The sequence below is a fragment of the Myotis yumanensis genome, unplaced genomic scaffold (genome assembly GCF_028538775.1).
Source record: "Myotis yumanensis isolate MYYU_CA2020_CCGP unplaced genomic scaffold, mMyoYum1.0.hap1 SCAF_1, whole genome shotgun sequence".
NCBI classification, from domain to species: Eukaryota; Metazoa; Chordata; class Mammalia; order Chiroptera; family Vespertilionidae; genus Myotis; species Myotis yumanensis.
In genome coordinates this window covers 126,718,671-126,790,759 of record NW_027223752.1, presented here as the reverse complement: position 1 = coordinate 126,790,759, position 72,089 = coordinate 126,718,671, and positions in this window count along the sequence as shown.

Here is a 72,089-nt window from a genome sequence, read left to right as displayed (position 1 = left end):
GTCTGGTAGGTGGTTAAAAGTGAGGTCCCTGGAGAGGATTGTGTTAATTTACTTGTGATAAGGTTGTAGCTCTTTGTCAGTTCCATCCAGACTATACATCCTTTAGTTTCCTTATGGGATTCATCCTCCCTTTTCAACCACTGGGTGTTGGGTGGAATAAACTAGCCTCTCTTTGCTAAGAGTTGCTTACCCCATTAGAAGCCCTATGGAAAATGGTCCATGGGAAGCAACCCCACTTTGGGAGAAAGATCCAATGGAAACATTAAAAAATCCAACAAACTGCATGTCCTCTGGGTTTTGTGGCTAAAGATATAACATATATTTTATGTAACGTATATTTTTGAACATAGAATTCCTGAGGGGAATAAGACGGGGGTTGGAATTCAGACTTCCACCCACAATTCCATTATAGATTTCTAGGATGTAATTTAGGCATGAGTTGTTAGCCTAGAAAGCAATAGACATATTTACATATTCCAAATTTTCCAAGCTCTAATCAGTAGGGTGATACCCTCAGGAACTATTTTACAATATCTCTCCTCAAATTCTGATTTTTTTTTTTTTTACAGTTTGGTGGAGATGCTAAAACTCAAAAGTGGTGGATTATATTTTTTTTTTCTGAAAACTTCATATGCATATTGATCTCATAATCATTTTGGTATCTAATTCTGCCTCACTGGTATTTCAATAAACACTGAGGAAGAATGATTCCTTTTTAATGTCCTTTTGTAAAGATTTAAAATGCAGGAAACTAGCATATTTGTGTATGCAATGGAAGTGGTTGCAAGTGCTATATTTTTAATGGATGGTATAAGTGCAAATTGGAAAAAATGTCTTCGGATTTTATATTTTACTTTTTATAAAGAAAGAGTATCATATCCAGATTAAACAGAGACAGGAACCATCATGTCAGAGTTGCTCCACAGAGAGGAAATTAAAACCTGATCATTTCAAGTAAAAGGCACATTACAGCTTTTTAAACACCCAATTTCTCTCACTAGTGTGGGAGACATAATGATAGGTAGCACTTCTGCAACTTAAGTGGCTCTTATACATCATCTGCTCTTAAGGAGCATAAAATGCTTTGCAGTTTTTAATTTTTCAAGGGAGTATAAGAGTAGAGCAATCATGTACATAACATCATCATACATTTTTAGTCTTTAGAGAAAATGTTTGTGACTCTAATAGCATAGGGTTGTATTTAATTGTTTTGCATTCTTTAGAATTTTGCATGATTAGGCAAAAATATCTAAAATTATTTGTTTTTTCTTAAACTACTATATACTATTAGACTACACAAGAAAAATAAGGTATGGCCTGCTAGCCTTTAAACATAAAATGTGTAAGAGAAAATAGTGCCAGGTAATAAAAATCCAGGACATTATTTTTAATATACATGTTATTGACTATAGGGAAGACCTCAATATTGTAGATGTAAAAAAATATAATTTTTCTATGGTATTACCAGCTAATCTACAAAAATGAGACTGAAGATATCTAATACACAGAGCCAATCCTAATGAGAGAATGACAGTGACAATGCATTTACATAGAAAATATTTCTTATATGGTAGACGTGACCCTGGTTAAATTTAGAGATCTTGGCTTTGATGATAATCTAATTTCTGTGACAACTAAACATTTTTACCTAATTTATGTTTCTTGGAATGGAATAATGATGATCAGTTTCTTTCCTTTAGAACTTCAAATATTTTGTTTTTGCCACTTCAAATTCTTTCAATTTTTAAAACACAATACAAATATATAAACATTTATTAGAACTCTATATAAGCACTAAGAAATATTAGGTTAAACCACATTAAGAGTCATTTTGTCAAGTTAATTAAATATTAGCAATATCATATGGTACAAACTAATAAGAAAAAAACATGTAGTATAATCTCTATCTTGAATTATGACTACAAAGAGAATTTGTGAAATTTAGAATGGTTATCAAATGAAATAATAATTTTTGAAAGTAGAAAGGATGAAAAACATTACAATAGGTGAGAACGAGAAAATAAATTTATGCTAAGTATATAAGCCTGTCAGAGACAGACAAATATCATATGATCTCACTAATATGTGGAATCTAATTAACAAAGTCCTATATAATAAAAGTCTAATATGCTAAGTGTCTGGTCGTGTGGTTGGCCGTTCAACCGATCAAAGCATAATATGCTAATGATATGCTAAGGCCACTCAACCACTCCCTATGATGTGCACTGACCACCAGGGGGCAGACAGTTGGCCAGTTGATCAGTTGCTATGACATGCACTGACCACCAGGGGGCAGATGCTAGTGTCCAGCCGATCGGGACTGAGCGTGATCGGCTGGACACACCCTGGAGCCCTCCCTTGGTCCCTCCCCAGCTGGCCAACCTCCTGCATCCCTCCCCAGCCCTGATCATGCACCAGTGGGGTCCCTGGGCCTGGTCTGCACTCTCTCACAATCCCGAACCCCTTGGGGGATGTTGGAGAACTAGTTTTGGCATGATCCTGCAGGCCAGGCTGAGGGACCCCACTGGTGCACCAGGCCTCTAGTAAACTAATAAAATGGACCCAGAAGCATGGATACATGGAACAGACTGGCTGGTGCCCAAGGGGAAGAGGTGGGGGTTACTGGATAAAGAAGTTGAAGGGATTAGCTAAAGAACATATATGGATTCCCTATGGGCAAAGACAATAGTGTGGTGAAAGCCAAGGGAAGGTGAGGGTGGAGGTGGGTGGAGGTGGGCATAGGGTGTGGGGGAGGGGTGGAATGGGGGAAGTCTGCAATTTTGTCAACATTAAAATTTTTAATAAAAAATAAAGGGTGGGGGTAAGGGGGAGAGATCAACCAAAGGACTTATATGCATGCATATAGGCCTAACCAATGGACACAGACAACAGGGGGGTGAGGGCATGAGTGGGGAGGAAATGGGGGGGTAATGTGGGGATAAGGACACATATGTAATAACTTAATCAATAAAGAAATTAAGCCCTAACCGGTTTGGCTCAGTGGATAGAGCGTCAGCCTGCGGACTCAAGGGTCCCGGGTTTGATTCCGGTCAAGGGCATGTACCTTGGTTGCGGGCACATCCCAGTAGGGGATGTGCAGGAGGCAGCTGATCGATGTTTCTCTCTCATCGATGTTTCTAACTCTCTATCCCTCTCCTTCTTCTCTGTAAAAAATCAATAAAATATAGAAAAAAAAAAGAAATTTAAAAAATAAAGGGAATTGATTCAACATTGAAAAAAAAGGAAAGTAAATTGTAGACTGAGTGGTTAGCATAGGCAAAGGAGTTTTCAAAGTATTAGCAAATAAAAAGGGGAAATCAGAAAATATTTAGGGACCAGGTCAGGGTAGGAACAAGAATAAGAAGAGAAGGGAATAATGGATTAATGCCAAGTTTCCAAAAGAGAAATGTTGCAATGATTAGGAAACTTGACAGGTGTTATGGTTTCTTTTCTAGGCCCTTGAAGTTTTGATGTTAGGAATGACCCTGAAAGCTGCTCAAGCCAATGGCTAGTGAGCGAAAAGGATATGTGATGTTTTCTGATAGAAATTTGAAGAGGCTGAATGCAATTTTCAATAAACACAACCCTGTGCCATGGAGAATATTGAAAGTATGTGTTAAGAAGCAGCTTCCCTAAGCCAACGAACTCTACCAGGCAACAAGCCGATGAATTCTGTGGTTACTGCAGCATGGCCTACTCTATTCTGACAGATAAAGGGAATGACACATACCAACTGATTTTAGAAAGAAAAGTTTAATAACTATTCTAAGGATTTAACCGAAGATTCAAAGAAATATTTATCAGCCTATTTGTCCATTTATAATTTGTTTAAACTTCAAAAGGAAAAATAAAACCTAAATGCCAAATAATGGGATATTTAATAAAATGTATATTACACATTGTATGTATGACTATTCTTAAAGAAGAATAGGCTGCTCTTAGAAGAGTTTTAGTGAAGAACAAAATATTGCCTGTTTGGGTTCAACAAATAATCAGTAGCTACTCTATGGCAAGCACTGCATTTTGACACTGAGAATAAATTACAGAACCAGAATGGAAACAACTTTCTTAAAATCTCTCAGCTTAAACACTAAAAAGGCATGGTGACTGTGATAATATTTTCCCCACACTAATGAATATATGATGACAAATAATGATAAATTGTGTGAAAAATTACTGAGTAAAAATGATAGACCTGATATATATATTGGAGTGGCAGGGAGTCTTTCTTTTAGAAACCTGAAGAATAGCAGAGCATAATCAATTGAAAATTTGATAAACAGTCCTTCCAGCAGAAGCACAGACTTGTGCATGCCCTGTAGGTAGAAAAGCATTTGCAATATTTCAATAAATGTGAAAGAGTAACATAGAAATATAGAGAAATCTTCAAGTGAATCAAGGGCTAAATCTTGAACATATTTTTGTGACAAATACATGCATCTGAAACTTGGAAGAGAATAAAGGTGAGAGTTATCAATCTGAATTGATATAATAAAAAGACTGCAATTTATATGTGGATGGGATCACCCAGAAGCTAACAGAATATAAACAGAAAGGGTCCTTGAGGAATATCACCATATAGAGATTCCAGAAAGGATGAATGTCAAGAACCATGAATGCTTTTTTATATTCCACATATGAGTGACATCTCCATGTGTGCAGTAAGTATTTGTCTTTGAACTCATAGAAATGGAGAGAATGAAATTTACTAGGGGATGTTGCCAGGAGTGTGGGGAAATTAAGAAGATTTTACTCAAAGTGTATAAACTTTCAGTTAGAAGATGAATAAGTTCTGAAGATCTAATATACAGCCATCCTATATAATAAAAGCCTAATATGCAAATTGTCCCCTCGGGTAATCATTCAACTGGGAGTTCAATCAGGAGTTTGATCGTTTGCTATGACATGCGCTGACCACCAGGGGGTGGCAAGGAACACAGTGGGCATTGGCGACGTGGCACTGGCAGTAGGTGGCAGAGTAGTCACTGCTGGCCCTGATGAGAGTGGGATCATGGCGAGATGGTGGAGCAGGAGAGGGGGCAGCGCCAGGTCAAGGCAGGGTGCCAGGTGGGGTTGCAGAGCTGTGAGACTGGGGGTGTGAGCTGGGGCCTGATCTCTGCAGGCCACCCCTAGGGACCCCACCCATGCATGAATTCGTGCACAGGCCTGTAGTGTGATTATAGTCAAGAATACTGTACTATATAGCCCAGGGTTGCTAAGAGACTAGATCTTAAGTGTTCTTACCACAAAACGAAATAATTATGTGACTCGATGGTGGTGTTTGCTAACATTATGGTGGTGATTATATTACAATATATAATTGTATCAAATCAACATGTTGTACACCTTAAATTTACACTATGTTATATATATCAACTAAAAAGAAAAAAGAACTAGGAAGGGTCTGAGATGTTGCCCTATTTGTAAGCTAAAAATTTAGCCTGAGAGTTTCATTCACACTGCAGAAGACACAAGATACCGACTCTCCCTATACGCATGTCTCAGCAAGTACCATTGAGAGTCAATGTACTTGCAGCAGTTCTTCTTACCCAAGTCATACAGGTCAATGCATATGGGCTCAGATCAATTCCCACCTGTATACCGAACTGTGTTACAGGTCAGAAACCCCAAGATTAGGAAACCTAATCTCTCTCTCTCTCTCTCTCTCTCTCTCTCTCTCTATATATATATATATATATATATGTATGTATATATATAGCCAGGGTCCATAATGTCCAACGGGGCTGTGGATCAGGCCCAGAGAGAGGCCTGAAGAGAGAATCAGGGTCTGATCCGCAGGCTCTGTGGCAGCTGTTGATCAGCCCTTGCCTCTGTCTTTCTCTCCGGACCTCACCAGCAGCCCCGCCTCTCTTTCCAGGCCTTGCTAACATCCGTGGGGGATGTTGATCATCCCTGCCTCTCTGATCAAGCCGGGAGATAGGCCCGGAGATGCTGACTGGCATAGAAACCTACCTATCAGAACCTAATCTGGGTGTACTGTGAGGAGCCAATGGCTGCCTAGGAGGCAGAGCTTTTGACACTGACCGGCATAGAAACCAACCAATCAGAACCTAATCTGGGGGAATTGAGAAGGCAGAACCTAAGGTGGGGGCTGAGGAGGGGTTTTAAGGGCAACAGCTGTTTGGTGTAAGTTGTAAGAAAGCGGTTCAATTTTTTAATGACTGGTTTGGCAGTATGGTGCATATGGCTGGCTATTAGTCCAGATGTAGGAATTATGTATTTTTGTCTGCCAAGAGCATCTCCTCCTGCTGAAAAAGGCTTTTCCCCTACATTTAAGCAATCCTATCCTATATAATCTATCTATACTAATAAAAGGGTAATATGCTAATTAGACTGGGTCAACCAGCCATCTTCTGGACATCTGACTTCCAGACAAAGCCATGGTGGTGGGGGCCAAGGCAGAGGCCATTAGGGGCGATCAGGCTGGCAGGGGAGGGCTGTTGGGGGTGAGATTAGGCCAGGACGGGGGAGCAGTTGGGGGTAAGATCAGGCCGGCAGGAGAGGGCAATTAGGGGCGATCAGGCAGGCAGGAAGAGGGGTTAGAAGCAATCAGGCAGGCAGGCAGAGGCAGTTAGGGACAATCAGGCAAGCAGGCAGGTGAGTGGTTAGGAGCCAGTGGTCCCAAATTGCGAGAGGGATGTCCAACTGCCATAGGGATCAGGCCTAAACCAGCAGTCAGACATCCCCCAAGGGGTCCTCGATTGGAAAGGGTGCAAGCTGGGCTGAGGGAACCTCCCCCCCCCCCCATGCACAAATTTTGTGCACCAGGCCACTAGTCTTTTATAAATGACCTACTTCTCCCTGCCCTATGCTCTACAGGGAAACATTACCTTTATTATACTAGACAGTTAGCATGCTTCCAGAGTAAGGCACCACCTGACCTTCCAAGGCTGTTTCCTATACAAATATCCTTGTAAAGGTTGAATTAAATAAAGAACAAATAGTGTTTCATACAAACAAACAAGATGTACAGAAATGCCAATGAACCAGGGAGAATTGTCTCTCAAAAGTGAGGAGATGGCAAAGCCACTAGGAAAAAGCAAGAGGAAAACAAATGTAGAAGCCAAGAAGAGAGTGTTACCACAGGAGAAAGCAGTTAGGAGTGGCAAATGCTGTTGAGAAATCAAGTCAGATAATAACGGAAGCACTCGTTTTATTTAGAACATGAAAACTATTAGAACTGATACAGTTAATATTTTTTTGTAGCATATAATAGAAAATGTTGACTTAACTTGAACAAGAAAGGATAAAGATCATCCCTCCTCTTTTTTAAATTTTTTTTTGGGGGTGGTGGAAATCCTGATTACACATGTGCTCTTGATATAATGATTAATAGAATCTTCATTAACTCTCAATAGTGTCTTGGTTGGGAGTATGGACTGTATTTGGTTAATAGGAGAGTTCATAAAAGTAGAATAAGAACAGAGTATCAGCCTGACAAGTTTGGCTCAGTGGATGGAGCGTCAGCCTGCAGACTCAGGGGTCCCAGGTTCGAGTCTGGTCAAAGGCATGTACCTTGGTTTTGGGCACATCCCCAGTGGGGAGTATGCCAGAGGCAGCTGATTGATGTTTCTCTCTCATCGATGTTTCTGACTCTCTATCTCTCTCCCTTCCTCTCTGTAAAAAAAATCAATAAAATATATTTAAAAAAATAAAAAAAAGAACAGAGTATCTGTGGCCAAGATTGACGGACCACAGGCTGCTCCTTTCAGCAGGAGGACCTTATGGACATTTTCTGGAGGGGTACTCATTCGCGCAAGTTCTTAGTTTTTGTATCTTGCAATTTGAGTATTTAAATCTTATTTAAAGACTTATAAATAGTTCACTTTGATTTAGCTGTCTTTGCACTTATTTAACCAGCCCAATCAGAAGATATCAGAAGGAGAAAATAAATTTTTACTGGAGGAATGTTGAGTCAGCAGCTATCTCACTTAATGTTTCCTATATTGATCATAAACAAAAGAACAATTTAGGTGGTACCGTGGGAGCAAAGGCCAGCTTAGATTGGGTGAAAATGTGTACAGGAAAAAATGGAGACAGCATATCCAGACAATTCCTACAAAACAACTGGCTGTGAAAGGGGATAGATGAGTGTATTGGCCATAAGACAGGGTGACAGTTGACTTCTTCACTGACTAATGTGGATGGTGAGGGGTTAAAGATGTAGGCTGTGCTTAACAACTCATGGACGTTCTCAAAGACATTGGCAGTGAGGATTCCCTGCACACATGAAGTAATTGATTCCTGACAGGGAAAAAAGCACCTCATCCATTTGTAAACAGAAGTAGAAAGGAACATGGCTACAGACATAGGTGAGTTTAGAGATTTGATGTCAGGAAGATGAGAAAGCTCTTTGATGGCATTTACTTTTTATGTGAATCATAAAATAAGATTACATGATGAGAATCAGGTGGAGGAAGGATAATTTTAAGATTAAGGGTAAGGAACACATAGAGTTGTTTCAGAAGTTAGAAAAAAAAATGAGAACAAAATAAAACCGCTGAGCAGTTCCAAGACCTTGGTTCATATTAGTGTTCATAATTGTCAAGTATTATCAATTTGCCAATTAGAGGATTCATAGTAATAGTGATCATATTTGCATCAATTCCAAACCAAATAATGATATATGTAGTCCATTAATAGTACATAAAATTATAAATATCAGAATATCTGATGGTTATCTGTATATTTTCTGGCTTTCTCAAAAGATAATTAGTGAAAATTATTGGGTTTTCTTCCTTTTTATTACATTTTTATTGTTGTTGACATTATTGCAGCCAGTAGACCCCTCCACAGGACCTAATTACACAGATGAGGCAGTGCACTCCCCCGGCTGGTGCTGTGATAATATTAGCGCTTGGCCCTGAGAAGGTGGCACCTGGGTCTCTAGCAGACTCCCATCTATCCCAGGTGGACTACTGGTAAGACTGATTAGTTATACCGAGAGTTACTTTCTAAAAAATTTCCAAACGGACTGAAATTGAATCAATATTTACTGATGAAAGATTATAAAACTTTGAAAGAAGCAGACAAACTCTAAAATTAGTGTCTCCCTACCTGAAAGAAACTCCCATTAGTGTACAGTCTGTGGAATGAAGAATAAAATAGCATTACCTTTGACTTTTAATTGATTTTAGCTGTTGGAAGACACTAAACTAATCAATAACAGTAATAATGACAGGAACTAGGGCCTCATGTTTGAAAGTTTACTAAAAAATATTATCTATATTCAAAGCAATGTGAAGGCAATAGGTATCAGCTTTCCACTATGAAATGCCTCTCCAAATAGCTATAGTGACATTTAAATCAATATGTCCAAAGCAATGGATAATATGGAGAATTTTCCAATGGACTATAATAGTAGAAAGTGCTGTTAAAAAATAAGAGAATAAAAAGTGAATTTTGGTTAGGCTGCTTTTGGCTATAAATATAGAAGTACCAATTATAATGGATAAAATAAGCAAATATATTTGCTCACACAACTGTAAGTTCAAAAGTACATCTGATTTAATCTAACTAATTTCGGTGGATCTATTCTGTACCTTTCCAATTTCCCATCAGTCTTCATCTCTATGGTGAGGGAGGCCCCTTGAGAACAAAATAACTATGGAATGTCAAAGTTTCACAATTCCATAGCACAAAATCAACAGAATGGAAAAAAATATATATATTCTGCTGTTTATTTTAGTTATTTAATGAAATCAGCCATAAACCAATTCTGGAGCCAAAGGAATTTTTGTAGTTAATTGGTTCAGGAGTTATCATCAGATTTATCAGGCTCATCCAATGAAGGAAGCTGCCCTTTTCCTATGAAATAAATATAATAATCAGAAAAGGAATTGGAATATGCTCAAAAATAGAAATGAAAAATGTCATATTTTGGCAAATAAAAACATTACTTAACTCTGCTTTTTTTAGCTACCTGTATGGAAGCAATGGAAAACATATTCAAAGGACAAATAAATATAAGCGTTATCTATAAGAGAAATTGTCAAAAAGAAAGGCCAATGTCCAAGTAAAATTTACCCAGTCTACTTACACATTCAATTTCTAATGAGCTCTTCTCCTCATTGAGATTATATTAAAGATAAGAAGAAAAACAAGTCAATAATTAATTGAAGAAGATAACTACATAATGCTAAAGATCTATGAAAGAAATAAACAAGGAAATATGATAGAGAATAATAGGTGGAGGCCCTGACTACTTCTTATAGAATGATTAGATAAAAATTCCCTAAGAAGAAGACCTTTAGGCTTAAACATGAAAGTTGAAAAAGAGGCACAGGGCAGTGGAAAAGAGAATTTTGTTTCAGAAAGAGAGAAGATAATGGGTAAAAGCCCTGGGCAACCCATGTGTATACATGGACACTCACATGTACACACGGGCACACACACACATATTCTGTCCTTATGGCGCCAGAACTCACTATGCTAAGGGTGAAAGTAAAGTAGAGAAGACAGGATAATAAACAAATGCCAAAATAAGAAATATGTAAAGTTGATGACTGCTTTGTACAAAAATATGTTTGGAATCGTTGAATAAGTAGAAATGATGGGGATGAGATAAGGGTTGAAACATTAAATGGAGTGGTTGGGACAGAGCCTCAGATTAAAGGAGAAACATGAACAAACACCAGAAGACAATTAAAGAACAGGTTATTCAGAGCTCTGGGGGAAAAAAGTTTAGGCAGAGGAAATACAAATACTCAAGATTAGAACTTGCCTGGCATTTTTTGACAAAAGCAAGAAGACCAGGTAGTTAAATAAGCATATTAGGAGAGAGGAAGGGGCTGAAGCATGTACCACCTTGTACGTCTTGGTGAGAACTTTTACTTTTACTCTGAGATCAAAGCCATTGGAAGATGAGTTACATACGAGCAACAATGACCTACTGTTGTATTGTACCGCGAGAGTGACACACAGGACGCAAAATCAAATCAAAGAGTCTTTAATCAATAAAGCCGGCAACTGCCAGAGAGATGCGGCTCCAAATCTTGCAGTCCTGAATCAAAGCAACAGGATGCTTATATAGGCAAAATCATACCCTTATTCACCATTGGAACGCGGAATTATTTTGCGAAAACAATCTCTACAGAAGCTAAATTGAGCACGTTAGTTCTATTTAACAATTATCTATAGTCTCGGTTCCTGGAACTGGAACTAGAGCCACTGAGTCAATGGAAAACAATTTTTATGGCCTTGGTACTCAGGCACAGAAGAATAGTGTTTGTTGAGACTCAGCGGCACCTGGGCTGATGACTCTATCCAGGGCATATTTTCATGGCCCCTCAGAAATGGGGAGTATTCTTATTGTTTAAGCAAGCCTTTACAGAAGCCAGAAAAGCAAGATTAAAAGTTAAACACTAATTTTACCCAGGATGGATGGGGGCTATCGTACATCACTACATGATCTGACAGATTTAAAAGATCACTGAAGCTGCTGCATTGTGAATTAGGACACAAGGGTGAAAGGGCAAAATGGAGCGGGGGGGGGGGGGGGGGGGGGAGGATCCTTATTAGGATGCCACTGAAAAATATAAGTAGAAAATAAGGTGTATTAGGACAGAGCAGTAGCAATGCAGGTGGTAGGGGTTGGTTGGATTCCATGTGTTAAAGCAAAAACAGAAAGAATTTGCTGATAGATTAGATGTAGATTTTTTAAAAGTATATATAAGGGAAAAATGTCACTTTCCAAATTTTTGAGGGAAATAGCTATTTCTAAGTGTATATAAATACCATAACAAAATATTTGCTTCTTATATTAAAATCATTCATGTCTTATTCAATACCTTTCAATTTTACTATTTTTAACAAAGAACATCTCATAGTGGTGAGCCTAATTTTACCTTTGGAAATAATTTATTTGTGTTAAAAATGAGCAACTAAACCAGCATTATTTTTATAAGTATTATTTCCAATGAGGTAGCATGCTACTTTGTAAGAGTTTTATGCAGAAGTATAATGATTAAAAAAATAAGAAACTATAGAATAATGAGTGAAGGAAAACAATGAAACAAAAATTTAGAAATGATCTTAAAATATTGACAAAACCATATATACTAAATATAACCAATTTAAAAGGGTTTTTATTTTTACTTTAACTTTTGTTGAAGTATAATATATACATAGAGAAAAAAATTTTATACTATAAGTGAACAATTGATAAATTTTCTAATGCTAACTAGTAACTAGTACTAAAAAAAAACCCCATAAAATAAATAATACCTCAGAAATCATTGTCCCGCTCTCTTTTAATTACTCTCCCCAAAGGGTAACCACCATTCTTACAGGAAAAAGCATATGCTGGTGTTGCCTTTTATAATACTTTGTACATAAATTAATTTATTCAACATGTAATCTTTTGTATCTGGCTTCACTAACTCAACATAATATTTGAAAGAATTATCTATATTGATGGGTTGAATGTCAATCTCATCAATGTATTTTGTGGTAGATTGTGTTTTCAAAGAGGGTCACAGCAGTATCTCCCAGCCTCTATGATCTTCAAACTGACCTTGCTACTTCCAAGAGATGGAGTCTAATTCCCCTCCCCTTGAATCATTGTAATCTTAATGACATGTTTCTAATCAATACAATGTGGCTTATTACATTGCAATTTTTATTGGCATTTCCCCAATGTCCTATATTATGTGCAAATTTTCATATGTTAAGTCATAATTTAAATATCCACTTCAAAAGTAAGTATTTTAACTTAGTTTTCTTTTTCTTATTATTTAAGAATTCTTTATCTGTTCTGAATCTATGCATTAAAAATAGCTTCTACTCTGGTTTGCCCTTTCACTCTCTTAATGATGTCTTGAATGAACAAGAGATATTAATATTAATATAGTCCATTTTATCATTTTTTTCTTTTAAAGCTTTTAATACACTATTTTAAAGCTCTATGCTTAACCAAAGCTGTTAGGTTATTCTCCTCTTAAAGCTCTGTTGTTCTACCTATCATATTTATATTTTCAATATAGTTGGACTTTTTGTGTTTAATGTGAGAAATTTTGCATCTGTGACAAATAGAAAATAAGAGACGTACTTTTCTTATTGATAACTGTTTATTGAATAGACTGTCATTTCTCAATGCACTGCATTGCTATCTTTGTCATAAATCAGTATTATACTTCAAAACTTTATCATTGCCTACCTGTACTTTTCCAATAACATCCTAACCAATCAGCCTGGGCTCACTGCTCTAAATCATTCCTAAGAACCAGAAATCTAATGATATCAGTCCTCTCTTTAGCAGCTTTTAAGGTTTTTAATGCCTACAAGAGTGTTTCTCCCGGTTAAAACCTTATAAATGCAAATCCTGTGGGTCCTCCATCAAATAAAATGACTCAAATGTGGAGAAGAGTTGCTGGCAGCAGAGCTCTCAGCACTCTGCATTTTTAAAAAGAAATACCAGGTATTATGCACTTAGAAATATGTGATCCACTGTTTATCAAAAAGCAATATCCCATCGTATCTGTGGAAATAGAAATGGTCCTCTCTGATCCAGTTTCCGTTACCTATTTTATGTTCTACTCTATAGCTCCATCTGCATTTAATGTTTCAAACAACATAATTTAGTTCCCAACACACATACCATGTTATTTGATTCATTTATGTATTTGCATATATACTGCCATCGGGGTAGGACATTTCACCGCCCTCTACAAAGACATAGTAAAACCCTTTACATTCCAGAATCCAGTGCACTATTTACTTCTGCTGTTCTGTCTTTCCTCATATTGTTCTGTAACCTTTTCAGACCCTCATAAAAATAAAATCACTTTCACTTCTTCATTTCTTAGTAGAAAAAAAAAGCTACATTGCTTATGATTAACTTCTATTCCCCAGACTTAAACATAAACTAAAGTACTATATTTTTTGCGTATAAGACACTATTTTTTTCTAAAATCCCTAGACTGAAAATTAAGGGGCATCTTATACACAAAAGTTAGCCAAGGAGGGAGCCGCGCAAGGCCTTAGCTGCTCATATTTGTCAAACAGGTTTCCTCCAATCATGAGCCTTATGGTTACTGACATCAGCTGATGCTGTAATTGGAGGTGGAGATGAAGAGTGTGCAGATGCAACAGGGACCAGAGAGTTCTGAGCCCATAAAGATGTCAAAAAATAAAAAGATAAATACTGGTAAGAAATTGACTTACTCTGCAAAATTCAAACTGAATGTAATCAGCTATGCAAAAGTGCATGGAAATAGAGCTGCAGAGAGACAATTTGGACCTCCTCCCACTGAGTGTATGATCAGAAAAGAGGAAGAACAACTCGTTAAGATGCCAAAAAAGAAGAAGGCCTTAAGAGGAAAACCAGCAAAATGGTGAAACTCGGAGCAGAGGCTTAAAACTTGTATTATAGAGCAACACAAGAGTGGCTTATGTGTGTCAACCAAGCTTATTCAATGTCATGCAAGAATGTTTGCAAGCAAAATGAACATTGTTGATTTCACAGAAAAGGCAAAATGGTGCTTCAATTTCATGAGGAGAGAGGGTTGGCTATGAGAACACGGAACAGAGTTAGCTCAGAAAATGCCACCAGTTTATGAGGATAAAATCCAACAGTTTCACTCCTATGTCATACAACTTCAGAAAAAATCTGATTTTGAGCCAAATCAGATTGCAAACTGATTTGATGAGATGCCTCTCAATTTTGACGTGGCTTCCAACAGAACTGTTGATGTGAAAGGAATCAAAACACTGGCAATCAAAACAAGTGGCCATGAAAAGACACACTATAGTGCTGTGCTTTCATGCTGTGCAGATGCTACTAAACTGCCTCCTATGCTTATCTTTAAGTGGAAAATGTATCCTAAAGAGACCATACCACCTGGATTTATTGTGCAAGTTCAAGAGAAGGGATGGATGAATGAAGACATTATGGCCATTTGGTTTGCAAAGGTTTGGTCCAGAAGACCTGGGGGGCTCTTAAAGAAGCCAGCTCTACTTGTCTTTGATCAGTTCCAAGCACATCTAACAGAAAAGACAAAAAGGGTCACATCAGATTTGCAAACACCCCTAGCAGTTATTCCTGGTGGACTTTCAGGTCAGCTACGGCCACTAGATGTTTCAATTAAGTCATTTAACTCCCTGATGAGAGAAGAATGGAGTAGATGGATGCAAAAAGCAGGTGATAACTAGACACTGACAGAAAGAGTGAAAAAACAACCAACCATTACTGAGGTCTGAAATTGGGTCCTAAACTCATGGTATGGTGTCAAACAAGAGGTGATTGTGAAGTCCTTCAAGAAATGTGGAATCAGCACTGCCATGGATGGAGCTGAGGATGACCTCACATATATAGACAGTGACTCGGAATTCAGCAGTGATACAATAGATGTTGAAGAAATTGTTCTGTCTGGAACTAGTAGTGATGAAGAAGAGAGCAGTGATGCAACAGAGGCTGAATAAAGTGATGTGCTGCGTAATATCGTAGTACTGGTATGTAAACATTACCTGGGGTAATTACTAAATGAAAATGTGTTCCGTTTTATGTTTAAAATATCGATTTCTTAATTCTTGGTTGGAAAAGTGTGCATAGGGGGGAGTCTTATACATGGGGGCATCTTGTACACAGAAAAATATGGTATTTTGCTTGTGATAGGTTGCTCTCTAAATCTGAACAATGATTAACAGAAGAGCAAAACTTCTAGAACCTCAATCCTGATGAGCACCTGCCTTATGTTTTTAAAATTTTTAATTGATTTTTAGAGTGAGAGGAAGAGAGAGGGATACTTCATCCATCAGCTGCCTTATGAATGCCCCCTACTGGGGATCGAGCCTGCAACCCAGACATGTGCATCGCCTAAAGTTTGTGGGTTGGATTCCTGGTTAGGGCACATACCCAGATTGTGGTTCTATCCCTGTGTGTGTGTGTGGGGGGGGGGGGGGCACTGGGGTGAAAGGGTACTTGTGGGAAGCAACTGATTGATGTTTCTCTCTCTCCTCCCCTTCCACTCTCTCTAAACTCAATAATAATAATAATAATAATAATCCCAAAACATATCTTCTGGTGAGGAATAAAAAACAAACAAAAAACTAAGACCTGATATACAATGTTTCTCGAAAAGATTATCTTATAAAATATTCTTGGAAGTGATATATTGCTGAATGGTAAAATAAACAAATGTTAAGTTTTCTTTTAAACCTTCTATGTTTTATAATTTTAAAAATTGCAGTTTAATAACTGCAGCCATGTGAAAGAAGTATGAAGCAGAGGATGTCACTGCTTTTCTAATGTCATGCAAATATAATTTATTATTAAAATACTTTCTGAGTTTCTGATGTTTGTAGTTGAGCACCTTGAGGAATAGGAAATGATCACACTTACTCTGCATTCTCCACATAGCACATGGCAACACTGAGCACAGAGCTGTTGCTTAATAAATTCTTCATTAATGAGCATTAGCTACTGTGTACCCTGAGCTTTTGGAGTTCCAGTGAAATCAATAGGGACAAGTGACAAGAGACAACTTGGTTAGAGCAGAGTCCGCCAAGAGCCTCTTACAGCCCTGATTTAATCATTCATATTCTCATATAATTTAATTTTTAACTTTACTGGCACCCAGGCAAGGGGGTAAACAAATGAATATTTGTCAAACACTAAATTTGTTATGCACTTTTCAACATACATTATTTTACTTAGTACGAAATAAGATTGTGTGGTATAGTGGACATGTATTTTACAGATAAAGAAGCTAAGGGTCAATAACATTAAATAATATGCTTGATATTATTTAGTAAAAATGTAGTGTGCACAGGGCTTAATGCCCCCCTCACTTTACAGTAAGTACTTAATCTGCCTCACTCCTGTGCTTCTATTCCACTGATGTAACAGTGCTTCAGAAGTAACTTAACTACTAAAGCTGAATAGATATGTGTCCTGTGTCCAAGAAATTCCACTCCCAGGTTACATGCAACACAGACATATGTACATACATTTACTAAACACATGCACATATGTTTATAACAGTGTACTTTGTAATATAAAAAGAAAACTAGAAGAAACTTAAATTGTCAATCAATACACTTATATTATCTGGTGGAATGCAATACAAAGCGAAAAAATGAATTATGGGCATTTGCAACCACGTGGGTAAATTGGACAGACAAAATAATGTTGAAAGAAGTCTCTCAAAAAATTAAAAGTGCTGTACAATCCCTTCCTTAAGAAGTTCCATCAGGCTGCACTGCACTCAGGGACAATGTGGACTGCAGCAGGGGGCTGGGTTCCCGATGCCAGTGCTAGGCTGTGTGTTGACCTCCTTGTGGTACATGGATGGCTATGTGCACTGGGGAAAAATGCAACCTATAATTTGAGTACTTTCCTGTTTGTAGAATAAAGGAAAAAATATTTCTTCTGACTTTCTTATTTTAATATATGCTTGGAAATATAACTAACAAAGTAAATTTGTAAGCACATAAATAATTTAGATAACACCTGGTTAAGAATTTGCAACATAATTTTGTTGAATAATATATCAAACATAATATCTCAAGACTGCTGTTTCCTAAATTCAAAATATAAATAAAACTTTATGAGGCTCATTATTTCAGGTATCCCTAATATTGTTAGTGGCAAGTGATGACTGACATTCATTTGTCCGATGTCCTTTGAATTAGTTAAAACAATGGTTTTCACTGCTATAGCCTGAGACAAAGATAACATGAAAAACAGCTGCAGACTTTTTATTTTTTTCTCTCCCAGATGAAAAGGAATAATGTATGTAAGCACCTGTGTATTTAGCACATTTTAGTGAAGATTAGCAATACGGAAAGATGAGGTGAAACTTAAATTTAGATTTCCTTGTTTCTAAAAAAAAAATATTTCTGATACTTTACTCAACTGAGTTTTCAGTTTTTAAAAGAAAAGGGGAGGGAGGGAGAGAATGGAGAGAGAGAATGAGAGAGAGAGAGAGAGAGAGAGAGAGAGAGAGAGGACCTGAGTTTTTTAAAATATAATTTTATTGATTTCAGAGAGGAAGGAAGAGGGAGAGAGAGAGAGAGAGAGAGAGAGAGAGAGAGAGAGAGAGAGAAAGAGAGAGAGAAAGAGACATCCATGATGAGAGAGAATCATGGATCGGCTGCCTCCTGCAAGTCCCCCACTGGGGATCAAGCCCACAACCCAGGCATGTGCCCTTGATGGAATCGAACCTGGGACCTTTCAGTTCGCAGACCGACGCTCTATCCACTGAGCCAAACCATCTAGGGCAGGACTTGGATTTTTTAATGCAACACACCTTATTTCTCTCTCTCTCAACCCAATATGATGGACTCTGGAGGAACCCATCCCACAGAAGAGTTCTTAGCCTCCCTGAGAATAGACAAAACTCGAACTTATGTACATTTCCCCATAAAAGAAGGTTATTTTTCAGGATCTCAGCCATTTTAATATTCCATTAATGACTACTAGTATAAGTGGAAAGAAGCAATAGGAAAATCCTTTTTCTGTGATAATGAAATAGCACCAACATTAGAAGGCAGAAGAAGCTATTACCAGTTTTACTTAAAAAAAAAAAATTTCCATTGCATTTTTATTAACAAGATATAGTAAATCCAACATTAATTGCACTGATATAGGCCATTGTGAGCAAATTCATTATTTTAGTATTATGATAACATGAATAGAGATGAATAAGTACTATATGTTCAAATGCTATTATTAAAATACTAGAGGCCTGGTGCACAAAAATTTGTGCACTCGGGGGGCAGGGGGAGGGTGGGTCCCCCAGCCCGGCCTGTGCCCTCTCACAGTCTGGGACCCCTCAGGAGATAACCACCTGCTGGCTTAGGCCTGCTCCCGGGTGGCAGAGGGCAGGCCCAATCCCTAAGTGCAGCCCCTGGTCAGGCTCAGAGCAGGGCCGATTGGGGGGTTGGGGCACCGCCCCCTGTCACACTCAAGGCAGGGTCGATGGGGAGGTTGTGGCACCACTCCCTGTCATGCACAGAGCAGGGCCGATCAGGGGGTTGGGGCGCTGCCCCCTGTCACTCACAGAGCAGGGCCCATCAGGGGGTTGGGGCACCGCACCTTGTCACACTCAGGGCAGGGCCAATGGGGAGGTTATGGCTCTACCCTGTCACACACAGAGCAAGGCCCGTGGAGGGGGGTTGGGGCGCCACCCTCTATCACCCACAGAGCAGGGCCGATCAGGGGGTTGGGGCGCCACCACTGTCACACTCGGGGCAGGGCCAATGGAGAGGTTATGGCTCTACCCTGTCACACACAGAGCAGGGCCGATCAGGGGGTTGGTGTGCTGCACCCTGTCAAACACAGAGCCGCAGGGTAATCAGGGGATTGGGGAGCTCCCCCCTATCAGGCACAGAGCAGGGCTGATCAGGGGCTTGGGGCGCCTTCCCCTGTCATGAACAGAGCAGGGCGGATAGGGAGATTGTGGCCTCGCCCCCTGTCACACACAGAGCCACAGGGCGATCAGGGGGTTTGGGCGCTGCCCCCTGTCACGCTGATCCCGGTGCCGGGAGGCATATTACCCTTTTACTATATAGGATATAGGATCCTGGTGCATGGGTGGGGCCGGCTGGTTTGCCCTGAAGGGTGTCCTGGATCAGGGTTGGGGTCCCCACTGGGGTGCCTGGCCAGTCTGGGTGAGGGGCTGAGGGCTGTTTTCCGGCTGGCGAGTGACTAAAGCTTCCAACCGCTCCTTGTTTTCTTTTCTTTTCTTGTTTTTTATTCTGGGCCAGCTTTAGCTCTGAGGCCTCACTGCTGAAAACATCGATACAAAGTTTCGGTCTGCTGGCTTTCAGTCCGGCTGGTCTCTGGTATTTTGCTTAGCTTCTTATTTGCAACATAGTACATAGTTGCTTAGAGTTGCAACTGAGAGGCTGGCAAGTGAGGCGGGGAACGTTGGAGTCCGCAGCAAGTAAGCCTCCCTGTTTGCTTCAGTGCCTGGCTGCCGGCCACCATCTTGGCTGACAGTTAATTTGCATATACTCACTGATTAGCCAATGAAAAGGGTAGCGGTCGTACGCTAATTACCATGTTTCTCTTTTATTAGTGTAGATTATCTTATATAGAGGAAACCATTCCTTTCAATTATTCTTAACAATTTATATGCATTCATATACTTCCAAGGCTTTGTTTAAAATTGCATCTATGTTTACTCATAATTTCTCACCAACAATAGTAGGAGACCAAAAACTATAATTATAGCCCACATTTTAAAATGTCTAATCATTATTCAAATGTAGTTCTTATTCTATTCTATGCATATAATTTTATTTGGGAGAAAATGTGTAATATACATACAATAAAACATTTCTTTCATGTATTTACTATTTAGAATTAAGTGGATGTTTCAGTATAAAAGAACTTAGCTCCTAAAATCTGGTTACATGTTTTAGATTCTCTAGCACTTACCTGCAATATTTGTGTGGGAAAAAAGCATTTAACATAATTTTAAAAATAGAAAATATGTTTATGTTATAAAAATTAGCACCTATATGAAGGTGACTACAGATGTACTAAGTTTATCAAAACCTAATGATTAACATTATTTTGAGAAAGTTATCTCTCAGTAACAAAGGATCTTAGAAAACTTTAATACCACTTACTATACTCTCAACTACTTTTGAAACAGTGTCACTTACTGTAATGCTATCTTTCTTTTTAAGTACACATATAATAATTATCATTTAATAAATTTGCCATTTGCTAAGATTTATTCAGAGAGTTACTAATTCATTTTCTCTCCATTTCTTCTTGTATCAGAAGCATTCCTTCAGAGATCACTATCCTTATGCCTGAGGGATATCCTTTCAAATTTCCTTTAATGATGGCACATTTTGCATGGTCCTAAAAAATTCTTTGGGGTAGCCCTAGTCGGCTTGGCTCAGTGGATAGAGTATTGGCCTGTGGACTGAAGGGTCCCAGGTTCGATTCCACCCAAGGGCACATGCCTGGGTTGCGGGCTCGATCCCTAGTAGGGGGTTTGGGGGTGTGCAGGAGGCAGCCGATCAATGATTCTCTCTCATCATTGATGTTTCTATCTCTCTCTCCTCCCTTCATCTCTGAAATCAATAAAGAAATATATTTTAAAAAATTCTTTGGGGTATACAATTCTATGGTTTTCCTTTCAGTACCCTGACTTCCTTTGTTGCTGTAGAGAAGTAAGTTATCAGTCTTACTATCCCTCCTTTGAAGGATATTTTTCCCTTCTGACTGTTAAGATTTTTTCTCAGTTTCACTACATCTTGTTTAAAATGTATATATTTTTTACATATTTGGCTTGGAATTCAATGATATTCATGAATCTGTGGCTATGCTCTTTAATTCTGAAAAATTCTTATCCACTATTACTTCCACATTACCTGAGACCCATCCTTACTAATCTTCTTTTATTACAATTAAACTTTCTCATTCTATTTACCACATTGCTTAACTTCTGTCAAGTATGTTTGGACTTTATCATTTTTCTGCTATATTATTGACATTTTTGCTGCCCTGTTTTCCAGTTTCTTTATTGTACTATTAACTGTGTTTCATTAGCTTATGAATCTATTCATTGGGTTTTTAATTTAGACTATATATCTGGTGCACCGATTTGTGCACCAGCGGAGTCCCTCAGTGTGGCCTGCACCCTCTTGCAATGTAGGACCTCTCAGGGGATATTAGACTGCTGGTTTCGGCCTGATCCCCTCAGGCCAGGCTGAGGGACCTCACAGGTGCACAAATCTGTGCACCGGGCCTCTAGTATGCATATAAGATCTTTGGTTAATCTCTTCCCATCCTCCACTCCTCCCTCTGAGATTCATCAGTCTGTTCCATGGTTCCATGCCTGTGCGTTGAGCATCTGCCCCCTGGTAGTCAGTGTGAGTCATAGCTACTGGTTGAATGGTCAAAGCATCGCATATATATATATGTATATATACTAGAGGCCTGGTGCACAAATTCATGCATGGGTGGGGTCCAGCCTGCCCCCATCAGGACCGATGGGTCGGCCGGGGGGGAGGGGCCAATGGGAGGTTGGCGGCTGGCCCTGCCCCTGATCAGGGTTGGGGGGCCAATCAGGGGTGGGGCTGGCCTAGGGGTGAGACTTGGAGAAGACCCACTGAGCTGGAGTTGAGCAAGGGCCTTGGGCTTCCCAGGGAGGACAGCCTCAGCAAGGAAACAGAAAGTACTAGAAGGCTCTGTAAACAGGCCCAGATCTCCCTTTGGCCCGGCGGACCCAGAGCTGGTGTCTCTGTGTACATTAGACACAGTAGTTTCCTTTGCCTGTTGGTCAAATCCATTGCATTGAAAAACTTGTTCCCCTTCTTCTCTTTGGGCCCTTACAACAAATACAGGCCAATTGGAGGATGCAGGCCCCAGTGGCAGAGACTGGCCCCACAATTACCTGGAATTTAGGCCTAAGACAACTGCATAGCAATCTCCACAGAACAGAACACACTGTTTTAGAGTCTTAATTCTCCCCTAAAATGTGCCCAGCTGCTCCTTTTTAGGTGGGATAGACTGAACTAAGGAACCAAAGACTGAGTTTCCTTTGAGGTGGGATCCACCCGGAGCCGGCTGATGGCAAGGCGCCTCACCTGCAGCTGCCTTCCCCCCAAGCTCAGTGTACTCTGAGCTGGTCTATTTCTGGTGGTGCTGGGTCTTATCCACTATTGGGCTGCTGGTCGGGCGGCAGGTCCACAGGGTTTCTCTCTGCTGCCTTCCTGGCCTTCCGAGCAGTACCCTCCAGCCTGGAGTACCAGAAGGCTATCCTAGAGCCAGGACTCAGAAAGCGAAGGAGCTGGCCCCTGCCGAGAAGAACCCACAGGTGGCCAGTCTGAGTCCCCCACCCTGCTTCTCAGTCTCACTCAGGTGGATCAGGCCAAAGATGGATCTGGCCAAAGCCTGCTGCCCGAGACTGGTGCCATGTGGGGAGGGGCGCCCTGACCTGCCATTCTTGGTGATGATCATCCTCATGCCCAGCTGATAGAATTTGTTCCACAGATCCTTCATCTCAAGCTGCACGCTCATGCTAACTCACGTGTTCTTCTTTACCTGTGCATTCTTCTTTAGCAGGAGGAGTAGCAGTCCAGCCCTGCAGAAGCTGCGGGGGGAGGCTGCAACCCTGGGGCCTGGGCCAGGCTGCAGGCGCCATGCCTACTCAGAAGCCTTTGTGGCGCCACCCCTTCCTGCAGCATCCAGCACCGCCAGCACCTTCCGAGGCCCTCCACTGACACTTCCCAGCTCTCCATGGTAGGCTGTCTGCCACTTCCACGGGAGCTGGCAGGAACCGTAATGTGCCACCAGGAGTTGCACTGCTTCCAAGGGAGCCATGCTGCTTCTACAGGAGCCGTGCGGCTTTTATGGGAGGTGGAAGCCAACATGGGCGCCAGAAGGGAGCCGCACTGCTTCAGTGGGAGGCAGGCCCGCTGTCTCCTCTCCAGGCCTGCACTCAAAGCAAGTGTCCTGCCCCGCCCCGGCTGCTCCATGCCCGCTGCCCAGAGGCCCTCTGTTGCTGTGGTGACAAAGAAAGGATTCTGCCAGGCCACTCACACTGCCCACTTTCAGCAAAAGCTCCCCCAGGACTTGGGGACTCGGGGACTCGGGCGAGGCAGAGGGGACTGGGCGCCACCATATTTGTGGCGGAGTGGTGGTTAATTTGCATATTACCCTTTTAGTAGATAGGATTACTCAATAATTAATTTATTCAACTTCTACTCACCTTTTCTCCCCAAATCGGCAAGGTCATAGTATAGTGCCTGTTTTCTACAGAGGTTTTAGAGATTAAAAAATATATATTTGAACAAAATAACCTGAGCTGTTTATAAGTATGATGATTCTGACATTTAAGTCTTGGTAGGTGTATGTTTATTGTCTGTTTTAAAAGCTCATTTTTACTCATGGTGCTTTTTCCTCAGGTACTTTGTTATTTTTTTATTCTAAACTTCAGGTTTTCCTTGAAAAAATTTATTGAACTGTTGGGGAGCACACGAGACTTGGTTGGAAAGTTTGTAAGGAGGACATTCTGGTAAAAGGGAAGTATGTGGAAGGACACCTGCCCTGTTTATCAAAATTCCAACTTAGGGGAGTGTCAAAGGTGGTGCCCCTAATTATTCCTTGACCTTTCTAAACAAGTCTGTGTATGTGCAGACCCCTGGGTGTTTACTGGAATCCTATGCCTAATCCCTGGATGCCCTGGCCTAGAGGACAATGTAAACACATGTGTCCTCCCAAGATTACTCACCCTATTGATTATATCTAAAGATAAAAAGGCCAATTAAAGCCTAATGAGGCAGGCAATCGAGGTTGCCTGGCTTCTTCACAGTAAAACTGTTGGAGTAATCTGTTCATCCATTGTTCAGGGGCTGCTGGTCAGACCCGGCAAGGTGGTGCCCGTGTGAGGAGCCCCGGCATTGAACTAGAATTTTGAGTCCTAGAATAAAGTTTTATTTCTCCAGAGAGAAAAGCAATTTTCATTTGCTTTGAGCATTTTTAGCTCTTTTTAGCATGATAGTTTATCTGAACAAACTGGTCTGCCATAATATGGGAAATGACAGTCTTCATGCCATTAACTAGCAAATATTTTAAACATAAATAAAATTCTCTCCAAAATGTTATATTGCATTGAGTACATATTTTAGCTAATATTCAAGTTTTAACATTAATTTGTGTTCTCTTGGGGGCATGATAGAAAGACTGGTTTGTAGCTTTCCTTTAATTTATCATTTTCTCTTATTATTTTTAATTTGTTTTCTTCTATCTCTCTTCTTTAGGACAACATTTTCATGGTCCCGTTACCCTAACATACATATTTTACAAATGTTTACACATTTTTAAAAATTAGATTTGTTTTCTTATTATTAATTTTTTAAATCTTTACTTGAGAATATGTTTTTAATGATTTTAGAAAGAGAGGAAGGGAGAGGGACCCTAGACATGTTAGTGATTCAACCTTAGTTTCTTCTATGTAATATGAGAGTGATAATACTGACTTTATCAAACTACTGAAAATATCTAAAATTATATATGGAAACACTACACACTTATTAGGGACTGGGGTTTTAAAAAATATTTTTTTTTTTATTGATTTCACAGAGGAAGAGAGAGGGAGGAAGAGATAGAAACATCAATGATGAGAGAAAATCATTGATTGGCTGTCTCCTACATGCCTCCACTGGGGATCAAGCTGGAAATACAGGCATGTGCCTTTACCAGGAATCAAACCAGGGACCCCCGGTTCATAGGTCGATGTTCAATCACTGAGCAACACCGGCTGGGCAAGACTGGGAAATTTGTACCTTCCGTTAATAGTGTTGATTTTGTTGTGGTTAATTTGATCCTCCTGTTATTTCATGTGTTTATATCTCATAATTTAAACATTAATTTATACCCTTTCACTCACTTATATAATTACTTGCCAGGTCGGTAAAATGTATTATGTATTGTACAAGGCACCCTGGAACAGATAGGAAGCTATATAGTCAGCTCAAGGTATCTATAATTCATATAAGAAGCTTGCTTTTTCTGGAAACTGAATGAATAACATCATCCACTACTATTTTCCAATATGTGTAGTTGTGATCAATAAAGGTGATTAAAGTAGACATTTTTAAGGAGAATTTTTAAAAACCTTTCATTAATGATCACTAGAGATGAATATGTAGCTGGGGAAAAGTTTTACACTTAAGTTTATATAAGTGTGCATGTGTTCAGGTGAGCAAAGAAGGGAACAAGCAAAGGAAAGGACATTGATTAGTTATTGTTCAACAAGTATTAACTGAGCACTTATTCTGAACCAGGAACAGTAAGTGGTGCTCCAGGTTAGGATTATAGATACTTGACAGGTAAACATGTGTTCATGGTTCCCTGGTAGGAAGAAGAGAGGAAGTGTGATATAATTCCAGCCTTTAATTTTCTCAGTGCTCCCTCAGATAGTCCAATCAACCCAGAACAATTTGTTTACCTATTCAGGCCAACATCAAAGATATGTGGTAGCAGGTGTTCGTAGCTCAGAAATGGTCCACGGAACTGAACAGGAATTACCCTCAGAGTATCCATATATTTACCCTTACTTACCACAGTGGGGTGAAACTCAAAAGAACCTATTTGTTATACATCCAAAGATGAATTTATTCAATTGTCTTTGAAAATTTTACTAGTCAAGCTCTTGTCATTAGGCACTAAAGTAGCAATTTTTACAGGATTTGTTCATCAGTTTCTTATTTTTCAAGGAACTCTAATTTATGAAAATATATTTTACAAACTATGCAACATTCTTACCATTGAGATTTAAAGAAACTGTATAGGCAAAGATTTTTCCCTGACTCATTCCTCCCAAAAACACACTTTACCTTTTGTCCTCAAATCTACCTAGTTTCCGGTGTCACCTAGTAAATGTTAAAGTCTCTATTAAAAGACCCAAATTGTGAGAATAAGCCCAATTTTGCCCAATTTACTGCCATTAGACTTATTGCATATTGAATTACATAGATTAAGGTGTGAAGATCCACCCTAGCCAGTTTGGCCAAGGGTTTAGAGCATCAGCCCATAGACTGAAAGGCTGTGGGTTTGATTCTAGTCAATGGCACGAACCTTGGTTGCAGGCTCAATGATCCCAGGCCCCAGTAAGGAAGTGAGCAGGAGGCAACCAGTCCATGTGTCTCTCTCACATGGATGCTTCTCTCTCTGTGTCTCTTCCCCTCAATTTCACTCTCTCTAAACATCAATGGAAAAAATATCCTTGAGTAATCAACAACAAAAAGATGTGAAGATTCAGGATAAATTTAACTTTATTTGAAAAAATAATATAGCTTCTCCCAAATTTGTTATTATATATTATTGTCCAGAGAGAATATTACCCAAATCAAGACATATAATGCATCTTGCAATTTTGTCTAGAATTTTGAGAGAAAGGAGCAGATATTCAATAAAGAATATAACAACATGATGTTCAGCTTTTTAAATGTATTTACATCTTCATGTGACCAGCACAAAATCTGTTTTTCTTTATTCCAAATGCTCCTCTATCTAAATTATCTCTAAAATTTCTATGCTATTATTTTTTAATTCCAAAGGATGAATAAAATTTATGTATGGTGATTTTTATATTTCAGATGGATTACATGGAAAGTATATTTTTAATAAAATTTTACTTGATTTTCAAAACATTTTTGTGAAAATACAGATTTAACTGATAATTTCTATTTGTCATAAATGATATGGAAGAAAAAGTCTGCTGATGATCTTTGATGTCAAGTAATTCTATAATTAATAAAAAGTTTCATAGTGTTTTAACTCCAACTTTTTATAAGTAATAAATTGCAAAATCCTAAATGATTACTTGGAAGCAATACACATTCATATTATTAATATTAATGTTATTTCTGTCCTGATGAGAAAACATGATGATTTCTTTCACAATGCTGGTTTTTGTTTCTTTTACTATGGTGAGTTTTAAAACATTTATACTTTTTACTATTTTTCCTTGGGATTGAATATACATTTTTCATAATTGGCTTAAAGTATATGTAGTTTCTTCTATGCATAATTTCCTAATCATTTATAAATAGTGCACAAAATATTTTAACTATAGAGAAATGCCTCAAAAACTAAGCTGGTTTTGCTAAAACTGTGAAAACAGGGACAGAAAATCTACCTGGTAAAAGAGGAAAGAAGGTTCATAAAGTTGAATCCAATTAAATGTGAAAAAATTTGAAATGTAATCAACAGTATTAATATATCTAAAAATAATATCTATACTAATAAAAGGATAATATGCTAATTAGACTGGACATCTTCCTGACAAAGCCACAGTGGCGGGGGTCGAGGCAGAAGTGATTAAGGGTGATCAGGCTGTCAGGGGAAAGCAGTTGGGGGCGAGATAAGGCTGGCAGGGGAGGGCAGTTGGGGGCAAGATCAGGCCTGCAGGGGAGAGCAGTTGGTGGTGAGATCAGGCCAGCAGGGGATGGCAGTTAGGAGCAATCAGGCAGAGAGAGGCAATTAGGGGCAAGATCAGGCCAGCAGGAGAGGGCAGTTGGAGGCGAGATCAGGCCAGCAGGGGAGGGCAATTAGGAGTGATCAGGCAGGCAGGCAGAGAGGTTAGGGGTGATCAGGCAGGCAGGCAGTGGCAGTTAGGGGTGATCAGGAAGGCAGGCAGGTGAGCGGTTACGAGCCAGTGGTCCAGATTGCTGCCGGTTTAGCAGTTAGACATCCCCAAGGGGTGCCCGATTGGAGAGTGTGCAGGCTGGGCTCAGGGAACCCCCCGCCCCCGTGCATGAATTTCATGCACCAGGCCACTAGTGTTACTATAATAAGGATGGTCAACTGGAATACCTACAAAACAGAGTGATAAAAGCAACAACTTGACACTACTTATTCAATTTACTACCCCCAGTTCAGTTTTGAGAGATGCTAGTATTATAAATAACTGTATTCTCTTGGGAGGTGATATCTTTTGTGAGACACAAATGACTCACTGTACCCATGATAATCTCACCCCCTTTTGCTTAGATATGCTGTTTATCCAAACACCTTTCTGAATTCTTATTCCATTTTGGGGGGGGTCGGGTGGGTTACAATTTTAGAAATAATAGAGGGCAGACAAATTTAAATAACTCTAAAGGAATATGACCTGGAGAAAATTTTGTGTTTTGATTATATAGTTTATTCATCATTCTTTTATAATTTTAAGAATTTAGTTAAATTCAAGCAGTCCTCCACTGATGGCATTCAGTTTGAATTAAGAAGCTAGATTGAGTTTTTGCACATGCATGGTGAGACTAAAACTCTGAGACATGTGACCAATTACATTTTAACTAATAGGTCTTGTCCTAGAAGTCTACTGATTCTTCACTATGTATACCTACACATGTATGTGTTATGGGATGTGAAGTCTCTTTTATTTATTGTCACCCTATTTGGGGATTCTGGAAAATATAAATTAGGACTAGAATGATTAGGAAGCTCCTATCAGTTATCAACACACCTATTGAAACTCAGTACAAATTTCAGGGTGCATGGGATGAAAAATATGAATAAATCTCAATGTATTTACAGTTTGGGGTGAAATTCAGAAATTTTCCTTTTTAAAATAAATTTAAGACAATAATATAAGAGATATCTCAAAGCAATAGATGGTCAATTACCAACTAATGATGTGGGAAGGATATGGTGACAATTCAGAGGAGAATGAGGGTACATTTTATGGTGGTGATAACAACAGAAACTTTGTTTCAGACAAGCTATGTGCAAAATTTGTTAGACTTGGGCAGGATACAAGTTCTACTAGATTCTGATCTTTTTCTAAAGGGCAAATTATAATTTCTGCTGAGGGATTGGAACAGTGCTAAACAAATAATCCAGTTTGTTTTCTGTATAATTTTGTGACTACTGGAAATATGTCAGAAATAGTCCTCTTCCCGGAAGTCTAGTTCTCCAAAATATTTCTAATTCCTCTCTATTTGGAAAGGCTAATCTTATATCAACTATAGGATATAATCTTATGTATCCCATGTCACACCAGCTGCTAATAGAAATATGCTCTGTTATCTAAATATACTAACCTGCTCTAATGTTTTAATCATTCTCTAGTGATTCTGACTTTTGTTTGTTTTAATAGGAAATCTGTGTATATTCTTATTTATCTTTAAACACTGAAGATAGATGAGTTTTGGAGGGGTTATCATGGTAAGAACACTTAACATACATACCATATTAACAATTTTTAAGTGTGTGATACAGTATTGTTAATTATAGGTACAGTGTTGTAAAGCAGATCTCTACAAGTTATTACCATTTCATACCAGAAACTGTATACCTGTTTAACAGTAACTCTATCTCCCCTCACCCCAGTCTCTGGCAACCACCATTTTATTCTTCATTTCTATGCCTTTGACTATTTTAGATACCTCATATAAGTGGAATCATGTAGTATTTACTTTTCTGAGAGTGACTTTATAAATAGGAAGAAAAAGTACTAAAATATTTGACAAACTAGGCCTCTAACTGGGTGAGCCATAACTTGTTAGAGGACACCTTTCTCCACAATGCAGGAATATAATCAAGAGGCAATGAAATAAGCATATAAAATTTTATATATATATTAGAGGCCCGCTGCATGAAAATTCATGCAAGAGTAGGCTTTCCTTCCCCTACTGCTGGCACTGGCTTCCCTCCGGCACACCCGGGACCTGGGCGGCTTCTCTCCTCCTGCCGCACACAGGCACCTGGGATCCGGGCTGGCTTCCCTCCGGCCCCGGCTTCATCAGGAAGGATGTCCAGAATGATGTTCAGAAGACATCCAGTCTAATTAGCATATTACCCTTTTAATATATATATTTAACAATATCAATGTTCAGGTGTTTATTTTTATTAAAAATTATATACATGTATATGATTGGAAAATTATATTTTGAAAGGAGATTTATACATTGATTTTTAAAATTTATTTTTGGGAATTTTAACCAGCGTTTTTAATCTTTCCTAGCCCCACCACTATTTTTTATTATTTCCAGAACCATCATGGAACTGACCAGTTTTGTTTCATTTTTATAAATAGTTAGAAAAGTGTTTTGACTATAATAGCAAGTAGCTAAGCATAGCCACATTTGTTTGTTTGTTTGTTTGTTTGTTTCCATGTTTGTGTATTTTCAGTAGAAAGGGTAAGAAGAAGTACTGTTCTTGTCCCCCCAAATAGCCAGCGGCTTATTTTTATGTCTCTGTCTACCATGCTGTGTAGGTATTCCAGTGCTCTTGTATCCCCTCAAGCCTTTGTTGGTATGAAGTATCTGCAAAAAGTATTTCTTGAAATAGCTTATGTATTTCACCAACATCAAAAATACCTATAATATATGAAAACAAGCTTTTAAGATCTGAGATGTTAAATATTTATATAAAAATTATTCTTTCTCAGTATTTAAAATTAATTTCCCAAGGTGATTCATTTATGTATTCCCATATTACATTTGTTAAATTAAAAAATAGCCAACCTTAAAACTAACAAAAAAGGAGCACTCCTCTAAGACTATTCATGTAGTACATTTTAAGTTCATTGCTCAGATACAGTATTGCCCCTTTGCCAATGGCAATAACTATGGAGCATCCTGAGTGACATTGTGAGATCTCTCTCTATCACCTTCTGCAATATGTTAAGAGATGAAAAATTTTCAGTAAAAAAACATTTAAAAGTTGGCAGCCCCTGGCAATATTCATTAAAGAGTATGGCACAGAAGTTGAAAAGCTCATCATGGAGTTACAGGGAGCATTAACACTACAGGGCTTCAGCACTTTCCCAGAAAATGTGACACCGCCAGGCATTCTTTAAACTCTGATTGCCAGCCAAAGCAGAGGACCAAAGGCCAGCAAGAGCAAGCAAACGTGATCTCCAGTCAACGACCCCATGATCTTTCCCTACTTGAAAATTTTAGTAAATTGTGACATTTGGGAAAAGAACATTTGGTAAAAACATCTTGCCTGAGATTATTCCAAGATGCACACTGTTCGTCAAATATCTTAGAAAAACATGTACTCATGGATGCTTAGGAAAAAAATAATTTAAAAAAGAATATTTTATATTTGCAATATAAGAAGTACTATGCTATGCACCGTAAGTGGATAATTCTACGTAATTCTTACATCAACAGTATGAGGAAGGTACTGTTGTAACCCCCATTTTACAAGTGATGAAACTGAGGTGAAATGAAATTAAGTAATTTGCTGAAGATTACATAGCCAGTAGATAACAGAAGTGGGATTCCAACCAAGTTTCTAATGCCAAACCCTGCTTACCGAACTACTATAATTCAGTGTCTCAAAATAACACCAAAATACAACAGTTCAAAGTCTTATTTCTCCTATGTCTATGAGAAGCTACTCTTTTCTTTCCTTCAACTGTTCCCTAGAATGATTATTTATGAAAAACCTAAATAAGCATTGAAATGTTCAATTGTTCGACAATAAAACAACTGATTGTGTGCAATTCCTTTTGCTCAAGAATATCATTCAAGCTTTGGTATTCCATACAACTACATAATTTCTTTCCCACAGGCATATTTCTAATTATCCCTTTTTGTTGCCCTTCACAAATATAAAGAGGCTTTTGTTATTACTGTATTTCTCTTCAAAAATGGAATCCTAGGAAATTATGATTTTCTGTATTTTAAAATGAACATGAAGTTCATTAAACAAATCTTACACATTTTCCAGGTATAACACTGTGACACCACACCATTGATGAGGTAAGTAAGGGATCCATTTGCTCTGCCAGAAGCTTCATTAGTTCTTGTGAAAAGTGGCAGCAGTCCAATAATTAAAGGGAGACATTCTAAAGTTCTATAGGGAGACGATTATACATACTGAATTGAATTGTTGTACTCAACCAAATGGGTTAGAAATGAGAAAAAAAAGATTTTTAAAGAAACATACAGATAATTATTGTCCATTAATTTTCATGTTTTATTTTAGATATCTTTTTAATCATATATATAAATTATTTAGCCTGATTATCTTTATAATCCTATTTTAAATTTATCAAGGATTTATAATTCAAAAGAGCAAGTCACTACTAGGTACATTAACAGCAGCATAATCTTGCCACCAAGTGGCAGTTTCTGAATTGTGTTGCAGAAGTTTGCATTTTCACAAGTATATCTTTTACATCTTTAATATTTGTTAAAAATAATCAAAGACATAGCCATTGTGAAAGTGAAAATAGAAGTAACTAATAATATACTCTTTTCAAAAAATATTCATATTTCAAGTAGTTAAGATAAAAGGACTTGGTATTTATGCTTCCCAGTTTGTTAGATTGGTTCAAATTTCATAATTTTAAAGTATCCAAGATAAACTGGAGGTGATCAGGTGTAAGCACTCTAAGAGATTCATTGAGGACTTTGACTTTGAAGGCATGCTATCATCTTTTAATCTCTGTTAAAGATTGAATTCTGGTCCTCAAAAAGATATGTTGCAGTCTTAACCCCCAGTGTCTCAGATTATGAGCTTATTTGGAAATAGAGTGACTGCAGATCTCATTAGCTAAGGTGCAGTCGTGTTGGAAGAGAATGATCCCCTAGTTCAGTATGACTGGTGTCCTTATGGGAATTTGAACCCAGATACTCAGAAAGGGAAGATGATGTGGAAGAAACAGGAGACAATGGCCATGTGGAGATGGAGGCAGAGATCACATTGACATTTGCGAGCCAAGGGATATTAAGCAACATCACGGGTCAGAGAGCCCTGTTGACACTATGATTTCAGACTTCTAACCTCCAGACCTGTGAGACAACACATTTCTGTTCTTTTAAGCCACACAGTTTGTGGTATGTTGTTATAACAGCCTTGGAAAACAGATATAATTCCACTTTAAAATATTTGTGCTTGATAACTAGTTACTAGAAACTGCTGGCAAGGCAAAGGTTATAGAATGCTTAGTCTTAACTGCTTAACTGTGCTCGCCAAATGAAAGCCATTTTTATGGAACTGTTAGTTTTTGCATTGTTATCTAGGGATAAAAAGCAATACAGGTTCAGAGAAGTGAGAGTCAGGGTGGAGCTTAGAGTGAACAAACAAGAAAACAACTACAGGGACATTCTATCTTGGCTAACTCGCTTTATCCAAAGGAAAGTACATTTCTCATATCTTTATTCCTAAAGGTAGTTTTGTAAATTGGAGTTAGACTCCTACCCTCCCACAGAGACTGAGAGGGATGCTATGTTTCTTGATGACATTTCCAAGAGAAGGTTTTTAGGTCTGTGAGCAAGAGTGCCTTGGGTTAGTAAATTATTTATATCTCAAAGGGGCAGAGAAAAATATTTGCAGGTACAAGTTTTCTACATAAAAGGTCTAAGAAAAAGGAGGTCCTCTGTGGTTAGTCCTGGGGGAGAGGACAATTTGGGGCCTATAGGCACAAAGGCGCCTTTGTAAAGTATAGTTGAGCTGAGGGAAATGTTAAGGCCCTGTGGGTCACTTTTTATGGTTAGCTCTTTCAAACCTCACAGAAGCTATAGCTATTGTTCTCAAGGTCTTCTCCCTCAGTTCAATCCGCAAGCCTGTGATTCTATCCCCTAAATGTTCACCTAAGCTTTCCTTTTCTAACTACTGCCAGCCTCCCTGCTATTGGCAAAGCTCCGTCTCCAGCTCAGGCCTGAACCATGGTAATAGCCTCTGTATTGATCTCTTTCCTCCATCATTCTTCTCATCGATGTAACTGTTTTAGAATTTAAACCTGTTTCTGTCATGTGGCTGCTTAGAGTCTGTCACTAACATGTCATTGTCTGAAGTACAAAATCCAAGCTTTGAGGAATTGCATTAAGTTGGCTAATTGGGATATTTGTCCCCACTCTTACAAGACAAATGCCATCACCTGTGTAAGAGAAAAGCAACTTGGATATTGTTGAGTGAGAGACTGACTTGATATAATATCACATTCTTGTAATCTAATTCATGCTGAATTAAGCACGCCATATAATCTCTGGTAACAAAGCCATGTCATCAGTCAGTCAAAATTAAATTAGAGAAGGGACCTCCTGCTCTCCAATCCCACAGTTTATATTAGCAAAGGGGAGAGCAAATGTTTTTTTTCTTAGGTCTTTTGCCTTTTGGTAAACATGTCTCCTGAACATACAGGAATACAGAGTACCAGAGAGATTATTTATACAATAATTTCAGGGTGTTTTTTTTTTTTTCTTAAAAGTTTTTTGCATGTGGTGGGGGAGGAGGAGTGAAGGGGGAGGAAAAAAGAGATTCACAAGGCTAATCCCTCAGGCAGTTTTTCCTGGGTTCTAGTCACTAGGTCAGTGGTCGGCAAACCGCGGCTCGTGAGCCACATGCGGCTCTTTGGCCCCTTGAGTGTGACTCTTCCACAAAATCCCACATGCGGGCGTGCACGTACAGTGCGAGGTTGACTTAAAACTTTAAGTAAAGTTTATTAAGTTAATTTTAGGGAACATTGTGGAGTGAAAGAAGATGTAGTGTTGAGGATTGAGAAAGGTATGTTGAGGTGGTTTGGACATATAGAGAGGATGAAAGAAAGGAGATAGACAAAACAAGTATACAAGACGAGTGTGGATGGGAGAGTTGGAAGGGGTAGATCTCAGCGAATGTACCTCAATCAGATTGAGGACATTTTTAGCAAAGGCCAGCTTAGGAGTACCCTAATTAAGTTAATAACAATGTACCTACCTATATAGTTTAAGTTTAAAAAATTTGGCTCTCAAAAGAAATTTCCACCATTGTACTGTTGATATTTGGTTCTGTTGACTAATGACTTTGCCGACCACTAACCTAGGTCATTAAAAGTGTTATTTTGACTACTGCCTGTGGGTATTGGTGTGAGAATTTTTTAAAATTTATTTATTGTCTAAAGTTTTACATATGTCTCTTTTTCCCCAATTGACCTCCCCCCCCCCCCAGCAATTCCCACCCCAGGCAAGCCCTTACTGCCCCAGTATCTGTGTCCATTGGTTATGCTAATATACATGCATACAAGTGCTTTGGTTGCTCTATAATTGCCCCCACCACCACTGCCATTTGTCTCTGGATCTATTCTTTTTCATCAAATTATGTTGATCATTATATCCCACACATAAGTGAGATCATGAGATATTTGTCTTTTTCCGATTGGCTGATTTCGCTTAGCATAATGCTCTCCAGTTCCATCCATGCTGTTGCAAATGGTAAAAGTTCCTTCTTTTTTATAGCAGTGTAGTATTCCATTGTGTAGTTTTACCACAGTTTTCAATCCACTCCTCTGCTGATGGGCATTTATGTTGTTTCCAAATCTTAGCTATTGTAAATTGTGCCTCTATGAACATAGGGGTGCATATATCCTTTCTGATTGGTGTTTCTGGTTTCTTGGGATATATTCCTAGAAGTAGAATTAATGGGTCAAATGGAGTTCCATTTTTAATTTTTTGAGGAAACTCCATACGGTCTTCCACAATGGCTGCACCAGTCTGCATTCCCACCAGCAGTGCAGGAGGGTTCCTTTTTCTCCACATCCTTGCTAGCACTTGTCATTTGTTGATTTGTTGATGATAGCCATTCTGACAGGTGTGAGATGGTACCTCATTGTTGTTTTGATTTGCATCTCTCAGATGATTAGTGACTTTGAACATGTTTTCAAATGTCTCCCTGCCTTCTGTATGTCCTCTTTTGAAAAGTGTCTATTTAGGTCCTTTGTCCATTGTTTGATTGGATCGTTTATCTTTATTTGTTAATTTGTATGAGTTCTCTGTAGATTTTGGAGATTAAACCCCTATCAGAAATATCATTGGCAAATATGTTCTCCCATGCAGTGGGCTTTCTTCTTTTTTTGTTGATGGTTTCTTTTTTCTGTGCAGAGGCTTTTTATTTTGATGTAGTCCCATTTGTTTATTTTCTCCTTGGTCTCCCTTGCCTTAGGAGCAGTATCAGTGAAGAAATTGCTTCGGCATATGTCTGAGATTTTGCTGCCTGTGGTTTCCTCTAGTATTTTTATGGTTTCCTGTCTTATGTTTAAGTCCTTTATCCGTTTTGAGTTTATTTTTGTGTATGGTGTGAGTTGGTGGTCTAGTTTTATTTTTTTGCATGAATCTGTCCAATTTTCCCAACACCATTTATTGAAGAGACAGTCTTGACTCCATTGTATGCTCTTGCCTCCTTTGTCAAATATTAATTGAGTGTAATGGCTTGGTTCTATTTCTGGGTTCTCTGTTCTGTTCCATTGTTCTATATGTCTGTTCTTGTGCCAGGCAGTTTTCAGAACCGTGGCTTGGTAATATAGCTTGATATCTGGTATTGTGATCCCTCCAACTTTGTTCTTATTTCTCAGGATTGCTTTGGCTAATAATCGAGGTCTTTTTTTATTCCAGATGAATTTTTGGAGAGTTTGTTCTAGATCTTTGAAATATGCCATTGGTATTTTAATGAGGATTGAATTGAACCTATAGATTGCTTGGGTAATATGGGTATTTTAATTATGCTGATTCTACCAATCCATGAACATTCCATGAATATGTTCTTCCATTTGTTTATGTCTTCCTCTATCTCTTTTTTTCAATGTCCTGTAGTTTTTCGAGTACAGGTCTTTTACCTCCTTAGTTTTTATTCCTAGGTATTGTAATTATTTTGGTGCAATGGTAAATGGGATTGGTTTTTTTTGTTGTTGTTGTTGTTTGTTTGTTTCTCTTTCTGTGAGTTCATTATTGGTGTATAAAAAGGTCATAGACTTCTGGGTGTTAATTTTGTATCCTGCTATATTGCCAAATTCATTTATTAGGTCTCATAGTTTTTTGATGGAGTCTTTGAGGTTTTCTATGTACAGTATAATGCCATCTATGAATAAGGGCAGATTTACTTCTTCTTTTCCAATTTGGATGCCTTTTATTTCTTCTTCTTGTCTGATCACTATGCTAACACTTCTAGTACTATAATGAAGAGGAGTGGTAAAAGTGGGCATGCCTTTCTTGTTCCCATTCTTAGAGGAAATTAGTTTAGTTTTTGGACATTAAGTATGATGTTGACTGTAGGTTTGTTATATAAGGCTTTTATTATGTTGAGATATGATCCCTCTGTCCCCACTTTGCTGAGAGTATTTATCAAGAAAGGGTGTTGGATTTTGTGAAATGCTTTTTCTACATCGATTGATATGATTATGCGATTCTGTCTATCAATTTGTTTATGTGATGTATCACATTTATTGATTTGTGAATGTTCTATCATATTTGTATCCCAGGAATAAATCTCACTTGTTCATGGTGTATGATCTTTCTAATGTAATGCTGAATCCTATTTGCTAGAATTTTGTTGAGCATAAAATGTTCATCAAAGGTATTGGCCTGTAGTTCTCTTTTTTTGTATAGTCTTTATCTGGTTTTGGAATTAGGGTAATGCTGGCTTCATAGAAAGAGCTTGGAAGTGTGCCTTCCTCTTGAATTTTTTGGAATAGTCTGAGGATAATAGGTTTTAGTTCTTTGAATGCTTTATAGAACTCCCCTATAAAGCCGTCTGTACTAGGGCATTTGTTTGCTGGAGAATTTTTCATCACTGCTTCAATTTCTTTGGTAGTTATTGGCCTATTCAGGTTTTTTTTTTATTCTTTCTGATTGAGTTTTGGGTGCTTCTATTTTTCTAAGAATATGTCCATTTCATCTAGGTTGTTCATTTTGTTGGAATAGAGTTGTTCATAGTATTTTTTCATAATCCTTTGTATTTCTGTGGGATTGGTTATTACTTTACCTCTTTCATTTCTGATTTTGTTTATTTGAGTCCTCTCTCTTTGCTTCTTGGTGAGCCTAACTAGAGGTTCATCAATTTTGTTTACCTTTCATAGAACCAGCTCTTGGTTTTGTTGATGTTTTGTATTGTTTTTATGATGTCTATGTCATTTATTTCTGCTCTGATCTTTATTATTTCCTTCCTTCTGCTTATGCTGGGCTTTTCTTGTTGCTCTCTTTCTAACTCTTTGAGTTGTAGGGTTAGATAATTTATTATCATTTTTTCTTTTACTTTTTTTTTTTTTTTGAGGTAGGCCTGTAGAGCCATGAACTTCCCTCTCAAGACTGCTTTCACTATGTCCCATAGATTTTGGATTGCTGTGTTTTCATTGTAATTTGTTGCCATGATGCTTTTTAATTCTTCTTTGATCTATTTGGTAATCCAATCACTGTTTAATAGCATGTTTTCTTATTCACTCAGCTACCCACATCTTTTGATTGGGGCATATCATCCATTTACATTTAAAGTTATTATTGATAGGTACTTGTTTGACGCCATGTTTATTCTTTATGCCAGCGTTCCTTCTTACCTTCCTATTTCTTCTCTTTTTTTAAAAAAAATATATATTTTATTGATTTTTTACAGAGAGGAAGGGAGAGGGATAGAGTTAGAAATATCGATGAGAGAGAAACATCAATTAGCTGCCTCCTGCATACCTCCTACTGGGAATGTGACCACAACCAAGGTACAAGCCTTTGACTGGAATCGAACCTGGGACCCTTTAGTCTGCAGGCCAATGCTCTATCCACTGAGCCAAACAAGTTAGGGCCTTATATCTTCTTTTTACAGCAGTCCCTTTAGCATTTCTTGCGTTGCTGGTTTGGTGGTAATAAACTGCCTTTGTCCATTTTTGTCTGTGAAGCTCCTGATTTCACCCTCAACTTTGATTGATAGCCTTGCTGTGTATAGTATTCTTGGATTCAGAACCTTGCTTTGCATGACTTTGTATATTTCATTCCATTCCCTCTGGCCTGATGTGTTTCTGTTGAGAAATCCATCTATAGTCTGATGGGAGAGCCCTTGTAGGTAACTTTCTGTCTCTCTCTGGCAGCCTTTAGGTTTCATACTTTGTTATTGGTGTTTTCCAAATTAATTGTCATGTGTCTTGGTGTTGGTATTTCTGGGTTCATCTTGTTTGGGACTCTGTGAGCTTCTTGGACTTGTGTGAGATTTTTCTTCTTCTCAATATCAGGGAAGTTTTCTGTCATTATTTCTTCAAACAAGTTTTCTATTCCTTGTTCAGTTTCCTCTTCTTCTGGCATCCCTATTATGCAGATGTTGTTTCATTTTGTGTTGTCCCAAAGTTCCCTTAGACTCTCCTCCTGTTTTTTTTTTATTTTTTTTTATTTTTTCCAGTTGCTGCTCTGCTTGGGTATTTTTTCCTGTCTTGTCTTCTAGCTCACTGATGTGTCCCTCTGCTTCTTCTAGTATACTGTTGATGCTTTATGTTGTGTTATTTATTGCCACTATGTCATTTTTCATTTCTTCTTGGTTCTTCTTCATTTACTCTTGGTTCTTACACATATTGCTGAATTTGTCTTCCATCCTTTTCAGTGTCTTTATGACCATTGCTCTGAATACTGTCTCTGACATATGCTTGCCTCCATTTCATTTAGTTCCTTTTCTGGTAATTCCTCCTCTTTCATATCAGGGATGTTTCTTTGTCTCCCCAGGATTGCTCCTCTCAAGGTATCTGGGTATGTAGCTCTCTCTCTCCTGTGTTGACTTAAAGGCACAAAATACAACACAACACAGCACAATGCACAGGGCATCAAACACAAAAGTATTCACAATACCAATAACCCCAAATAAAGGTGACTATCAGAGAAAAGAGAATTATGGGAGAGAAAAGAGTGCAAAAATGATATTGAGAAAAGGAAAAAATATAAGAGAAAAAAAAGAGAGAAGAAAAAATAAGGGGGGAGGTATATATGTATATGGGGAGAAAACTGCAAAAAACCAGCAACTAATCCAAAAAATGCAAACAACAAAGACCCAGAGATGGATGCAAACAACAAACACAATTAATCCAAAAAATACAAACAACAAACACCCAAACAACAAACACCCAGATGAAATTAAGGAGGCAGAGCTTTCCCTAGGCCAGTGGTTCTCAACTTTGGCTACACATTAGAATCACCTGGGAATCTTTTTAAAATCCTGATTTCTGGGCCTCATCCTCTGGAAATTCTGTTTCTTTGTTATGGGGTGAGGCCACAACATTAGTAACAAAGAAACAGAATTTCCTGAGGATGAGGCCCAGAAATCAGGATTTTAAAAAGATTCCCAGGTGATTCTAATATGCAGCCAAGGTTGAGAACCACTGCTCTAGGCGATCTCTGACCTTTCTGTCCATGGATTGCCTCACCAGGTATGTTTAATTTGCCAATTCTGAGTGGATGTTTTTTGATTCAGCTGTACCTTCTATTTGGTCTGTCCGCATATTCACTGCAACTTTTTCTCCCCCTGGACAAACTTTTTAGGCACCTGTGGCTGGGGAGGCTGGAGTCTCTATGTTCGTGGGTTTGCAGCTGAGGCAGCTGGTCCCTGGGCATTGTGGCTGTAGAGTCCCAGTAGGTATCTGCGGTCTCCCTGGTTGAAGATAAGTCTGGGCTTCTGATCACAGCCACTCTCCCCTTCAAGATGGCACAGTCTCTGCTGCAGAGCCAGCTGCTCTGGGAGAAATCAGTGTGAGAATTTTTTGATAAGAGAATGAAGGAAAAAATAAAGTTCATAACCTTCACAAACTAAGACACGTACTCTGGAAATATTTTAAGATCTCTTGTGTAAATTTACTTTAAACTTGTTAATATCAATTTGATATAGCGTTTTCTCTAGAATTTTTTAAAATTATAATGGTACAGCAATATTTGATCTGAAGAAGATTGTGTAAGGATGGAAAATAATACTGAAAGCTAACTCTGTAGTCACATTATGGAATAGAAAAAATCAGAATTATACATCTTTTAAAAGCTAGATTTGCTATCCCAATTAAAATGAAATGGAATTTCAAATTCAGAACACATAAGCACCACATATGTTGCTCATGTTATGATTATAACAGAAAACTGTCAACATATTTTTAAATTATTGCCAATTAAAAATTGTTTAATGATGGTAAGCAATTATTAACTTTAACAACCAGGAAGATGGAAATTATTATAGTCTTTACATAATGATAATTTAATAGAGTCTCCAGGGCCATTAATACATCAGATATTAGAACAATTTTGAATCATATAGTAAAGTTTTCACGGTTACTTTAGAATAGCCCATATTTTTTACCTGTCTGCTTTGTTTTGTGTTTGACTTTCTTAGGAAAAATTTTCTTTTCTCAATATAGCACACTTCAAGTTAATAATGTTTATAGAAGATTCTTCCACAAAATATATGGTGACTTATTTGTGTATTATAAAGACAAGACATAACAGTAAAGACTTTATGGCAGCCTGTAAATATAACTATAGCAATTATACTTTGATTTACCTTGTGATAATATCCTCTTGGCATAAATAATACAAAGATTTTACATGCAAATAGCATATTATAGAAAATTTATCCTATTTTCCATTTGAAATGTTTTATTCTACTAGTTGGATAGAAATGAAAACTATATTGGACAATTAAGAAACTTGATGAAAATTACATAGAAAATTAGGGTCACTGTATTTTCTCATATTTTACTAATTGATTATTTGATATAAGACATACATTTTTTAAATCAAATTAAGGTAACAAAAATACAATCAAAAGCAAAATATAAGCAAGTCCTATGTGAGTTAATATATAAATTGCATGTTGAAAAATCTTTTAATTTGCTACAAGTGGATTGCAGATATCAAGCAATAATACAAAGATGAGAACATGATCAATTATGAAGTAACTTATTTCTCAATAGAAGCAATGCTATTTTTAGAAAAGATACCAGAGGGAAACTTCACCTCTAAGAAATTTGAGTAATCTAATGAAAGATGCAATAAACAATACTCTTCAAGTAATTAAACAATCAATTTTACAGGGTTGTTTTTGATAGTAAAAATAGTAATAGAATTTAAATAGAATTTTTATGTGCCAACCACGATCTCAAGAAGCTTTTTATGTATTTTTGCTCAATTAATTCCTGTGTTCATTTTATGGAATAATTACTATCAATATTTCCTTTTAGCAGATGAAGGAACTAAAAACCAGAAAGGTTACATAACTTTCCCAGGGTCAAATAGTTGGTAAATGATGGAACTGGAAAACAAACTCAGGAGCTCCAAATTTGTTGTTCATGCCACTGTGTCAACCATTTCCTGACCTGAAATGGCATAAGGCTAAAACACTGTTAATGAATGGAAGAAATATCATTTATTAGGAGCTAACATAATTCACTCATTTAACTAATTGAACACTTTTTTATGTTTCATCTTTGCCAGGTGCTTACACAATTCTAGAAATATGATAAGGCACAAGTCTAGGGGCCCATTAGTACTTGCAGGGCCTGGTAATTTATTGAAAAACTGTACCCCATCTGGGTAGCAATTGATATAAAAAATGGTTTAGTAAAGAATGAAACACAGACCCTACCAAAACATCTAACCTTGGATGGGCTACTTTATTCACCACATAAACTTCAAAATTCTGTTGAATGGCCCTTAGGTAGACACAGGCATTGCCCACACCAAACTCCAGTCTAATGAAAAATACAGTTAATTGAAAGAGTGAAAACTGAAAGTGTAATAATAATTATAATCAGGGAAGGCCTGTGCTATGTGACTTACATTGTAAGAATACATGTCTAATGTATAGCAATTTAGCTGAGACTTGCAAAAGGTTAAGTAAAAAGATAGAGTGTCAGCATTTGCAAATGCAGAAATAAGGGGGATTATATTAAAAGAGAAAAGAGAAGGCAAACTAAATGAAAAGGAGGATGGGAAAGATAACTGATTTGACTTTACTTTATCTATCATCTATCTATCTATCTATCTATCTATCTATCTATCTATCATCTATCTATCTATTTAAATGTTCATCCAAGGATATTTTTTCATGGATTTTTAGAGAAAGTGGAAAAGAGAGGGAAAGACAGAGAGCGATATTGATGTAAGAGAAACACATTGATTGGTTGCCTCCTGCATGAGCCCTGACCAGGGCCCAGGCTGGGGAGGAGCCTCCAACCTAGGTATGTGCCTATGACTGGAATCAAACCAGGGACCCTTTGTTTTGCAGGCCTATGCTCTATTCACTGAGCAAAATCAGCTAGGGATGATTTGACTTTAGAGAATAACAATTCATTGATGATGTTTGAACCTAAAATAGATTTATTTTTATCATATCACTTTAAAATATTGGCTTTTTATAAAGTACTAGAAGACTAGTGCATGAAATCTGTGCACTTGGTGGAGGGGTCCGTCAGCCCGGCCTGCACCCTCTGGCAGTCCAGGAGCCCTTGGGTGATGTCTGACTGCTGTGGAAGTGGGAGAGGCTCCTGCCACTGTCACTGTGCTAGCCAGCCATGAGCCTGGCTTCTGGCTAAGCAGTGCTCCCCCTGTGGAAGCACATTGACCACCAAGGGGCAGCTCCTGCATTGAGCATTTGCCCCCTGGTGGTCAGCGAGCATCATGGCGACCGGTCGTTCCTATGTTTGGTTAATTTGCATATTAGCCTTTTATTACATAAGACTAGAAGTCCGGTGCACAAAAATTTGTGCACTTGGGGAGGAGGGGGGTTTCCTCAGCCCAGCCTGTGCCCTCTCGCAGTCTGGGACCCCTTGGGAGATAATGACTTGCTGGCTTAGGCCTGCTCCCGGGTGGCAGAGGGCAGGCCCAATCCCTAGGTGCAGCCCCTGTTCGGGCTCAAAGCAGGGCCAATTGGGGAGTTGGGGCGCCACCCCCTGTCATGCACAGAGCAGGGCGGATCGGGAGGTTGCGATGCCACCCCTAGTCACTCTCAGGGTAGGGCCGATTGGGGGGTTGGGGCACCTCCCCCTGTCACACTCAAGGCAGGGTCGATGGGGAGGTTGCGGCGCCACCCCCCGTCACACACAGAGCAGGGCTGATCAGGGGGTTGGGGTGCTGCCCCCCGTCACTCACAGAGCAGGGCCCATCAGGGGGTTGGGGTGCTGCCCCCCGTCACTCACAGAGCAGGGCCCATCAGGGGGGTTGGGGCTCCGTTCCCTGTAACGCACAGAGCAGGGTCGATCAGGAGGTTGGGGAGCTCCCCCGTGTCACGCACAGAGCAGGGCCGATCAGGGGGTTGAGGAGCTCCCCCCTGACACTCAAAGAGTAGGGCCGATAGGGAAGTTGGGGCACCGCACTCTGTCACACACAAAGCAGGGCAGATCAGGGAGTTGGGGCACCGCCCCCTGTCACACTCAGGACAGGGCCAATGTGGAGGTTATGGCTCTACACTGTCACACAAAGAGCAGGGCCTGTGGGGGGGGGGGGTTTGGGGCGCTGCACCCTGTCACACACAGAGCAGGGCTGATCAAGGGGTTGGGGTGCCACCACTGTCACACTCAGGGCAGGGCCGATGGGGAGGTTATGGCTCTACCCCATCACACACAAAGCATGGCCCATGGGGGGAGGGGTTGGGGAGCCGCACCCTGTCACAAACAGAGCAGGGCCTATCAGGGGGTTGGGGCGCTGCACCCTGTCACACACAGAGCCACTGGGCGATCAGGGGGTTGGGGAGCTCGCCCCTATCAGGCACAGAACAGGGCTGATCAGGGGGTTTGGGTACCTTCCCCTGTCACAAAACAGAGCAAGGATGATAGGGAGGTTGTGGCCCCGTCCCCTGTCACACACAGAGCCACAGGGTGATCAGGGGGTTTGGGCGCTGCCCCCTGTCATACTGATCCCGGTGCCGGGAGGCCTTGTGGCTCCGCTGATCCTGGGTTCGGGAGGCTTCGCTGCTCCACTGATCCTGGTGCTGGGAGGCATATTACCCTTTAACTATATAGGATAGAGGCCTGGTGCACAGGTGGGGGCCAGCTGGTTTGCCCTGAAGGGTGTCTTGGATCAGGGTGGGGAACCCCACTTGAGTGCCTGGCCAGCCTGGATGAGGGGATGATGGCTGTTTGCAGCTGGTCACACCCCCTTCAGGGTGGGGGTCCCCACTGGGGTGCCTGGCCAGCCTGGGTGAGGCGATGATGGCTTTTTGCATCTGGTCACACCCCCTTCAGGGTAGGGGTCCCCACTGGGGTGCCTGGCCAGCCTGGATGAGGGGCTGAGGGCCGTTTTCAGGCTGTCGGGTGACTGAAGCTCCCAACCTCTCCTTTTTTCCTTTTTTTTTTTATTCTGGGCCAGCTTTAGCTCTGCGGCTCAGCTCCAGCTTGAGGCCTTGGCTGCTGAAAGCAGGTATCTGGTTTGTTTGGGTTCTATAATTGTAACACTGTTGCAGTCCTGCTCACTCCAGCTCTGAGGCCCGGCTGGCTGAAAGCAGATCTGCATTTGTTCTATAATTGAAACAATGTTGCGGTCCTGCTGGCTGAAGCCTGGCTGGCTGGAAGCAGGTTTCTGTGGTTTTGTTTAGCTTCTATATTTGTAACATTGTTTCTTAAACTGCAGCTCAGAGGCCAGCAAGGCAGGTGGGGAATATCTTCCATCACTGGAGCAAGCAAGCCTCCTGTTAGCTTCAAGCTGCCTGGTTGCTGGCCACCATCTTGGCTGGCAGGTCATTTGCATATCCCCCTGATTAGCCAATGGGAAGGGTAGCAGAGGTATGGCTAATTACCATGTTTCTCTTTTATTAGATAGGATTACAATATCTTAGACAGGTTAGCAAGGCAATGTACAAAACAAAACAAAACCATGAGGCTATCTGAAATGTGTATTATATTACCATCATATTATTAAAACACAATTGCACTCAAAAGTGGTGATTTTTAAAAAAGTTAAAACAGCTGAAATAAGAAAGTGCTTAATGAAGTTCATCTTAGATTGTAGTGTCACAATAGGTGATCCTTTGGAATTATTAATGCACATTGAGGAAAGAAGGCAGCAAATAATTTGGAATTACTCTTTCATGGAAGAGCATATCCCACAATGGGTAGATTTCACTAAGTGCTATCATAGGAGATACTTGAGTTTTAAGTTTGAAAAGTCTAACTCATTCAGTAGACAACAGTGGCTAATGATGTCCTCAAAAACAAAAACAAAAATATTCAGACTTTCTTTTCTTGGTGAACACAAAAAGTAATAAAATATATACAGCCTTTTTGTTATGTTAAGGTACATTCCTTCTATATCTGATTTGTTGTTCATTTTTATCATAAATGGATATTGAATTTTGTTGAATGCTTTTTCTGTATCTGTTGAGATCATACAATTCTTATTTTTCAGTTTGTTTTTATGGTGTATCACATTCTTGCATCCCACTTGGTCATGGTATATGATCCTTTTAACATATTGTTGAATTCTGTTTGTAATTATTTTGTTGAGGATTTTTACAACAATTTTAATTAGAAATATTTGCCTAATTAAGATATTAAGATTGATGGTTTCCTTTCTTTCTTTCTTTTTTATTTTTTATTTTAGTTTATTTATTTATTTTTATTTATTTATTTAGTTGTCTGTGTGTGTGTGTGTGTGTGTGTGTTTGTGTGTGTGTGGTGTCCTTGTCTGGTTTTGTCATCAGTGTAATGTTGGTCTCATAAAATAAGTTTGAGCAAGTTACCTCAAGTTACCTCGTATTTTTTGGAAGAGTTTGAGAAGGACTGTTATTGATTTTTTTTGTTTGTTTGTTTTGTAGAATTCACCAGCAAAGCTGTCCAGTTCTAGACTTTTGTTAGTTGGGAGAGTTTTGATTACTGATTCAATCTCCTACTAGTAATTGATCTGTTCAGATTTTCTATTTCATCATGAATTAAGTCCTGGTAGGTTGTTGTTTTAAAAACAATTATCAATTTCTTCTAGGTTGTCCAATTTTTTGGTGTATAGTCCTTCAAAGTTGTCTTTTATGATCCTTTGTATATCTGTGGTATCAATTATAATAACTCCTCTTTTTAAAATATATTTTTATTGATTTCAGAGAGAGAGGAAGAGAGAAAGGGATAGAAACATCAATGATGAAAGATAATCATTGATTGGCTGCCTCCTGCATGCCCCATACTGGGGATTGAATTCGCTATCCAGACATATGCTCTAATCAGGAATCAAACCAGCCACCTCTTGGTTCCTGGGTCAATGCTCAACCACTGAGACAAATCAGCTCGGCTCCTCTTTTATTTGTAACTAGAGGCCCGGTGCGTGAATGGTGGGGTCCCTTAGCCTGGCCTGTGCCCATTTGCAATCTGAGACCCCTCAGGGGATGTTGAACTGACCGGCAGCTCACTGAGCTTGGTAAGCTCGCTGAGACCTCTCCTGCTGTAGGAGTATACTGACCAACAGGGGGAAGCTCCTGCATTAAGCATCTGACCCCTGGTGGTCAGTATGTGTCATTGCGACTGGTTGACTGGTCAACTGGTCGTCTAGTCATTCGGTTGCTTAGGCTTTTATATATACTGTATATAGATTATATTCTAGTCGTCTCTCTTTTTTGTTGGTGAGACTAGTTAAAGGTTTGTCAATTTTGTTTATCTTTTCAAAGAACCAGCTCTTAGTTTTATTGATATTTCCTATTGTCTTTTTAGTCTCTATTTTATTTTTTTCTGTTCTATTTCTTCTTATTTCCTTTCTTCTGCTAACTTTGGGCTTCATTTGTTCTTACTTTTCTAGTTCTTTAAGCATAAAGTCATATTGTTTATTTCAGCATTTTCTAGTTTCTTGAGGTAGGCATTTATCACTTCCTTTTAAGACTGCTTTTGATGCATACCATAATTTTGGTATGCTACATTTCCATTTTTCTGTCTTAAATAATTTTTTATTTCTCTTTTAATTGCTTTTTGATCCCCTGATTGTTCAAGTAGCATGCTGTTTAATTTCCACATATTTGTAAAATTTCCAATTTTCTTCATGTAATTAATTTATTGTATTATACTATTATGGTCAGAAAAAATGCGTGTGTATACCACTCAAAGTAATCTATAGATTCCTCAATGTTTGCTGGACTTCAATTCTAGAGGAGAGCATGTTTTTCTTTTAATTTTGGTGTCTACTTCCATTTTAAGTTCTACCTCAATTTTAAAAAATGTACATAAGTCAAAACAGTAGAAGAAAAGAAAGCAAACTGATTGATTGGAAATTTACGTGGCATATTTTTACCAGAAATGGATAATTCACTTACACTAATTATTCAAGGGAAAAGACCCTTGACTAGGAACACAGACATGGCTTTGATGACTGGTTTTGCAATTCAATTAGTTATATGGTCTTTGGAAAGTTTCTAAAAGTTATTTAACCTCAGTTTAACATTTGTGAACAGAGAATGAGACTCACTTTCAAAAAGCATATTGAGGATTACATTGAGCCTAACATAAAGAACATATTTAGGAGTTGGAAGATGTTACTAAATATTTTAAATTTCCCCCTACTTTACTTCCCACTATTCCATGCCACATTCCCTTAATGACTTACAAGGCGGAACTCTTTTTGCAGCTATGGCAAACACTTCTGAAGTAGTTCTTTGCAAAAGAACTGATAGGTGTGCAAATTCACTTTCAGACCTATTAAGTATTGAACTATTAAGAATCTTCAGGCTATTTTATTGAATTAGACAGTTTATTTCTTATCTAAGTGTCAGTGACCAAAACACTGCCAGCAAGGGCAAACACATCCTTGCCTACACTGTTAAGCATATACAGCAAAACTAAAACTTCTTTTATACCTACAAATTTAGACACCCTCCTTTTGCCAGAGGTCCCTCCAAATCTGCTAACTTTCCTAATCTACCCAGCAGGGCCCTGGCAAGTCCAAGAACAGGTTACAAGCCAGTTTCCTGGTAAGACTTAGTAGACATTGTTTCTATAATCAAAGTGCAAACTATAAAGGCTGGCTGTCAATCTTTATTAAATGAAATTGATTCTCAAGTTTGAAACTCCAAGTAGGGCCTTGGTTGCAAAATCAATGTGTACAATTATTTCCTAGTACAAAAGAGGACAATTCTTATTGAACATATGTAAATATCTGTACAGCCAATAAAAGTAAAGACACCAGGTAAAAGTACTTACTTCTCAATCCTGAGAATTTGGCAAAAACAAAATGTTGTTTTTTAAATATTTTATTATGATTTTCAAAACTATAGTCTACTAAAATTGGAGCCAGGTATAGACTAAAAAGAAAGAGAAAAGTCTTTTTTTATAGACTTTAAAGAAAATATTTTTTAATAGAAAATCTATCTGATATTAGATTTTTAAAAATCTAACCATAATATATGTTTAAAAACACATATTTATTTTTTCTTACTAGTTTACTGAACCCCACATAATTAATTCTTATTCTGTCAGATCAGGCAACCTATTACTTGGGATGAAATGGCTTGTTTTAAAAGATTGTTTTAATATGACTATAAGAATTTTTAAAACTGTTTAGTGAGTGAGGAAATTCTATCATTGGCTTGTTTGTAATTTTAAAAGTAATTACTAGTTTACTGAACCCCACATAATTAATTCAGCATAAAAGCACATAAAGTTATTCCAGTATGACAAAAAAATTTTCATCCCTGGACAGATTACATACTAACTCTTTTTAAGAGCAAACTGCATACTCCAAAACAAATATGTAATTTTAACAAAGAGAAAACCAAATTCTAGTCTTGCAGTAATATAACAATTGCCGGTAAAGAGCTCATAAGATTTCTTTTTATTTTGAAAAATCCAATCCAAACAGAACCAAATTTGTCAAAATTTTAGCATATTTCATTGCTTCTTTTCAGGCTCATTATCTGCCGGTTTTTAAAAACAAAATACAAATGTACTTCTTCTCAAACATTCACTTCCCCTCAAATGTTCTACCACTTTCTGTATATCTGCAAATTGATGTTTTAATATCTTCTTTCACTTTATGGCACAATTACACATTTTGAGTTTAAGGTATTAGTCTCTTTATCTCTTTTTTCTTTGATAAATGGAAACTACAGTATTATTTAAAATATACAATATTCAATAAGCATTTATATTTCTTTAATACCTTGGTTCTATTATAGTTTGATCATCCTTATTAATTACAATTATAACTGAAATAATTTTTTTTTTCTACAGACATGTAGAAAATTGAGAGAAGGATAATTATGTATATTTTACATAAAACCAGTATTGCTCAAAAATTTATACTGTATGTTCCACATATCTATTTGAAATTAGGGAAAGATACAGTATTAATATTGTATGTTTTCTATTGCTACATAATAAATTACCACCATATGTCCAGCTTAAAATTACACAGATGCATTATCTCAGTTTTCATGGCTCAGGAATCCAGCCATGGCTTACTCGTAGTTCAGCTCCCTACTCAGTCTGGGCAGGCTGAAATCAAGGTGTCTGTTTGGCTAGAACTGTGGTCTTTACTGAAGTTTGGGGCCTTCTAAATTCATGCCAGATGTTAGTATAATTAAGTTCCTTGTGACTGTAGGACTAAGATTCATTTCCTTTCTGACTGTTGAATTAAGGGTCATTCTTACCTCCTAGAAACTGTCCTCACATCTTAGCCATATGGCTCTCATTTTCAAAACCAACAGGAGGATCTCTGCAGGCAACAATAGGCTGGGACCTCTTATTTTGCCATTTGATGACACCAAAAGTTCAAGGAATTTTTTTATTAATTAGGATTTCTAAGAAAAACAAACAAACAGAATCCTTAAAATTTTAAATATGTACTTTTATTTTATTCTACACAAATTAAAAAATAGTGATTGTGCTAGCAGCTTCTGTGAGAGGCATTTTTATGAAAAGTCTAGTATATTTAAAGTATTAGAAGTTTAGCTTCTTTATTTTTTTATCACATTTCTATAAGCATTTATTCTTCATTAGCCAGCCAGAATAGGAACTTCTGTAAAGTTAAGAAACTTTATAATCTAGACAACTTTATATTCCTAGAAAAAATTTTACACTAATATTAACACAACAAGAAGTCTTCTTCTTTTACAGATAAAATGCCAACCACAAAGTGCTTAAAACTTCTGTTTTACAATTTTATCCATAGATCAAATAAAATACAGGCACAGAAAGACAAAAAAACAACTCCAGTAGTGTTAAAGGGACCAAAAAACAGAGAAACAACAACAAAAACATTCAAGTGGGCAGACCTCTAAGAATGCGTAATTTCTTACCCTAAACTATATATACATTATTTCACTCTTTCTTCAATTGTTTGAGCAAATGAGCCTGCCTCACATTTTCTTTCCCACTTACTTTGTGATACTAAAGAGTTAGAACAGGGCTAGGCAGCCAACTCCAAGAAGGAGGCGATGGGGCAGAGTGCAGCTTGCTTACTGAACCACAGAGACAAACAAAGGGACCTAGAACTGAACCCACCTAGGTGGGAGTTGCTAAGACAACTAGCTGGACTGGGAAAGGCTAGCACCTGTGGGAGACATGAGCTTTAAAATGTATGGATGTTGTTAAGACAGGCAGCTTGCAGATAACCAATCACAAGAATGTTACTAAGACAGAATTATTTGAAAGAACCAATCAGGAGTTAGCAAAGCAAATATCTACTCCTTGACAAAGAATCACTTTTTTTTTTTATCCTCTTCTCTCTCTGGCACACTGGGGCTCTGGCTTTCCTATGGCAGGGGATAAACTCCCTGCCACCACATGGATTATGGTCATGTGGGACTCCACATATGGACCAATGGACTTTAATTAGCTTGGCTGCTGAACTACATTTGATTGCAACATGGAATGGAAGCTGTGGACACTGGCAGGATGCTTTTGGATCTCTTGGAACCTCAGCTGCACATTTTTCAGGACTGGCTTAAGGGGCATGGGACTTTGGAACTGAGACAAAGAAGCTTCACCAGTAACCTGGCTTTGGGCCCCCTCCCTGCTGCTCCCTGCTGCTCCCTGCTGCAGGGAGTCCTATCTCTCAATAAACTTTGCTTCTGCTAACCATTTTTTGTCCGCCAATTCATTCTTTAATTTTGCGAGACAATGAACTCAAACCCGACCCAAAATTTTGACATAAATACCAAGCTCTCAAAGCCATAAAATTCCTTAAACTGAAGAAATAATAACGGACGTCTCAAAGTTCATTTTCTAATTTCACCTTTTGAAGCTTTGACAGATTTTTTTACATTGAAACAGTGGCGTCCCAGACAGTATACCAGCTTCAAAACTAAAAAGGCCAATGTACAGCCAGAACCAGATGGACAAGGTTCTGACTTTGGGGGCAAACCTGCCACTCTGAACCCCAAGACCAGGCCAGGCTAGAGATTTCAGACTCCTACTTGAAAGATAATAAACAGAATAACAAGATCATAACCAGCTTTCAGTCATTACTTACAGGGTTTTTTTTTAATTTTTAAAATTTTTTAAAGATAAAGATGTATTAGGTCATTAGACATTACCATATGAAGCTTTGGAAATAAAGCCATTGGGCCACAATTCAGCAAGAGCTCCCTGATCAGGAAGGTCAGAGATTTCAAAGTTGTAATTTCCTGGACCCATGAGCTGTTTCCAACCCAGTGTGTAACATCTCAGTGGGACTTCTGTAAGAGTCCATGATAATTCTCAAAATGTTGAAAACATAATGCTCAAATAAATAAAATGCATGTATCAAAATTGCATTTACTTAATAAGGGAGCCAGCAGGATGCACAGCTAGTTCAGAGAAAACTTGGGAACTAACATTTTGTATAGTCAGTGAAGAAAAGGAACAATGAAGTGAGATCAGTAAATTAACAAATGATTTTTGTAAACTTTTAGGCTTATTTTCTCTTTACTGGACAGAAAAACATCACACTTCTTAGGTTTTATAGAATTACAAACTACACCTGCCCCACACAATTGTTCAAAATTTCAATCCTCCAAAAAGTGAAGCAGGCTCATTTGCTAAGGCAGACTTGTTAGAAAATGTGTTAGCATAGTCTTTAAAGAATACAGTCATCTTTTACCTTATTTTAAACTTTGCATAATTTTTATTAACATATACAAGTTAATTTTTTCTATTACTATAATACAGTGTGTGTGTGTGTGTGTGTGTGTGTGTATATGTATATATATATATATATATATATATATATATATATATATATCACAAACACCCCCATACATAGTTTGTGCATGATAAAAATATAAGAAGAACCCATTAATTCACAACCCAAATTAGGTATTAAACAATGGCAAAAATAATTGGATTTTTTAGTCCTTTTTATGCTGTGAGTTTATCACTGATTCCAACTCTCTTTTCACCCAGAGATAAACCACTTGCCAGAATGTTGTGTTTATAATTTCGTGGTTATAGATTTTATATAGAACTATACATACTGCTTAGCTTTGCATGATTTGCTCTTTATATTTAATGATATCATATTGGTTGTTTTTTTCTCTGACCGGAGAGAAAAATGATTCATTTTGATGCATGCAACTGCATTTCATTAATGTTCACACTATGAACATGTTGTGATTTATTTATTCATTTCCTTAGTGATTAAAACATTGTTTCTGGTCTTGTTCTATTATAAACAGTATTGCTTGCGCATATTGGAGATGTTACCTAGTATATATATATATATATATATATATATAGAGAGAGAGAGAGAGAGAGAGAGAGAGAGAAAGAGAGAGAGAGAGAGTATTTATCAAGGAGAACAAGTCATAGGTTGTTTAGCTTCTCAATTTTATAAGATAATATCAAAATGAAATTATTGTACTTTTTTATTCTCAAATATAAAATTTAAGCATGTTATTCATTGCACATTCTCACATGGTAATCATTTTAATAACTTTGTAGAAGAAAATATATGAACATGTCAATGCCCTTCAACCAACAACCACCAGAAAAGCACCTGTAGTTAAATATCTTGAGTTTACTACTTGTTGCAATGTTGGAGAACACAGTTTTGGGAACTATCAAGGGTCTTAGTAGTTGGATGTTAAAAATATTTATAGTGTTTAGGCTCTGGCTGGGTAATTTGGGGAAGGTACTAAAGAAGCAGGGGTTCATTCTTGATTGAATACTTTCAAAAAGTAGGACAATTGTATAGGTTGGACATCTCAATAAATATTTTCTGTAGGAGGGCAGACCAGTATGAGAATCCTATATAATAAAAGGCTAATATGCAAATTGACTGAATAGCAAAACGACCGGTCGCTGTGATGCACACTGACCACCAGGGAGCAGACACTCGATACAGGAGCTGCCCCCTCATGGTCAGTGCGCTCACACAGAGGGAATGCTGCTCAGCCAGAAGCCAGGCTCACAGCTGGCAAGCGCAGAGGCAGTGGTGGACAGTAGGACATCCCCTGAGGGCTCCTGAACTGCAAGAGGGCACAGGCTGGGCCGAGGCACCCCCTGAATGCACGAATTTCATGCACCAGGCCTCTATTAAAGTTATAATTAGTAAAGTCCCTTAGTCAGTGTGGGGACCCTATTCCAGGAACACCAGATGTTCAAGGTCACTCTGAGCGTGGAAATCTTAATCAGGGTGTACAAGGCTAAGATACTATACATAGGTGCAAGGACACAGCAATCTATAACTCAAAAGACTGAGGTCACTATTTAGAAAGAAGTCTCTTTTGTTTCATAGTATAAAGTTATTACTGACCAGTTTGTAGTGCAAGGCTGCTCAGATAATGGTTGTGGGTACAGAGGCTGCTACTACTATGTAGGAAAGATCTATTGTTACCTAGCAGGTGTGTGGCTACCTGTTGTATGGGACTTTGCTTTGAAGAACTGTTTTGTCTAGTGGCTCCTTGTTAGCAATGGCTACATGGCTTCTACAATAAAGACTCTCTGATATACCTATAACTTCTCATGTCTTCTCCATCTACCACCCAGCCTTCAAGAAGGTCAAACCCTGGCAGAGGGGTTTGAACCCAACAATGAACATTAGTATTTTGTGAATTGCCTAGTGGCCTGGTTTTTGTTTCATGTTATCATGGTCTCAGAGTAACTTTAAATAGAAATCTGTCACATTGTTATGTTAAATAATGGGAAAAATGATTTAGGTGTAAGCATTAATCAGTTTGTAATAACATCAAGTCTAGTTAAATAAATTTCTGGACATCAGAGGCTGCTTTCCTCCACTCCCCACTTTTTTTCAACAAATATAATACAAAGTCTAGGAAGAATTAAATAGAGGTTATGAGAGGTTCTTATATTAAATATAAGGCACTATAATATCACTTGAAGGTAAAGTATAAGTTAAAGAGGTATATAAACTCTAAAGCAATCATTAAAAAACACCACAATTAATGAGCAAATAAAGAAGATAAAATTGAATTTAAAATGTATTCAATTTGTATAAAATAAAGTAGAAGAAGAAGAAAAATGGAATAAGAACAGATGGATAAACACAGTTAACAGAGCAAAACAGTAGATTTAAACCCAGCATTCTCAATAATCAAAATAAAGTAAAAAGAGTAAGAGACAGAACTTGACATATCCTATATAATAAAAGAGAAACATGCAAATTAACCACCACTCCATCACTGTGCCACTCCGCTACACCCCCTAGCCAATCAGAGTGACTATACAAATTAACCCAAAAAAGATGGTGGTTAATTTTCATACACAGGCATAGAGTGAAGACTGAAGACAACATGGAGCTGGAACGAGCAGGAGGCTTGGGTTGCTCCCAGCAACGAAGGAAGCCAAGCTTCCCGCAGGCCCTGGACTCCACTCAAGGAGGGGCTGAGGGCCTGGGCTCCACTCAAGGAGTGGCCGGGGGCCTGGGTCACCTGGCACCCATAGCCACAAGATGGCGGCTCCCAGTCCCCTCAGCTCTGCTGGAGTCTCCGATCCTGTCAGCCCCACTGGGTGGGGGTGCGGCAGGCAAACCCCACCCATCCCCAGTCCTGTCAGCCCTGCCTGTCAGCGGTCCTGTCAGCAGCCCTCCAGAGAACATACAACAGGGCCCACTTGCCTGCTCGCCCAGTCGCCATGGCAACCTGCAAGCAGGCCCTGCTCTTTGCTCTCTGCAGGGCACGCTTGTTGGCTCACCACACTTCCCTCAGTCCCATTGGCCCTGAGGCGCCCTCCCCGACCTTTTTCCAGCGAGGCCTCTGTGAAGATCCCACCCTCCCAGCACTCCTGGCTCTGGAGGAAGTGGGAGGCACCACAGGCATCACAGCAGGCAGCCCGACTCCCTGTGTGCTGAGGGCCTGGGAGGACCACACCAACAGAGTTAGCACCTGCCCAGCGACCACTGGCCCTGCCCCCTCCCAGCCAGGAAAGAGGAAGAGGGAGGCAGGGAGGCAGGGAGGCCTGGAGGACTGCTGAGAAAAACAAAGAGAGACAGAGACTGGGTTAGATCAGGCCAGTAGGGGAGGGCAGTTAGTGGTGATCAGACAGGCAGAGGCAGTTGGGGGCCACATCAGGCCGGCAGGGGCTATGAAGCAGGCAGGCAGAGGGGCTATGAGGCACTTGGGAGCTATGAGGCAGGCAGGCAGAGGCAGTTAGGGGAGATCAGGGAGGCAGGCAGAGAGGTTAGAGGCGATTAGGCAGGCAGGCAGAGGGGTTAGGGGCAATCAGGCAGAGGCAGTTAGGGGTGATCAGGCAGGCAGGCAGGTGAGCGGTTAGGAGTCAATGGTTCCAGATTGTGAGAGAGATGTCCCAGATTGGAAAGGGTGCAGGCTGGGCTGAGTGACACCCCCCTCCCTGTGCATGAATTTCATGCACCGGGCCACTAGTTGTATATAATAGAAAGCAAGGCCCAAATACATGCAACTTACACACAAAAAAACACATTAAATATACCATATAATAAAAAGCTAATATGCAAATAGACTGAACGGCAGAAGAACCAGTCACAATGCACACACTAACCACCAGGGGGCAGATGCTCAATGCAGGAGCTGCACCCTGGTGGTCAGTGTGCTCCCACAGGGGGAGGACCACTCAGCCAAAAGCCAGCTCACGGCTGGTGAGCTCAGAGGCAGTGGTGGGAGCCTCTCCTGTCTCCACAGCAGGGCTAAGAATGTCCAACTGACATCCTTAGGCCCATGGGAAGCATGCCTAAGCCTTCAGTCAGACATCCCCCAAGAGCCCCCAGACTGCAAGAGGGCACAGGCCTGGCTGAGGGACCCCTGAGCATGAATTTCATGCACTGGACCTCTAGTATAACTATAAAAAGTTAAAGGTAAAATAATGGAAAAGATTACTATGCTATATCTTTCAAAAAAAGAGGTGGTTCTATTAATGTCAAAGTAGATTTCAGAGCAAATCATAAAGTAATTATACAATGACAAGAGGATCAATTAATCAAAAAACAAACAGCATAATCATAGATATCTTTGCACCTAATAAGAAAGATTTAAAATACTAAAGGACAAACTGATAAAACTGAAAGGCGAAATTGATAAACCCATAACAGTACTTGCAAATATCAAAAAATAGACAAGAAAACCAGTAAGGTTAGAAAAAATTGAACAACTCTATTAAACAAGTTTATCATATTGATACTTATAGAACATTTTACCCAACAACAGCAGAATGCACCTTCTTTTTCAGTGCACATAAAACATTTATGAAGCATGCATTCTATATTATGTTATAAAACAAAGCTCAAATAATTCAAAAGGATTTAAATAGTACAATATTCTGTGACTATGAAGGAATTAAAAATCAATAATTAAATATAATTTCAAATATTTGAAAATTAAATAGCATACTTCTAAATAAACATGGGTAAAATTAAAAATAAAAGGGAATTTAGAAATATTTTCAACTTAGTGAAAATGAGAACACAACATCCTAATTTATTGGATGCAGCTAAAACTTAAAGGAAAAATTATAGCAGTAAACTTCTAAATTAGAATAGTATAAAGATTCCTAATGACTGTGCTTGATATTACCTTAAGAAACTAGAGAAAGAAGAGCAGTTAGACCACAAAGTAAACAAATGAAAGGAAATACTAAAGATCAGAGTAGAAATCAAAGATACAGAAAACAGCAACAAAAAACTCAGTGAAAACAAATGTTTCTTTTAGAAAATTGATAAAATTGAATAACCTCTGTTAAGACTTATATGAAGGAGAGAGAGACACACACAGTATTTACAAGTATTAGGAGTAAGTGGTGCCACTTACAGTAGCATAAAAAATACAAACTACTTAGACATAATTCCAACAACATAAATCTAAGAACTATGCACTGAAAAATATAAAACATTAAGAAATTATAGGAGACCTAAATAAATGGTAAGATATACAATATTTATGCATTAAGATATCCAATATGTTTATTTCAATTCTTCCTAAACTGATCTACAGATTCAATACAATTGCAATAAACATCCCAGCAGGAATTTTTGTATAACTTAACCAACTGAAAGTCATGTTGAAATGCAAAGGACCTACAATAGCTCTGATGGTTAGGTTTATGTATCAATGTGACTGGGCCACAGAATGTCCAGATAGTCCATCAGATATTACTCAGGATGCTTCTGTATGGGAGTGTTTTCAAATGAGTCTGACATTATAATTGTTAGACTGAGCAAAACAGATCGTTCTTCATAATGTGGATGGGCCTCATCCAATCAGTTGAAGTCTTGGATAGAACATAATGGCTGACCTTCTTTCAAGTAGGAAATAATTCTTCTGCCTGACTACTTATAACTAGGACATTGACTTTTTTTCTGCTTAGGACTCAAACTGATACATCAGCTCTCCTGGGATAACAAACCTGTCAGCCTTTGAGTTGCTAGCTTGCAGTTTCAACATACAGATTTTGGGACTTGTCAAGACACACACACACACACACACACACACACACTGTCAGTTTTGTTTCTCTGAAGAACCCTGACTAATACAATAGCCAAAAGAGCTTTCATAACATAATAAAGTTAGAAGACGTGTTATAAACTTATAGCAATCAATAAAATGTGGTACTGGAAGAAATAGATCAATATAGAGTTCAGAACTAGATCCATAGTTCAGAATAGAGAGTTCACAACTAGACCCATAGATATACGATCAATTGATATTGATCAAAAGTGAAAATGCATTTCTGTGGATAGAGAATGGTCTTTTCAACAAATAGTGTATAAGCCACAACTATAAAACTTCTAGAAGAAAAGATGATGGGAATTTTTTGTGACTTTTTTGCTAGCCAATATTTTTTTTTATATGACACAGCATCATCACTAAAAGAGAAAAAAACCACAAATTGTTCTTATTAAATATAAAAAATTGCTCCTCAAGAACAATGGTAAGACAATTAAAAGCACACTATAGAGTGAATATTTGCAAGTAATGAATCTGATAAAATACTTATATTCAGAATATATAAAGAACTCACAAAACTCAATCAGATGAAAAGAAGCAACAATTTTTTTTTAAATGAGCAGAAGATTTAATCACATGCTTTACCAAGTAAGTTATATGGATCAAATATTTGTGCAAAATCATTAGTCATTAGGGAATGTCAATTAAGTCACAATGATATACCATTACATGCTTAATAAAATGCTTTAAATTCTAGTTTATAACAACCACAGAAAACCAAGTGGGAGTGAAGATGTAGAACAATTAGAGTTCTCATACACCTAAAGTAGTACAACCATTTTGGGTAAAGGATAAAGTAACAGTTGGGAGTGTTGTAAAAGTGAAATCTTTGATTAGCATTAGACTGGCATTACATTACTAGGTGTTTACTTAAGAGAAATGAAAGACTGTCCACAGAAAGATCATTATACAAAATTTCATAAAGAATTTGTTTGTAATAATTATAGTAAAAATTTTAACAACATAAATATTTCTCAAGTGGTGAATTAACGAAACATGGTGAACTGATTAAAAAATGTTTAATCAACATTTTTATGATGAAATATTAATTTTAAAAAATTGTTACATGCAGCAACATGGATCAACCTCAAAATAGTTAAGCTGAGTAAAACAAGCCAGACACTCTCTCCCACACAAAGATATGGCATAGTAATGATTCCAATACATACATCCTTAGATGCAAACTAATCTAGAATGATATAGGGTAGAAAGAACTGTGGTTATCTGAGGCGGAGGAGGGATGCTTAAGCGGGTGGACATGGAGGTGAAGAGTGGCAGGATGGATGGAGAAATTATAAATGAGCATAAGGAAGCTCTCAAAGGTGATGGATAGCTCAATTATCCTCATTGTTGTGATGGCTTCATGTTAATTTACACAGCAAACTTACAAAATTGTGCACGTTCAGTATATACATGTCAACTCTACTTCAATAAAGCTATTAAAGCTATTTAAACAATTTGCATTTATTATATGGCAAGTAAAGCAGGATATGCTAGATGACTGAAGGAATAAAGCATCACTTATATATGTAATAGAGGCTCGATGCACAAAGATTCGTGCAAGAATGGGCCTTCCTTTCTCTGGCTGCCAGCACCGCCTTGGGTCTGGGCCAGAGCCGCATTTGCCCCTTCCTATGCTTCCCAGAGGCCCCAAGGGGGTGGGGCAGTGCGGAATGCCTGTGTTGTTGCCATGGCAATGATGCAAGCATCCCGCCCCACCCCTGGCAGCTCTGCACGCCTGCATATGCAAATTAACCAGCCATCTTTGTTGGGTTAATTTGCATACTCACTCCTGATTGGCTTATGGGCATCACGAAGGTAAGGTCAATTTGCATCTTTCTCTTTTATTAGTGTAGATTAGCCCTAGGGTTTTCCTGTTCTGTGAAATACCAGCTCTGCATTTGACTCTGGCTGGCTCTAGGACCAATGTGCAGTTTCCCCTTAGGACTATAATGCCCTGAATTTTTTTCCAGCTTTACTGAGGTATAACTGACAAAGAAAATTGTATATACTTAAAGGGTAGCACATCATAACTTGATCTACATATACAACGTGAAATGATATAATATCAAGTTATTTAGCACCTCCATTACCTCACACAGCTACCTGTTGAGTGTAGTGTGAAGGCACTAAATTTTGATTTTCTGTGTTGGGGGTGAGAGAGGGGAGGGGAACAACATCATATTCTGCATTCATTCATCCTTTTAACTTACCTCTGGTTTCTAGAATCAGATACAGTTTTTGTTTTTCTTGGTTATTTCTTGTATAAGTTCTTAAAAGCTTCAAAATATTTTTATATTTGTTGTATTTATCCAAATCCTAAATGGTTTGCTTTTCATAATGTCAATAATGCTATGCTGTTATAAACTGATGTCCTAGATAGATTTATGTGTTTTGGTGTGTGTGTGTGTGTGTGTGTGTGTGTGTAAAACACTAAAGACTTATATATGTGATTCTGGTGTAACTCTGGAAAAACAGGAGAGATATTTTGACATAATTATAAATTCATAAAAATTTCAGTGCTAATGTCAAATCTCCTGATGTATGAGATAATTTCCAACTTGATAATAGAGGTGAGTTTTCTTGCCTTAGAAATCTTTTTGTTTCTTCTCTGTATGTGTGTGTGAGAGAGAGAGAGTGTGTAAAAGATGATAATCCCCAGAGGTTGCTATAGAAGTAAAGGTTAAAACTAAGAGCAGAATTGGGAGAGAGAGAGAGAGAGAGAGAGAGAGAGAGAGAGAGAGAGAGAACAGGAAATTTGTGAACCAGCCATCTGGGAAAAGAGAGAAAAATCCTAAATCATGGAACCCTGATCTCAGAATCTTAAGCTCCAGACTTGATCCTGCCACATACTAAATATAAATTTGGGAAAATTATCAAATCTGAAACTCAATCTTCCTTCTTTAAATTGGCAATGATAATTTACTTATGAGATAAGGCAGTGACTTTCAAATGTTTTTCCTATGCTCTACTGTAATAGGTGCATTGCATTAAGAACAGAATCACCTGTGTGCCCACATGTGAGTACATGCAAACGCGTGCGTGCGCACACACACACGGAAATTCACACAAAAGTTATACAGAATAATGCTTAATCTTTCTAAAAGTGATGAACTCTGAAATACATATTCTTTTCTATATTATTCTATGATAACATGTGGTTTGAGACACTAATATGATCTCATGGCACATGGAGGGGGTTAGATCATAGTTCTAAAAACGCAGATAATGTACATAAAGCCCTTATCACAGATATATTCCAAGCAATTTTTTAAAAATTGGTACTTATTTATTGATTTTTTTAAAGAAAGAGAGAGAGAGAGAGAGAGAGAGAGAGAGAGAGAAAGAGAGAGAAAGCATCAATTTGTTATTTCATTTATTTATGCATTCATTGGTTGATTTTTGTGTGTGCCCTGATGGGATAGAACCCGCAACCTTGGAATATCCGGATGATGCTGTAACCAACTCAGATACCCAGCCAAGGCTTAAAGCAATTATTTTAAAAGTTTGAGTGTCTTGCTCTGCCAATATGGTTCAGTGGTTGAACATCTAACCAGGAACCAGGAGGTCAGTGTTAGATTCCTAGTCAGGGCACATGCCCAGGTTACAGGCTCCATCCCCACTGGGGGATGTGTGGGAGGTAGCTGATCAAGGATTCTCTCTCATCATTGATGTTTCTATCTCTCCCTCTTCCTTTCTCTGAAATCAATTAGAAAATTTTTAAAGAAGTTTAGCATCTTAGTTTTTGTATTACATTTAATTTTTTATTCTTTTTACTTTTGCTTTTGCTTTTTAAATGATTGTTTGCCTTGATGTCCATAGTATATGTTCATTCAGTGTACATAATATAAGCATTTATTTCCTCTATATTTTCTTCTATGTTTGCTTTTTCTTTTCAGATTTTTTAAAAAACAGTGTATGTTTTGTGCAATATGAATATGATAGCACTTTAATGAATATCCTTGTCCCTGTATCTTATATTCAGAAAGTTCATAAAGATGGAATTACTGGTCTTAGTATTTATTCAATATTAAGGATTTTTCTCCATCTTGATAAATTTCTTTGGTTGCTATAAAATTTGCATATCTTTCAAAGTATATTTGTCAGTTTAATTTTTTTAGTTGTCTCTGTCCTCCCCATATCAATTGTTTTTTGTTTCCTTGTTTTTCTTTATTGCCTTGATGAATGAACTTTATGAGAATTAAAGAGATGAAATGCTTCATATTATGCAAATTCTATTAAGTATCTGAATACATTTTAAATTAACATAATATGATTTTGAAACACCATACACTGAGTAATATTTAAAAATACTTATTACTGAGGGAAGTAGATCAGATTTTTATGCATTTCAATTTTATTCCTTACATTGAATATTATTAAACATTTTTTGGCTTAATTGCTGTCTGTGGAATCAAACCTTAATTACTAATATTTTTTTGCTACCTCATATCATTCAAATATGTCTTATTTATATCTGCATGACTAGAGCCTAAAATACAAGGCGCACTGTGGGAGCACAATAATCTTTAATGGAATTTTAAAAAAGTCATCAAGATAAATGTTGTTTATAATTTTAATAAGTTGCTCAATATTTAGAAAGAAGCAGTACAATTAATGTCTTAGGAAAGTATCAATAAATAATCCATACAAAGTGTTAATAAATTCAAAGGTTCAACATCGGGGTTAATGTTTTATTTTTTAACTCTAATTAATCCCACTGGACAATGAACTCCTCTGGAACTGAACAGTGTCTTTTCATCTTTATATCTCTAGGACTTAGTACTGTCCCCAGAACACATAAGACACTCAATAAAAGTGTTTTGAACAACTGAATCGATAAGTTCAAAAAATATATTACAATATATTAATGGACAAAGAATTATTTAGAAACACTACTGATTAGAAATCTATGATCATCAATTTTATCACTATTTTATTTTGAAAGTCCCCCTCAGAATCATAGGTAATATAGCATAATTTTAATTAAAGGAGTTTAAGTAATATTTATTTATTTTAAAAATATCTGCCAACTTTTTGAGATCACTAAAATCATCTGGAATACTTCAGAGGTATAAATAAAAGAAAAATATCTAAGTTTACTAATGGAAATTTATCAAGGAAGGTAATAATTAGCTATTTTTTCCACTTAAAATAATTAGAATTCAAAAACTCACAAGAATAAATTACTAATTTTATGGTATATAGTTTATATTTGTTTAGACTTTTTATATACATAGATATTTATAGTTAATAAGAATTTTAGATAATTATATCTCTATTCTACATATAATAATGAGTGGTTTTTCCACAAAATATAACAACCTTTTCTGTCATGTTTTTACAGGTAATTTGTAGCTGTTTTAATGACTACAAAATATTTCATCCAATAAGATGTTGTTAACTATTTTTGTTTAATGATTTTGGGCAATTTTTAAGGTAATAATCATTGTTATTAAATTCACTGGGGCTCTGTTTTCTAATCTATACGGTGAAAATATTAACAGTATAAGAATTGTAGATTTTTTAATGTAAGAAAAATCACATGATTTATTTAAAGCACTAAGCAGAGTGCTTGACACAATTTACAATGAGTAAATGCATTGACTATAATCAATATTAATTTGAATTAACAATGGCACTTTCATTAAGTGAGACCCAGACTAAACTGTAATAGTGATGAGATTAGATGAAACTGTATTCTTTTTTAATATGTTTTGTTGTTTTGAGAGAGAAAGAAAGAGAGAGAGAGAGAGGGAGACATCGATGTGTAAGAAAAATATCTATCAGTTGCCTCGTGTATGCACCTCAACCAGCAATTGAACCAAAACCTGGGTATGTGCCCTGACTGGGAATGGAATCAGCAACCTTTTTGTGCACAGGGCAATGTTCAACCAACTGAGCCACACTGGCCAGGGAGATACTGTATTCTTTATTTAACTCATGAAACAGTCTAGAGTGGTTCTCAACCTTCCTAATGCTGCAACCCTTTAATACAGTTCCTCATGTTGTGGTGACCCCCAACCATAAAATTATTTTCGTTGTAATTTTGCTACTGTTATGAATCATAATGTAAATATCTGATATGCAGGATGTATTTTCATTGTTACAAATTGAACATAATTAAAGCATAGTGATTAATCACGAAAACAATATGTAATTCTATATGTGTTTTCTGATGGTCTTAGGTGACCCCTGTGAAAGGGTCGTTCGACCCCAAAGGAGTTGTGACCCACAGGTTGAGAACCACTGGTAGAAGGAAGTAGGTTAATTAGATTAAATAGGTAATTCTAATTTATGAGGTCATTTAAGGTCCATAGTTTATTTTTCTTCATTTTGTTATTATTTATTATTTGCTTTATCATTGTTGTTACAGGTGTGTGCAATAGGTCCTGTTGCAATGTGTGGAGAAGTTTAAACTTGATGGTTAGATTTTATTGTTAATTAAGGGGAGTCAATACACCCTAGGGGATCTAGGGGTTGAGCAGTTCTCGAAGCATTATCCCAAGGCTTCTGTTAATTCTCCACATACCTTTTTGGTTTAGGCAAAGGACAAAGACCTAATTAAATTAGTCCAAATTTCTAATGTTTCAAGGGCATGGCTTGGGCCCTTCTCCCAGGAAATTCTAATGGGGATTTATGCTCTCTAGCCAATCCAAATATCTTTTTTATTGTTCCCACACTAGGCCCTGCCTCTCCATTTTGTCACCCTGACTCCAATTGAACATGTCCAAAAGTTTCATTATATCATCTAATTTTTATTGTTCATGTATTGAGTATAGTAATCCCCTCCTCACCCAACCCCACCTCCCCAGCTCTGGTACTGGGCTTTTAGCATGTCTAAGGAGGTTTGCAGTTCTGTTCCAGAACCTGTGGCAGCTGCCCTAGAGTATGTTTACTGGTCTGTTTACCAGTAAGCTAGAAGGAAATTCTGCTTTTGTTACTTGTTTTTGCTTCCCAGTTAGTAAAAGTTATTGAATTTCCTTTTGCTTTCTTCCCATGATTCTGTCTATGCTGGCTTTGTTATCATTTGTTTCATCTAGCTGAGCCCTGCCTATTTAAGTGCAAACATATTTTTAAACTTTAAACACTTTTTTTGATCATTTTTTTCCTAAGAATATTGTTCTGTATTTTACTTCATAAGCTGACCTGACATAATTGAAACTTGACTAGATGACCCAGCATTTTCTTAATCTTTATTCTCTTACTGTGTGATGACATCACTCAAATCAGCTTGTTATTTTTTTTATCTTTCAGTCTCAGTTCAGTCTCACCTTTTACCTGTTCCTAATATTCTCACTCTGGTTTTCTACTTCAATCTGTTTCACCAGAATGGAGACCTGGTCTTGAGTGGGTCAGCCTAGGGCTGCCTGGTGGTGGGTGGATTCTCTACTTCATGCAGGAAAGATTTCACAACATGAGTCCAGGTGAATTTTAGAGGATGTTTATTAAAGCTGGAGACAGTGAAACAAGGGAGGGCCTAGGATAGAAGAAGCAACAGGAGAAAGACTAAGTGGGGAAATGAGCCTAGGCTGAGCTGCTTTGACTCACTAAGAAGTCAGAGAAAAGGGGGTCTTAGAGAGGATCTCAATAGAATAAATATTCATCAGCTTTATGCTAATGTGCCAAACTTAGATTTATTCCATTCACTTCATTTGCCCTGGGTGTGGTTGGCAAATGGAACTAATTAGATTTCTGCTTTCTATCTCCCTGAATAGGGTGATTTAAACTATTTATCCTCTGGTTGGGGAGAAATGTAAATCACTTATTCTTAAGTGTCCTTGTTTTAGGTGGCTGCAAACTGTCATCTAGATTTACTAGATGACTGCAAACTGCTTGTTTAACTATCTGTCTCAATTCCCCTATGCTGCTTGTCCTGGCTCACTAGCCTGTCTTATTTGCATAGGCTGATACCAACTACGTAATTTTAAAAGTTATATATTAAATAAAAATCGCTGGGTTGGTGAACATGTGGAGATCTGGGGAGACCGGCATGCTCTGAGAAGACATGAAAGCTCTCTCTACCCTTTCTCCATACCTTTCCCTATGCATCTCTTCCACCTGACTATTCCTGAGTTATAATTGTAATATAACCTGTAATCCATTGGTTTCCAACATTCTTCCTCCTGAGAACTTGCTGCTTGTAGAAAGATTCCCCGGAGGAGAGGAGAAGGTCAGTGGGAAGGTCAAAGCTGCTGTGATGATTGTCGTCACCCAGGTTCCTTATCATACCTCTGAGATACCATGGCTCAGTTCTAGATCACTGCAATACAGTCTCTAGAAAGGTTGGAGGTGTTGCCATCTGCAGTGGGTGACCGCACAATTTGGCGCCTGCCCACTGATAGAGGGAGGAATCAACAGCTTGGAAATTCATCTCAGCACCCCGGACCTGTGCAGGAAGCAGCCTGCCAGCCATAACCCGTGTGGAACCACCACCCACCATGCACCGGCAATGAGCAATGCAGTAATGCAATGTGGGTCTCAGATGTCTTCAGTGAGAAGGCATCAGACAGACCTCCAGAGCTGAGTCTCCTAACCAGAGCCCAAACCCAGCATCCCAGGATCCCATGCTTCAGGTCCTCATGCTGTAAGTGCAAGCCACAGGTTCCTCACTTCCCACTCCATCCCTGATGGCAATACACCCCTGCCCAAACAGAGTCCTAGCCAGGCGAGCACCGCACCCCTGGCACAGACTGAGTGCAGCCACCACCAGCTTAGGCAGAGCCTTCACAGGATGAGCACCCCGCCCCTTTCACAGACTGAGTATGCTCCCCTGGCAAACAGAGCCCTCATGGGGTGAGTGCTCAGCCCCCGGCATAGATGGAGCAGGCTCTGCCACCAGCAAAGATAGACCCTTTGGCTGAGGTGTACCCCTCTTACACACAGACAGAGCTGCAGGCCAGTGAGTGCTACACACCCGGCAGAGACAAAACATTGAGCCAGTGGGTGCTCTGCCATCATAAACACACCCTGCCCCCAGAACAGACAGAAATGTCACCTGGTGCACACCCTACCCACAGTTCAGGTCCGAGATGCTGGAGCGACCTGGTGTGCCAAACCACAGGTCACAGGTCCATGCTGCAAGTGCACTGCCAGAAAGACTAGCGCACCATCTGCCTTAGGGGTTGGAGCAGCAGAGTGAACTGCATTCCAGAGGGCTCTGGGCCCTCATGGAGAGTCTCACACTAAGGTTACTGTGCACCTGCCCTCCACCAACCCAAGAAACAGATAATTGACTGACCAGAACTGTGGGAAAAGGGGGTATAACTCAGAACAGAGACAATAAAGGTGTGAAACTCAAGACAGACTCAGCCCCCAGGACTAGCTAGTCCAGAACTATTGGACTGTGAGGGGCCTCAACCCCTTAGACCCCAAGCAAGTATCCCAGGGCCAGAAAGAGACAGCAAAAATGGGGAGATAAAAAAAGGGGGGGAAAGAAAAGGAGGCATCACCAGAAAAGGAACTAAATGAAACAGAGGCATGCAATATGTCAGAAAAAAAGAATTCAGAATAAGGGTCATATAATTCTTAAACAGGATGGATGAGAAAATCAACAACCTATGTAAAATCAAGAAGAAATAAAGAATGATATAGCTATAATAAAAACCACCAAGGAAGCTTTCAACCGCAGGCTAGGAGAAGCGAAGGACAGAATTAAAGAATTAGAAGACAGGGAAGCAAAACACAGCCAATCTGAACTGCAATTGGAGAAAAAAATCAAAAGGCAGAGGGAGAGCCTGAGGGAACTTTGGGACAATATAAAATGAAGCAACATAAGTATAATAGGGGTTCCAAAAAGACAAGAAGATGATCAAGGCTTAGACAACCTATTTGAAGAAATAATGTCAGAAAACTTCCCTGATTGGGGGAAGAAAAAAATTAGATAAGCACAGAGAGTCCCAAATAAGATGAACCCCAAAATATCCACACCAAGACATGATGTAATTACAATGGCAAACATTAATGACAAAGAGAGAATCTTAAAGCCTATAAGAGAGAGTCAGAAAGTTACCTACAAGGGATCTACCATTAGATTATCAAATGATTTATCAACAGAAACACATCAGGCCAGAGAGGAATGGAAAGAAGTATACAAAGTGTTGCAAAGCAAGGGACTGAATCCAACGATACTCTGAATCCAGCAAGGCTATCATTCAAAATTGAAGGGGAAATCAGGAGCTTCACAGACAAAAAAAGGCTAAGGGAGTTTATCACTACCAAGCCAGCAATGCAAGAAATGCTAAAAGGACTATCATAAAAAGAAGAAGAGAATAAGAATAAGAATAAAAAGAAGAAGAAGAAGAAGAAGAAGAAGAAGAAGAAGAAGAAGAAGAAGAAGAAGAAGAAGAAGAAGAAGGAGAAGGAGAAAAGGAACACAGGCGCCAAAAATAAAAATGGCTACAAACAAGTACCTATCAATGATAACTTTAAACGTAAATGGACTAAATGCTCAAATCTAAAGGCATTGAGTGGCTGAATGGATAAGAAAACATGACCCATATATATGTTGTCTACACAAGACCCACCTAAGAATAAGAGACTCACACAGACTGAAAGTGAAGGGATGGATAAATATATTTCAGGCAAATGGAAATGAAATAAAAGCTGGGGTAGCAATAATTATATCTGACAAAATAGACCTCAAAATGAAGGCCATAACAAGAGATAAAAAAGGCCACTTCATAATACTAAAGAGGTCAATACAACAAGAGGATATAACTCTGGTAAACATATAGCACCCAATGCAGGACCACCCAAATACATAAAAAAATAAAATTAAAATTCTGGAAGATATCAAGGGAAAGATCTGTGGCAATATGATAATAGTAGGGGACTTTAATAAACCACTGACATCACTGGATAAATCCTCTAAACAAAAAATCAGTAAATAAACAGCAATCCTAAATGACTCACTAATCAGATGAACTTAATTGACATCTTCAGAACATTCCACCCCAAAGCTACAGAATATATATTATTCTCAAGGGCACATGGAACATTTTCAAAGATATACCACATATTGGGTCACAGGCAAAGTTTCTCCAAATTCAAGAAGATTGAAATCATATCAAGCATCTTCTCAGACCACAATGGTATAATATTAGAAATCAACTACAATAAAAACAATTTAAAAAATTCCAACAATTGGAGGCTGAATAGCATGCTATTCAACTATGATTGGGTTACCAAAGAGATCAAAGATGAAATTAAAATCATCCTGGAAATGAATGACAATGAAAACACAACATTCCAAAATGTAGGGGACACAGTGAAAGCAGTCTTGAGAGGAAAGTTCATAGCTCTACAGGCCTACCTCATAAAACAAGAAAAAATGGTAATAAATTATATAACTCTACAACTTAAAGAATTATAAAGAGAGTAACAAGAAAAGCCCAGAGTGAGCAGAAGGAAGGATATAATAAAGATCAGAGTAGAAATAAATGACATAGAGACAAAAAAAAAAATCAATGAAACTGAGAGATGGATTTTTAAAAGGATAAACAAGATAGATGAACCTCTAGCCAGGCTCACCAAGCAACAAAGAGAGACTACCCAAATAAATAAAATAAGAAATTAAAGAGGTGAAATAACAATGGACCATACAGAAATATAAAGGATTGTAAAAAAAAGACTATGAACAACTCTATTCCAACAAACTAAACAACCTAAAGGAAATGGACATATTCCTAGAAAAAATACAACCTTCCCAAACTCAATCAAGAAGAATTTTTGAAGAATCAAAAAATCTCAACAGGCCCATAACTAAGGAGGAAATTGAAGCAGTCATCAAAAAACTCCCAGCAAACAAAAGCCTAGGGCCAGAGGACTTCACAGAGGAATTTCACCATTCAAAGAAGAACTAAAACCTATCCTTCTCAGACTATTCCAAAAAGTTCAAGAGGAAGGAATACTTCCAAGCTCTTTCTATGAAACCAACATTACCTTAATCTCAAAACCAGATAATGACACTACAAAAAGAACTACAGGATCATATCCTTGATGAACATAGATGCTAAAATCCTCAACAAAATTCTAGCAAATCAGATCCAGCATTAAATTAGAAAGATCATACACCATGACTAAGTGGGATTTATTCCAGGGATGCCAGGATGGTACAATATTCACAAATGAATAAACGTGTTACATCAGATAAACAAATCAAGAGACAAAAATCACATAACCATATCAATCGATGCAGAAAACGCATTTGACAAAATCCAACACCCTTTCTTGATAAGAACTCTCAGCAAAGTGGGAATAGAGCAGGGGTCCTCAAACTACGGCCCGCGGGCCACATGCAAATACAAATATTGTATTTGTTCCCGTTTTGTTTTGTTTTTTGCTTCAAAATAAGATATGTGCAGTGTGCATAGGAATTTGTTCATAGTTTTTTTTTTTCAAACTATAGTCCGGCCCTCCAATGGTCTGAGAGACAGTGAACTGGCCCCCTGTTTAAAAAGTTTGAGGACCCCTGGAATAGAGGAATCATACCACAACATAATGAAAGCCTTATATGACAAACCTACTGCCAACATCATACTCAATGGGCAAATACTAAAACCATTTACCCTAAGAACAGGAACAAGACAGGGATGCCAACACTCACCACACCTGTTTGACATAGTTCTCGAAGTGCTAGCTATAGCAATTAGACAAGAAGAAGAAATAAAAGCTATCCAATTGGAAAAGAAGATATAAAACTGTAATTATTCTCAGATGACATGACACTGTACATAGAAAACCCTAAAGACTCTATCAAAAAAATACTAGAACTAATAAATGAATTTGGCAATGTAGTAGGATACAAAACCAACACCCAGAAACCTATGGTTTTTTTATATACCAATAATAAATTCACAGAAAGAAACTAAAAAAAAAAAAATCCCATTTACCATTGCAACAATCAAAAATTAAGATACCTAAGAATAAATTTAACCAAGGTTGTAAGGGGCCTGTACTCAGAAAATTATAGGGTGCTGATAAAAGAGATAGAGGAAGACATAAACAAATGGAAGAACATACCATGTTCATGGATTTGTAAAATTAACATCATTAAAATGTC